At 40.6% G+C, this 71,570-nt stretch overlaps 5 protein-coding genes across 5 annotated transcripts in view; 3 read left to right on the top strand and 2 right to left on the bottom strand.

Moving 5' to 3' along the window:
• The window catches only part of slc2a15b (solute carrier family 2 member 15b), a gene marked incomplete at both ends in the record, with an annotated part of 11,201 nt that extends 3,627 nt beyond the window's left edge, over positions 1 to 7,574 (bottom strand). Inside the window, 9 exons of the mRNA XM_079552784.1 lie at positions 563 to 664; positions 1,275 to 1,385; positions 2,358 to 2,545; positions 3,679 to 3,811; positions 3,919 to 4,064; positions 4,139 to 4,263; positions 4,339 to 4,499; positions 6,687 to 6,785; positions 7,530 to 7,574. Of these exons, the coding sequence (XP_079408910.1) occupies positions 563 to 664; positions 1,275 to 1,385; positions 2,358 to 2,545; positions 3,679 to 3,811; positions 3,919 to 4,064; positions 4,139 to 4,263; positions 4,339 to 4,499; positions 6,687 to 6,785; positions 7,530 to 7,574 (1,110 nt within the window). The remainder of the gene's footprint in view (positions 1 to 562; positions 665 to 1,274; positions 1,386 to 2,357; positions 2,546 to 3,678; positions 3,812 to 3,918; positions 4,065 to 4,138; positions 4,264 to 4,338; positions 4,500 to 6,686; positions 6,786 to 7,529) is intronic.
• Positions 7,575 to 48,558: 40,984 nt separating this feature from the next.
• On the top strand, positions 48,559 to 50,660 carry lbx1b (ladybird homeobox 1b). Its single transcript, XM_079553204.1, has 2 exons — positions 48,559 to 49,210; positions 49,535 to 50,660. Exons 1-2 carry the CDS (start codon positions 48,883 to 48,885, stop codon positions 50,017 to 50,019), a joined length of 813 nt encoding a protein of 270 aa, XP_079409330.1. The 5' UTR covers positions 48,559 to 48,882; the 3' UTR covers positions 50,020 to 50,660.
• A 3,398-nt stretch (positions 50,661 to 54,058) lies between these two features.
• Positions 54,059 to 55,895, top strand: cenpk (centromere protein K). The gene is made up of 10 exons (XM_079553139.1): positions 54,059 to 54,124; positions 54,387 to 54,470; positions 54,532 to 54,588; positions 54,664 to 54,727; positions 54,813 to 54,859; positions 54,942 to 55,024; positions 55,114 to 55,212; positions 55,282 to 55,408; positions 55,480 to 55,533; positions 55,656 to 55,895. The coding sequence occupies exons 1-10, from the start codon at positions 54,122 to 54,124 to the stop codon at positions 55,809 to 55,811; spliced, it is 774 nt and encodes a 257-aa protein (XP_079409265.1). The 5' UTR covers positions 54,059 to 54,121; the 3' UTR covers positions 55,812 to 55,895.
• Positions 55,896 to 56,135: 240 nt separating this feature from the next.
• Positions 56,136 to 62,923, top strand: smap1 (small ArfGAP 1). Its single transcript, XM_079553975.1, has 10 exons — positions 56,136 to 56,402; positions 57,374 to 57,507; positions 57,652 to 57,737; positions 57,850 to 57,925; positions 58,010 to 58,069; positions 58,171 to 58,243; positions 59,582 to 59,709; positions 61,010 to 61,214; positions 61,681 to 62,018; positions 62,293 to 62,923. Exons 1-10 carry the CDS (start codon positions 56,285 to 56,287, stop codon positions 62,425 to 62,427), a joined length of 1,353 nt encoding a protein of 450 aa, XP_079410101.1. The 5' UTR covers positions 56,136 to 56,284; the 3' UTR covers positions 62,428 to 62,923.
• A 4,480-nt stretch (positions 62,924 to 67,403) lies between these two features.
• LOC306960289 (keratin, type I cytoskeletal 19-like) lies at positions 67,404 to 70,759 on the bottom strand. Its single transcript, XM_079552668.1, has 7 exons — positions 70,222 to 70,759; positions 69,916 to 69,998; positions 69,336 to 69,492; positions 69,084 to 69,245; positions 68,830 to 68,955; positions 67,714 to 67,948; positions 67,404 to 67,640 (listed from the first exon to the last, which is right to left on the bottom strand). The coding sequence occupies exons 1-7, from the start codon at positions 70,663 to 70,665 to the stop codon at positions 67,594 to 67,596; spliced, it is 1,254 nt and encodes a 417-aa protein (XP_079408794.1). The 5' UTR covers positions 70,666 to 70,759; the 3' UTR covers positions 67,404 to 67,593.
• Positions 70,760 to 71,570: the final 811 nt, after the last annotated feature.

Below are 71,570 nucleotides of genomic sequence, written 5' to 3'. Positions count from 1 at the left end.
ACTATGAAAATATTTGGACTATACCAGGCCAAACCTTGGACTGAACAGTCTGAAATAGAACTAAATAGTTTCTAATCAAAGTCAAACCAAATGAGATTAAAAAACTACCTTAATACAAAATTAACTAACTGAAATCCACATTATGAGTAACACATCTTTGCATGAATATCTTCTCTACAGATATACAAAAATAGTCAATAGACCTTTAAAAAGCATTGATGAATTGTGCCAAAATAAAAGTCTGAAAAGTAATTGAAAAGCATTCAACTGGATTCAAAATGACATTAAATCTAAATGTTCATCAAAAATGCCAAAATTATGATCTAAAACCGATTCAGTTGCAGAAGTTGCAAAAGTTCTCTCTCTGCTTGATAAATGTTTGCAAATCTTGAGAAAGGAAATATGGGTTGATGTCTTTCTGCGTTTGAGGCATTAAAATATAGTATATGAGCATTAAAAATGGCATTAAATAACACTGAATTTGAGTTGCTTCTGCCTGTATGAACCCTGGGTATATAGTGTATATAGTGTATATCTTGTATATCTTGTATATCTTGTATACCTGTAAAATGACAGACACAGTGATTCCAGCGCAGCACAGTCCCATGAACAGGAACCCCCCGATCATCAGAGGTCTTCTGCCCACACGCTCAATCGTAAAACACTAAAACACAGACACACATAGGCTTTACTCTGAATTTCTTCATTTACATAATAGGAATTCAGTGACATTACATTAACTAATTATAAATTATACAGTAAAAAAAAAAGTATAATTGAGCATGGTTTGCTTCACAAAGCATAAATAACATAACATAAATTACATTTAAATAATAAATAAAGTCATGATGACGTTTGATCTTAATGTATAGAAAAATGTGACGACTTGTGTTAAAAGGTTTGCTCGTTGGTAAACTGTAATTTGAAAAAACATTGGGAGGAATTATTATTAATAACTTCTAATTTACAAAACATGAATCAAACTTAATATGTGGTGATCATTGATATTTTGTGTGAATAAATAATGAATTCATCTAAAAAGGACAAACACATCCCACATATTTGCCATGTTTACTGATGTTCATCTGTATTACAGCTTAATAAAGGCTATTGCTGTAAGTCTTAAAAGTGTTACTTAAACATGCAGTAATTTAAACATAATTGTGTGCCTCTCATTTTAAACCAGGCTAGAAGATTCCCCAATAATGTTTTTTGGTTTAGAGATAATAATCCAGTCAGTGTGGTGACTGTAGTTTATCATAGTGAAATCTTACCCCTAACATTCCTGAGATGACTTCGATGGCTCCTGTCCCCACTGTCGTGTACTGGATGTGAGGCTCAGGAATCCCAGCGTCCTTGAATATATCATTTGTGTAGAACCAGATCTGAAAGTGACATTGACACAAACAACACATGTATCACAAAGACATCCAGACACGCACTCTGAAATGTGTAGGCCTTTTTTTTTTATAAGGATTCAAAAATTGGCTCTGCTCATTTAGTGTTTACACATGATCCATCATAGTGATCGTTATTATCAGAACAACCATCTCTCATGCATTTGAGATATGGCGTTTTATCAGTATGGACTTCTGACAAGTGCTCCCTTAGAAATTAATTTGTGTATCCTCATTAATCACACTTTGCTGATGCAACATCCATCATTGATGAGGTGTAGACGAGATCGTGACGGGCGCAGTTAAATGCTGTCTTGTTGATTTAGTAACCACATGTATAGCATTTCATCACTATTCTGCAACGTGCCCAAACTCACACTGTATATCGCATAATGTATGACAAAGAGTCAGAGAATGTTTGGAGCTGAAGTAAATTTCAGCAGAACACAGACTGGAGACATATTTTATGATTTCTGCAAGAAGATCTGAGAGGATAAGGCATTGTGACCATTTCACACTGGTAAGATTAAGTGAACAGTGAGAATAAAAGCTGCGTTCAGAACAACTCGGTTGGCCTGAAGAAGTTGGAAACATTAATAACCTTGGCCCACAGTTAACTTTGAATTCATATGTAGCTTGTTTATGTTGTTGCTTTTCTATTATCGCACAGTAGAAAAGACACCAGTCTGTTCATGCTGGCCTGACCTTTGCCATTAACAAGTGAACTGCAGACCTTTCAGAAAACCCCTAGAGGCAGTTGTGTGTTTAAACACTCATATCATCGTCAACGCCACTTTGATGCTGCATTATGATATTTGATCTTGATTTGATCCTATACAATGAATGAACTTATAAAATGTACTTCAGTTGTTATAGTAGTATAATTTCAAGACTATGAAGAACTGTTTAGGCCTCTTCCTCTGTTCGTGTAACCCTAAGGATACACGGCTTCCCACTTACTGCATCAATGCCGGACAGCTGCATGCCAATGTTGACCACTATGATGGTGATGACCTGCCAGCGCACGCAGCGGTCTTTGAGCAGACCCCACACAGAGATGGTCTGGATGGATGTCAGAGAGCGCTGCTCCTCCTGCATCTCCTCCACCTCCGCCTGGATGTTCCCTTTGGTGCGGTACCACTTCAGGGCTGTAGATGAGTACAAAATTTGCACTTTGAGTGAGAGGGGCTAATCTGAAGAACTTGTTCCCTGTTGAATTAAAATCTTTGACAGGATTTGGCATCTTCAAAAAAAACTTGTAAAATCCTGGATGTGCCAGCAGCAGCATTGCACTCATGTTTAGTGCTGTGTCTCTGCTTTCTTTTGTGTGTACAGTTCTGTATCTGTAAAGGTCATTGTCCTTTCATCCCTTTTTAACATGTTGTGTGCTTTTAACTGTTTATAAAAACCCATTGAGGGACAAGTGCTGCAAATTAAATATTTCTGCCTAAATTAGTCATAAAATGTGGTCTGATCTTCATCAAAATCATAAGAGATATGATAAATGGATAAATGGCCAAGTCACTCTTGTAAAAGAGATTATAAATCTCAATGAGTTTTTACCTGGTTATATAAAGGTTAAATAAAAAAAATAAGACTGAATAAACAGTGTCTGCTTAAACTAACACCACCCAAACTATTACATATTATCATATTTTTAATGGCCGTAACAGGGATGGTCCAAGATTCATCCTGATCGTTGTGACACTTCTTTTGTAGCAATAACTGCTCTCCTGTAGTTGCAGATTAGACGTGCACAACGATCAGGATGAATCTTAGACCATCCCTGTTACAGCCATTAAAAAAATGATAACATGTAATGTTTGGATGGTATTAGTTTACGCAGACACTGTTTATTCATTCTTATGATTTTGATGAAGATCAGACCACATTTTATGAACAATTTAGGCAGAAATGTGAGAAATTCCAAAGCGTTCACATACATTTTCCTCACACTGTAGCTTCTGCTAAAAGCTATGAAACATACATCATACTTCTGTTACAGATTGTCTTATCTTTTTTTATCTGTCTCATTCAAATAAACCAAATAAATAAATAAACTAAGATTACTAGACTGTAAAGTTCAAAATTGGGAAAAACGTGTCACATTGTGGGAAATTATTATAATCAAGTTAAAGTAATCATTTGTCCCTTTTGCTGACAGATAAGAGATAACATCTCTGAACTTCAACATAACTATGCTGGGCCTGTCCTTGGCCTACTGCTGTTGTATTTTACAAGCATTGTGGTTTTTAAAAGATGGATGAATTTTTTGTCCAACCTGCAATAGTGGCGTGAACATTTCCTTTCTCGATCAGCAGGTACCGAGGGCTCTCTGGGAACCATGGCAACAACAGAAGCTGAACCATTGTTGGAAAAACCACCAGAGACAAGAGCAGAGGCCAGTGCTCCTCCTGTGAGGAAAAACTTCTTTTTAATGCACTGTACAAACAATATACTGTTGAATGAATTTACTGAATGACACATGTATGTACTTTATTAATGAGAAATGTATCCAAACCTTTCCCAGCAGTTCCCCGAGTCCCAGGACCTGAGCGATGAAGACTCCCAGACAAATGTGGATACTGGGAACAAGGCCCAGGAAACCTCTCAGGTTTTTAGGAGCTATTTCACCAAGGTACATGGGCACCACACTAAGGGAGATACCTGTTTCAAAGAGAAAGTGGTTGGGTGAGGCAAACATTTTCCTATACGTTAATGTCGTGATCACTGAAGCCAACCTGAGTGGACCCCTACGATAAAACGTCCAAGGATGACCATGGCCGGCATCCTACAGGACCTGCTAAAGGCCATCAGTGCTCCTCCTATAAAAACCAGCACTGTGATCCTCACCAGTGTCCCCTTCCTATATGGAGAGACATAATCGTGTCTAATCACATTGTGCAGTACACATCCATTTGGACTAAAATCATCAACTCACCTCCCGTAGGTTGTCACCAGTCGGCCGACCAGCAGGGCCCCGGTCATGCCTCCAATAGCAAAGATGGACACGGTGAGAGAGTAGAGGACAGTGAGATACTCCTCATCTGTCTCCCAGCCATACTCCTCTGTGAGAGTCTCGTTATAAAAGTCTTTGATATACTGTGGGAGTAAAAACAAATAATGATAAACAAGAACAGCATCTTTATTTTTTATTACCTCAACAGTTTTGTGCCAATTGCTTTAGCTGTGGTGTCCAATAGACTGGACCCCAGCACCATCACCTCATTAACCATTTCCCACAGCGCCGCAAATTCAAATGTCAACATGTATCTTGCCATGTGCTTAGCAAAGCCTCAGATGCAGCATGTAGCACTCAGACCATTTGCATAAATAAAAAGATGTTTTCTCCCACCAAAAAATGGGCAACTCCTATATATTCATATTTTTCTGATAGAAAAATGTCTGGGCTACACATAAGGCATCGATAATTTGACCTGGAGTGGATCCAATGTTAATGACAAGGTAAGACTGTTTACAGGTGTGACCTCAATGAATTCGCTGCAGTCTGGAGTAAATAGGACAATGTACCAAGGTTAGAAAACTACTTACAGTGATACATCGCAACTCCTAAGAGGTCTCAAGTGGGAGTGCTCAATACTCCACACATTTTGTCAAACTAACTAAAGTTGAGTAGACTAAATGACAAGCTTAAGTAATGCATAAATGTTGCACAGCCTTATTTATAAAGGCTAAATAAGAACATAGTGTTTTTTTTGACATGGAGGTCCTGCTTGGTGCTTTGTTTACTCTGCTTTGTTCTGCTTCAGGCCCATTTATAGTATTGAAGTTCGTATTGTGTAAGTCATTGTTAAGCTGCACAGTGGCTGAGTGGTTTTGCATAATAAAACCAATTATTTATTATTTATATCAATTCCCAGACGGTGGCCTATCTGTGTGGAGCATGTTCTCCTCCGGTCTTGGTGCTTCGGTTTCCCCCATCAACGAAAACATCTACCTTGCCAAGCTGAATTCTCGTGGTATTTGTGAGTTCACAAACACAAAATAATCCATCTTGAACCGCTCACCATTCGAAAAGGAGGGATGTTTTATGTTGCGACACACAACATGAACACACATAACACTTTCAAAACTAAATATTTAATGGATTCGCAGTGGGCTTGATCCAATCAGCAGCAAATAAGTTAAGGTAAGTAACTAAGTAAGTGCTTTATTTGTCATTGTACAACCATACAACGTTCAGGTGTTAGTCCTGAGCCGCACCGACTGAGCATGTTCTTGGAGGTCGGGGAAACCGTAGCACCCAGAGGAAACCTGGCTGACTGCCTTCAGTTTGCTGGGTTTGTCCCTGTGTCAGAGTGTGGTGTCCCACACTGGTCAGCTCCTCCTTCTTCCTCTTCCTCCTGCGTAGTTCTCTCCGCTCCACAACAGTCTTTCACCATCTTCTTCTCCTTTGTCCCTTCCTTGTTTCCTGTAGCACCTCTTGTGTGACGCCTCCACTGTATTGCAGGTGTAGGGGGCTCTTGGTGCCTCCTCAGTGTTTCAGTAGAAGACATTTGTAGGTCTCAAATGTTTTTAGCTCATAAGCTAGCTGTTTGTTTACTTACTAAAAAGCTGCTTTCTTCAGGACCATTATAGACTCTCTGCAGTAAAAAAAAAATCTGCCGAACCTCACAAAACAAAAAAAGAAAAAGGCAAAAGATGCAGCTGTACCAAGAGAGAGGAAGGGAAGGTACACTTAATTAATCCCCGGCAGAAGGAGAATGTTTTCTCTGCATTTGACCCATCCTCAATGCCACTGGGGCAACCTGTAGGAGCAGTGGGCAGCCAGCAGTGGGCAGCCAGCTTAGGCCGGCGCTCGGGGACCCATCTCCAGATGTGAAGCCAGGCTAATGGTACCCCTGGCTGGAGGATTAACCTATTGTCGTTGCTTTTGTGGTAGGGGAAACAGGAGTCTTCTATAGTAAGCTAAAGTAAGGGAAAGTAAGGGAAGATTAATTCAGTTTAATCCAGGATGTAATGGTCAGAGGCTGTGTGCCTGTAGACGCATATCTCAATCCAAGCACAGACTAACAGGAATGGCCTCAGCCTTTAGTCATCGTGCCATAACAAATCAGATATGGAGGAGACAGTGTGGATCATGTGATGCATAAAAGAGGGCGGAACATTTATGACACGGTGGAATTGCAGGAGATTTCACATATGGCCACATGACTGCACATGACAATTCATTTAAATCTGATAATGACAGTGTATGCGTCTACAGAAAGCGGCTTTTAGATGCTTTAGTTTACAAATCAAGGTGTTTTTATAGTGTGAATGACAAACCTGGGCTGGAGAGTTGACCACAGCCAAATTGAAGCCGTATAACATGGAGCTCCCAAATGAGGACAAGAAGGCCACTAAAAGCAGCGAAGGAGTGAGATGCTGAAAAACAAAGAAAAATGCATTTTGTTTGTCAGACAAATTGTTTTGTGGCTTCGGATGTAAAATCGCTGATACTTTGCTTTTTCTTTCCCATTTTCTAGTGTCGTCTCAATAAAATATTAACTGCCTTAATAGATTTCATTACGTTTTCACATTGGATCCCTTCCTGATGCAAGGACAGACGCATTGAGTATGAATTAAGTAATATTTTTCCTACCAGAAATTACTTTGACAATTAAAGTGTTGCAAAGGTTTAGGTAAGCATCTGTGGACACAGCAATCCAATTATGTTAAAATTATTGAGGCATTACAAAACAGTAACTGTTTCATATAGTCATATAGGTCCATGTTGTAAAGTTGCAAAACTTGTGTACAGTTTACTATGCAACATAGAACAAAAATGTAACAAGACCAGACCAAATGATAAATGCTGCAATTATCCTTTGAATGAAAGAGAACACTGAAGTCTTTGAAACCTAATTAATTTAGCGGATGGAGTGAGTTAGCGCACGTGAAAATAGCTCATAACAGACAATGCTGCACAGTCAGTGTTCAATTACTGCCTAAGCTATCAGACTCTTTATAAATGTGAGGCAGCACACACGTGGTTTCAGGATAGATGACAGTTTTATCTTATATCTGGCAATAAATAAATCCCGACACATAAGACAATTTAATAACTTAACACCGGTCTGAAAAGATCATCACTTTATAAATCCAACAAAAGTATAATTTTTAACTTACCCCGGACACTTTTCCATGTTTTTCCACTAGCAGCTCCTCCGCCATCTTAGTTTAAAAGCAGTCTCCGTCAGCTCGGCGAGGATGACAGTTCAACAGCAAAACTTTTCTAAACATCTCCACGTGCATGTTTTGCTGTTGTTCTGACGGGCGGGGCGTGTCCGGTGGGCGGTATTTACAAGGATGCTGCGCGGCTCTTGGCCAATCCCGGGGCCCCATGGTCCCGACCAGGGAGGAAATGCGAGCTCCGGTTGTACCATGGTCGTACCAGGCGGTATGGTGGTTATCATCAGTCACATGCGAGAAGCGGTAAGGCCATGCATTGGCAGTAATACGTGTATGAACACAATTGGGGTTAGTTTAGGACAGGTCATAAGAAAATGGAAACCATGAACAGCATGCCACATATTGAGCCCTTGTTCAATTTAGGCATAGCCAGACATTAGAGTAATTTGAGAATTATATGTAAATACAGCTTTGGCCTAAACAGAGATATAGCTGTTGCTTCTTGTGCTGAAGCTTCACAAGAATTTATTTTGAGTCTCAGCTGAAGTTGCAGTAGGCTTTTTATCATAATAGTTGTGGACCACAGACTTATGATTTAATCTAGTTCCAAAGTGATACATCTCTTACATCAAGTCTTGTTGTAAATATTCAATAATATCAATGTTCTTACATTTACTAACCTATTCTTTTCTGTGAGCAGAAACACAATTAAAGTAAAATCCAGAATTCAACACTCCTCTGTCCCAGAGCAACAGGCAGGTAGGAAATACACCTCAAGTGAGCTTATGCAATCTAAACACCCGCCATTTATTTGCACACTGTTCTTACTGGGCCAGAGCTGTTGAGAGACATTTTTTTTAATAATTGATGTCCAGAATATACAGGCTAATTATTATATAAATCCACAAAAAAGTTATAACAATTGAGCTTGGATCTAGTTTCCAGGTAACTGACTCGATGATGTCATAACACTGGGATTCATCTTGTGCACGCATTCATTTCCATGCGCAGTAGAAGGCTACAATAGTTTCCATAGAAAATACTGTATATTGTGGTAAATTCCCAAAGAAAATGTTCTAACTTGCTCCTCGCACATGACTTTCTCCTCACAGGCCTCTTTGGTCACAGTGTCATTTTTCAGATGTAACGCTCCAGATCTGACCCCATCGACATCAATAATGAGGGAATGTGCCTTTGCATTGTTGTGAGTTATATCGCTTGTCATCATAAGGATGCAAGTCATTTTATTGTTCTATTTATAATTAGTTGATTAGTTACACAATTACTTATCAAAACACTGAATACATAGGAATAAGAGATAGATAACGAAATAAAATACAACATGAAAGCGACAGTGGTTGATTACACTGTTCAAAGTCATCACAGTCTGAGGACAGAAGTTTCATAGTGTGCCTGGTCATCATAGTACATCTGATTTATTTGTTTATTTGGTGCTAAAGGACACACATGACACTCATGCATGTAAACACACCACACTGAAATGTATACATTAGTGAATAATGTATAGTCAATGTCCATCTGTTGTCCCACACTCGCAGGATCACTCTCATTCATCCTGGCCCAGAAGAGGTTCTATTCTACATGTTTTAGTGGTAGGGAAAATCGCAGCATCCAGAGGACACTTACACAAGAGTAGATTATTCAGACGCCACCTTTTTACTGCTGCGCCACTGTGCTGAGGGAAAGGGCTTAAAAAAAAGGATCAGCTTATGAGTAATTTGTGCAATTTTTACTTCCACACTATTCTCTTATTTACATTTTATCGGATTTGGAGCCCAAATACTAATCCAGATCATTGCAATGAGGTGCAACTTGCCCTCAAATAGATACCGGTACATGCTATGTTCCAGCTTGCGCTATTTAGCACCTGTTTTGCTAAATGACCCCAATGTTTTTTAGTTTTGAGTTTTGAGTAAATTCCCTTTCAGACCTCTATTTGACGCTGGATATTTCTAGTGTTTGTGTCACACCTAAGAACAGACTGAATAGACTTAAATTTTTTCCGCCACCAGTACTTTATTGACACCGGCATCTGAATAATACTTTTTACTGCATTATTTGTTATCTAGAACCATAAGCACATTAATGTTCGTTTAGTCCATAAATTACTGTTTCACTAGATTTGTCATTGTTTTTAAGAGCTACAACGTCATCTCGGGACAAATCAAAACTTGCCATCTAAATAAAAAATATTTCCAACTCACAATTTTGAAAATACTATTGGCAAGTGACAAATCTAACCCTTACTAAAATCCATGATACACTCATCAAGTGGAATAAGAATGAAAATTGTAATTCTAATTATTCTTAGTATTCTCAACATATAATAATAATAATGATAATGCATTAGTCATATAGAGCTTTTCCAGATGCTCAAAGTCGCTTTACAATCTCGATAACTTAGATATTATTACCAAGATATAAGTTTAGTACTGTATCCCAAATTAGTATGCAGGAAGCAGTCCTGCAACAGTATGTATAATGTTCTGATTAGTGCTAGTGCAAATGTTTCTAACTTTAACCTAACTTGAGCTGAGACTACTGAATAAGTCAAATGGCCTGAGTCATATGACTTATACCACTGTGATGGCCGTGCCATCATGGTGCTTTTTGGTAAAAATCAATTAACTGTGAATATCAATCACTCACAGCTGAAGAAAAATGTGTGAGGTTTCTTCGGTGGATGTGTACGAAATCCAGTATTTACTGTCTTATTGATAAGTAGTTTATATCATTAGCTGTGTCCTGTTAAAAAGACTTTTTTTCCTCAATTTTACAGAAAACACTGTCAGTTTAGCCTGTGTTTGGATAATTTGGTCTATTTGTGACCGCAAAGACAGGTTGCTTGAAGGCATTGATTTTCTTTGTTTACTCAGAAAAATCTTCTGATGAGGTTTGTCGAGTCTCTGCTAAAAAGGGCAGTCTCACATTTGCTTGACATAGACATAGAGACATAACTGAGAGAAGTTATAGCACACCACAGAATAACCAATCATATTAGTCAAAGAGCCTGTATATATAGATAATAATAGTATTAATATGTATTTCCAGTTCTATTCTAGTCTTGTCTTTATGGAAACTAATACAAATTTGAACACTCAAGGCTTTTGGTATACATTTATGTCACCCATTTGATATAAAACTTGAAATAACCTTTATAGAAAACTTTCCCTGGTTAGTTTAGAGATGTGTTATAGTGGTTTTGAGGGGTGTTTTTTGCTTTAACTTGGCTGTAAAGAATGCTGTATCCTCTGATCAAATGTGTCCCTCTGAACCTAAGGTCGTCAGATCGGTAACGGTAGTGCTGCAGTATGTGATTGCGCCTGCTTGTATTAGCCTGAGTTAGATGCTGGTAAATGAAAAGCTTTGTAAAATGAGCAGCAATAAATCGACCCACTAAGATCATTTACAAGAGGGACATCTCATGATTATCATCAGTATCTGAGGTACATGATTAAATTTTCTCTCCACGCCGAACGAGATGTCGTTTGATAAATTACCCATCAATACAGACAGTAGGGGACCGTCTCTGGTGTGTGTGTGCTTTTGACGTGTCTGCGCCTGCTCAGACATGTTGCAACAATAACTATCTCCGCATTAGCAGCCCATTATTCCCGTATACCTCTTCAAGCTTCCCTTTGACAGATCATCTGGCTCCAAAAGTAGATATTGTGGCCTTTAATCAGCTCGCCCCCTCCGAGCTGCCGTAGTCTCTTGTGCAGTATTTAAATTCCTCATTTACTCAGTTGCAGGCGGGACATGGCTGTCCCCCATTGTTCTCTCTGAATAAACTGGGGAGCTGATCGTGTTAAGTGCAGCAGTGATTGATGGCTACTGATGAAATCTAATATAGTCGCCCCATGCCATCGTTTAGCAGAAACAGGATTACAGAGACGCACTCCAGCACTTGGAGAAGGTGGAAATGCACTTAATGGAGCTTATTTTACATTTGTACATTTTACAGTTTGGCTGTGGTCCTCAACAAAGCCCTGGCAGTGACGTGTAATCAAAGTTGGTTAGAAAAAGAAAGGAGAATTTCAGTGTTGTGACAATGTAGAGTATCCCTGTTGATGATGAAATTAAAGCCATTTAAAAGGTACAAGGAGCATGTAGACGGTAAATTGAAAAAAAATCACAGCTTTGGTGCACGTATTGTACACTGAATTTACCAATGAGTTTGTTTGAGAGTTTTAAAAACAACAATACTTTTTTAAAGTCATATGTTTCACCTGAATAGCCCCGGAGGGACCGTATCTCCATAATCTTTGCATTTAATAACCATGAAGCTGAATGACTATCATCCACCCGCATTTAGATCATGGTAATTATTTCCAGTATTGTCTTTGGCTCTGATACGGTCTTGTGCGCATCAGTCGGAGGTCAGCAGATAGGCTTTAGATGTGCATTTTCAAACGCACATTAACTCATGTGTTCATGGACTGTAGTGCGAGCTGTGCATGATTGTGTGCTGTAAACGCTTCTGCTGATGAATATTTAAAACAGATCTTTGTCTGCGAGATAGAAGTGGGATTTTGGTGACCTCTTGTGGGACATAAGCTTCATTTCAGTGCTACTGTCATCTCGTGATGAGTGACTAAACAAAGAAACTGTAAAAGATAATTATTATTATGCTCCATTTAGATTATTGGAAATCATTTGTTTTGCATAAGTATTTGGCAGACATAGTTACAGCACTTAAGTCAAAGCTGTCATCTGGACTTTTTTCCTGTGCTGCGCGTCTCTTCACAGCTACATGAGCACTTGATTTGGGTGTAATGTATCTCCCTCCTCCCCACCGCCTTCTCTGATTGGCTGATACTGGCCCGCGGCCCGGCCCACCTGCTCCACGGCGCTCCCCTTAATGTGACTGGCCGAGGATGATGGATCACCTCCTGTCACTTCCACCTTCTCCTCCAATCAACAACCAGCCATGGAAATTGATTGTTCTAATTTGCTCTCATTATTATTATGATATTAAGCACAATATACAGACACAGCTCACTGTCAGATCTGGGCAGCGGCGTCATTAGTTACAGGGGCTGGAGAATACGCCTCGCCGGGGTTTTCTCCCACTGACGCCAAGATGTAAAGGAATCAGAGCGCTTCGCAGAAACACACGGCTTTTTCTTAATAAGATTTGCCACGCCGCCCCTCACTGAGGTGATGTAGCATCTAATTAAGTTCAATTCTGTGCATCTCGGAAGAGAGAAAGAGCAAGATATAATTAAGTTCCTCAATGTGATGCGGTGTGTTCACAGACTGGATCGGAGGGAGATTATTGTGAGAAAACACAACAAAACAACTTTACATCTGCCCTGACTTCACATGCTGTAAATCTGCTGTTATTAAAAGCTGCTTAGAAAAACAATTAAGATGCACAAGTCTATATCTTTGCCGCTGAATGGACACACATGGCAATGAAGCTGAAATATGTGAGCATCTGCACACAGATCAAGAGTTTTCAAGCCTCTGCCTTAAACAAACTACAGTGCACAGGTGTATGAAGCGTATGAACTGCACGCAGTGACTTTGCAGACGCCCTTTGTTCCTCTTGTTTTATTAAAAGCTCTTTTGTCTTCGTCATCTCCCCGGGAGAAAGAGAAGCACAGAGGTCAGCAGTATTATCAGCCACACTGCTATAGGCCTTCCCCCTCTGCTGTGTTCACAAGCCTGGTTTGAGATGGTACAAATGAGACTCCAAAAGGCCAGAGCAAATACCATGGAAATGTGCTGATCCTCATATTACTGAGCAGCCCCTGCAGGTGTATACGGCTGCTGTGTTTCCTGGACCACAGTGTATCCCCAGCCCAGAGTATATTGGATAGTGCTTACATTAACACACAGTGTCTAACAAACCGCTTACGCTCCTTTAATTGGATTACAAGGAGTGCTGCATTCCCATTGGTGAGATTAGGAGGGTCTGGGCACGGAGCCGACTCGCCCCCCTGTGTGAACGAGCGATCTGATTGGCTGGCCTCCCTAACGACCCGCAGATGCCAGATGTGGGATTGGTAGAGTGGCGCTAGCGCTGATGTTTATTGGTCCATGACAGTGTAATAAGGGCTGACGCCAAGTTGTCTGTCAGGGCGCTAAAGTGTTGACTCTGATCTAGAAGTGATTAATGATGCTATTTATTTATTTACTGGCCTTAAATACAGTTGGTGGAAATAGGTTTGTCCTACATGGATTTGAAGAATTAAAGGTCAGCTGTAACAGAGAGGCAGGGTTAAGGCTTTTTGCCGTATTTTGCTGAAGAGTGAAAGCCAGCCGTAATCTCTGGCAATATGTTCCTTTTTAAGCATCAAATACCTTTGTACCGTAGAAACGAAACACATAGTAAAAAAAAATTGTATGATATCCGGGCACATCAATAAATAAATAAATAAGAAATGAATAATAACACAGCATTAACCTTTTGTTTCAGAAGTTGCTTGAGTCAAAAGCCGGGTGCACCTTGTGACCCTGCTCACTTTGACCTCCCACCTTTGACCTTCACAGTAAATCTCTCTCTCCGTCCCAGGCCTTTTCTCTGACCACTAACTTATGTGCCGTCCTGGACACAAGCTGCTGAAAAGCTGGCAGCTGCTGGCCCCCTCTGAAGGAGCGGCCTCTCCATCACGCCCATGACACCTTCACTGTCCCGGGCCGCTCTCAGAGGAAGGCCCCCTGCCTCCGCGCTCACACACCACACTCTGTCTCGTGGCACTGAAAGGACACAACACAATGACACATCGAAGCATGCACTCACTTTCTTTGACACAGGTGCAAATGTAAACGTCCACATAACTTTCCCTCACTTACTGCCATTCACTGTATCCACCTCCCAGTTCCCACAGCACTGCGCTCCAGACATGAGCCAAAAACAATCCTCCTTTTCAGAGCCTTTTCTTTGACTCTCACTTCTTTTGGACCCAAATGTACTCTGGCCCGTCCCTGCAGGTGACCTGACCCTCACTGTCCTGTTTGTCGGGATAGTGAGCCAATTCAGGCAGCTGGCAGCAGAAAGGCAAACGGCCCCGAACAACAGGCCCTGTTAATGTGTAGCTTTAACCATTGTCTCCTTTGGCTGACAATGGAGCGGACCGAGGAGGGAGGAGCGCTCACTGGGGCTGCAGCTATAGATGGACTTCTGTGTATTCTTTCAGGAGTTCATAAAAACGGGGCTAAACCCGCTTGATTCATCACTGTCTCATTTGTGCCAGAAAGCAAACAAAGAAGTGTGCGGCATGGACGGGGTTAGTGTTAGCTGTGTTTCACTTTTGACTCTTTTGACCCAAATTCGTGCATTTTAATTCTGGAGTTCTTTCTGCAGTCGGATAAGTGTGGACCGTTCATATAGAGAGACCACGTTTTCGTCATAATATCTACTTTGAAACATACTTGAGTTGTCTTGTCAAATCATGCAAGTGAAACTTATAGAGACATTTTATTTGTATTACTTTCAACCTCAACATATTTCTCATTCATTTTTTAACATATATTTGAGCTTCAACGACCAAGTACAGTAACGTTATTTACATATAGTGCACGTAACATAAACCCTCTTGCCTCGGGCCTAAGCAAGTCTGTGCCCCGCAACTAATTAGCAAAACAACAACGAGATAAAACACAAAGGGGGTCATTTACCAAGCGTAAAATGCAAAATAAGTAGCATGTGCAAAAGTGGATTCGAGTGGATCTGTCATTTACATTGCAGATTTGGGGCTTCAAATTAGGTGCAACATGGCCACAAATTAACACGTTTTATTTTTAACTTGCACTTGCTGTTTAGCATGTGTCTTGATAAATGACCCCCATACTACTACATGCAGTAGTTACAATGGTAAATAACTATTTATTTATTTTAAACTAAATATGTACTTGCTCACTGGCTGGATCAAATCAACAGCAAATGCTCAGCTACAGGTGAGACTCGGAAAATTAGAATGTCGTGCAAAAGTTCATTTATTTCTGTAATTCAACTTAAAATGAGAAACTAATATATGATATAGACTCATTGCATGTAAAGTGACATGCCTGTGTTTGTTATAATTGTGATGATTATGGCTTGCAGTCCATTTTCAATAATTTTCTGAGATTTTTAATTTGGGGTTTTCACAAGCTGAGCCATCATCAAAATGATAAGAAATGAAGGTTATACATATGTCACTTTGCATGTAATGCGTCTATCATATATTAGCTTCACACTTTTAAGAAATTATAACAATAATATTCCAATTTTACAGTTTTGTATTTGCTCAGTCTATACCCTCTTCTCTCTTCTGTTAATTTTGTATTTACCTTTGTTTTAAGTCCTGGTCCAGTCCTTGGCGCAGTGATAAACTCTTTTTATTGCTAAAAGTTTTTCAGAACCAGTAGTGCCGTACCTTTTACACAGTAGTGAGTGTTGGCTTCTGCTCTGCAACATTTTGATCTGACCCATTACAGTAAAATACAGTTTTGTTAGCCCCTGTCTCATCCCTCATTTTGAAAAGTTATAATGATCGATGTCGCCTAATACCAACAATCTCTTCTTGTAATTATGCTCCTACTGTCAAGTTAAATAGCAAAACAGAGATTGTGGAAGGTTTTGGCAACATGGCGAACATCCCCATTGCCAGTCTGTTTTCCTTGGCACTATCACTTTCCTAAAGATGAGGGTAATTTTCTATGCAAATGCGCCGCCGTCATTGTCCCCGCCTCGTTAATCTGGGCCCGGGCTCCTTTGACAAACCCCTCTGTGATTGATGAGGCCCTGACAGCTCCAATGTGTGCGCGCATTTGCTCAGATTGACATCATCATTAAGGGCCGATTCGCTGCATACCCGCCTTCCTCGCCTCGCACGCACATACGTACAGACACACGAGCGTGCGAGCGGCGGAGAGAATACGGCACACAAACAAGCTCGGTGTGCCATCAGTCTAACAGCTGAGCCTCGCCTTCTGTACCCACGGAGTCGGGGCAGGCGGCGGCAGGATGCAAAGCGCTCACTCATTGGCTGCCTGAATCTGTCATGTTGAAGTTAATTGGTGTAGGCTTTAAGCAAATTTCCAGCAGCAGCCCCAGCCATTGCACCAGTTGATGGGTGAGCCTCTGTCATATGGCACCTATTGACTTCAGCCGGGGGACGAGATTACTCCGCTAATGCCTGCTGTCCGTCTGTTTGTCAGCGTGAAGGTCTACGTATTGGTGACATTTTTGTTTTAAATGGGATGTTCTCGGAATCTTTCAAGAGCACCGGGAAATAGTCTGTTCTGCATGTGTTAAAAGGCTGAAAGTGTGATCTAAACCATGTCTATACCAAGACTAAAGCACTATAAATGGAGAATAATACAGGTCTAAATGACTAGAGACTGAAAAGGTTTTACTAAGGGCGCCAAATAGTCTATTTCTTCAAGTCGGACAAGGTTTATGCGAGAAACATTAACCTAAACCGATGCGCAAATTGAATTCAATCTTAAACATAACACAACATTAAAGAATATTTGGACAAAAATTGTAAGTAGCTTGATTTCCTATCAGTGTGAGCCAAAACAAGACCTTAAAGGGACTATACCTGATTTTTTTTCCCTAGAAATGGAACAAAAACTTCTGTCCTCCTTCAGTATGTTGTTAACTCAAGGAAAAACACTGCATCCAAGTATGAAGCCTTTGCCTGAATTATATGAACTATTTGGCCCGTTTTTGAGCTTTCCTGTGAAAGTGACCCTGAAAAGTGACCCTTAAAAGTGACCCTGGCAGCTGTGAAACATGCCAATAAACTCATCCCTGTGAAGAACTGTGATGCAACAAATATTTTAAGAAAGTTAGAATGAGTTCGATCCACAAATAACATTTCAATTTAGTAGCTTCTTCTTTCATTGTTTGTAATAAAGATATCAGGTATAGGGCCTTTAAAGCTACACGGTGTAAGATTTCACCCAAGGAATAATATTGAAATACAAGCATTTATTTTATGATAGATATTTTCATTATTGAAAAATACCTCATGAATAAACAAACAGGAGCCTTTGCTGTGAGTGGCTCAGCTCTGCTAAGACATGACTTTTACCGGGTTCTCATCCAAATTCATTCTTTGATTACCCACTGCAAACATAGCCTTTGCTGTGAGTGGCTTAGCTCTCCTAAGACATGACTTTTACGAGGTTCTCATCCAAATTCATTCTTTGATTACCCACTGCAAACATAGCCTTTGCTGGGTCGAGCTGGTCATTAGGAGCATGTTTTGTGTTGGTGCCAACAGTATAGTCCAAAATGTTACAAAGTGTGCCTTTAAGTGATACTTAATTCGGAACTAGGAAAAAAAAACTGCACACATTTGCACATTTTTAAGCTATCATTCATTTATGTTTTAAGATTTGAGTGAAAGATGCATAAAGCTCATTCAGATGGAAGACCTCTGTCATTATGCAGATATTATGGATTCTTGCGATATTATTATTAATAATTTGGCATTAGTCTGTTTAGCCCCAATCGAAACCTACCTATACAGTATTACATCAGATCTAAACCACAGAAGCGGTAGCTCAGAACACACTGTCATTGTGTCCTTGGGCAAGGCACTGCACTCTGCCTGTGTGAATGTGGTATGAGTATAGATTGGGAGCTAAATTCATAGTGCATGATGCAGCTTTGATGATGTTAACCCCCATTTTTATTATTAAAACAGGACTAAACCAAAAATCATCCCGGCCAGGCTGGGATTTAACGGAGCCAGATTCAAAAAAACATAACCAAATCCAGACCTTGTACCATCCGAAAAGCCCACAGCCACCAGCTGCACCTATAAACGCTGGAGAACCACTATTTTAAATCATTTTGTTCTCATATTCATTCCATCCAGAGGGCATATCTCTGGCTTTTAATCGTCTCGGCTCCATTTCTGTGTTCATTTGAAAATGGGAAAATCGTTACCTAATCCCAGCTCTTTGGCCTCAAGCTACGACATAAGAAACATGAAGTGTGCTGGCCGAGCAAAAAAAACCAACAAAAAAAATACAAGAAAGACTCTGACCGGGTGGAGTCAGCTGTAGATGAGCAAATAAAACCTTCAATATTTATGACTGAAATTAACACCAGATAAAGTTGTCACATATTACCGTGCGCCCGCCCTCCCTCTCTTTCTCACACCTCCCTCTGCTCAGGCCGCCGGGCAGGGCTGGACTCCGGTGCTCACAACTTTACTCTCTCTCTGCGGCGGCGCCCATGAAAGGGAAGCATTATTCCTTTCCAGCCCCAATGTCTTCAAAGACAGTAATGAATGCAATGCAGTGACCCAGAAAATGGACTTTAGAGAAGGAGAGGGTAGGAAAAAAAAAAAAGCAATCTTGCGTTTGTGGCGGAGCATTATCACTTGACTCCCCCTCCCCTCGGCGGGCGGCTGTGTGCATTTATGTATGTGTGAGCGTGCACCTGCCATTATCTGTGTCTCTAGGGCCGCTGTGGCTTCATGTGAATCAGTGTGTGTGTGTGTGTGTGTGCGTGTGTGTGTGCGTGCGGCAGTGGGTGAACCAAAGTCTCCATCAAAGGGGAATGGGCGCGGGCTGACAGGCAGGCCCATTGTGGGGTTAATTAAACACTTCAGGTTTAACACCCCGTCCCTGTCGTTAACCCAAACACTGGCTCATCACTCATCCCGCCACACTTCAGTTAGAGAGCAGGGGGGCGGTTGGGGAGGAGGGGGGGTGGGGGGCGCAGGGAGGGGGACAATGAAGATGTCAGAGCGGCGCGGGACAGCGAGGAGGGGGACCAGGCCCGAGCAAGGAAGTATCAAACTGGATCTCTTTGGGTTTTAGTCAAATAGCAGTCAGTGCTGTTGCGGTTGCGATTAGTTTGTGTTGTCATTTGCACACAAAAGAGAAAAGTACTGTGCATTTTACTAAATATGTTTAGAGTATGTATCACATACAATATTTAACCTTCTGAGTATAAATGAGAAATAATAAAAAATAAATAAATGATGTCTAAAGTAAGTGTAAGCCAAGTCTAAACCAGGAAAAAACATGAATGGATTACTAAAGTGTAAACTGAATTATCTCTGATAAGAATGCATAAAGTCTAAGATTCACCCCGAGTACCACCTGAAGAAGCCCAAAAACACCATTGATTGATTTAGAGCAGGAGTCACAAAAGTGGGGCCCGCGGGCACCAGGTGCACTTTGGGGTATGCCCAGTAGCCCTTGAGACTTTTTCTAAAGTGTAAAACACTTAATTTTGTTTAAATAAAGCTATTTTTATATAAGATAGGGTCAAGAAAATACAGAATAATATTTTATAATATAATTATATTATATTATATTATATTAATATATTTATATTATTTAAACGATTTTAACAAACATGTGCTTTTGCTGTGAGTGGCTCACCTTTCATTGACATGACTGTAACTTTACCGGAAGTGGGGACGTCTCCAGCCCGTCTCCATGGAGATGTGACTAAAGTCAGCAGAATTTAAGAATTATAACCTAAGTTCACATCCACATTCATTCTTTGATTACCCACTGCAGAAATAGCATTTTCTGTGTTGAGCCGGTCATTTGTAGCACGCTTTGTACTGATGGCAACAGTTTAGTCTAAAATGTTACGCAGTGTGCCTTTAAGTCTTTAGGATTTGTTTTAAACTGGTAGCTCTCGAACAACTTAATGCTCTTGAAGTAGCCCTCGGCTGAAAGAAGGTTGGTGACCCCTGATCTAGAGTCTAGACCAAGAGTAGGCAAAGTCAGGCCCGGGGGCAAAATATGGCCTTCCAGCAAAGAACCTCTGTCCCGCAAGATGATTTTGAGAAAGATTAATACACGAATCAGAAACCAAATACCTGTTGAAGTGTTCTGAAAATGTGGAAAAATACTATAAATTCCATCAAAATTTTCTACAAGGCAAACACAATATAATGAACACAGGGATTTAGAGAATGGGGCTTTACTTTGGTCCACGATTGGTTCGTGACCCCTGGACTTGTGATAAGGAAGAAAATGTGCCTTTACCCTATAGACCAAACACTGGTTTAGATACAGTATTTTATTCAATAGACTTTTACAGTTCGTCTTGAATTTGTGTTTTTACAACTTGCTAAATAATTATTCATTAACTTGTTCAAAGCTCTCCGGGTCCATTATTTATTCAGCCGGCTTTTATTTGCCCCACAGTGATTACTTGTTTTATATGTAGAGTATGGAGTTTGGCTATTTATCACGGCATATTAACAATTTTGCGGTAATTGGAGTGGCTGGCCTAATCAATAATTCAGCACTTGAGTGAAAGGGCAGTTTCTGTGTGGGACAGTGTTGGAGGCATGTGCAGTAGAGGCTTACACCACTAGATAGCAGTAGTTTACATGATGGTAACTAGTCTTTATAGGCTGCATTCAGGTCCTAAATATACTTCAACCAACAATTTATATGGAAGTCATACATTTTTAACAATACGACCTTTTGAAAAGACTCTCTGGCATTTTTTTAAATTGATGATTTAACGCTATATTGTATTAATTTATCTTTTTAATACACTTATTACATGTTTATTTTTATCGGTCTTCTTGAGATTCCAAGTTTAATTAGAATTGACTTAATGCTTTAATGAGTGTGTTATTTCTGCTGCCATTGTTTGTCTTACTATAGATAATCAGGTATATTATAAACTATGCTGCAGGTTGCTACATTAGATACAATCGATTAGAAATGTTTCTTTTTGTCCGGTGTTTGTAAAAGCCGTTCATTGTTCAGGGTGACATGCTGGACACCTGTCTGAGGGCACGAGATGCTCAACCCACTGTGCACATTTCAAACTCTTTTGTCATAATACAGTCATAAAGAGCGGTCCCAAAGAGAATCCAGTCTCAAAACTTTCCTTTTTTTGTTTCTTTCAACATTTGGACCATAACATTGTAGTTGTGGTTAGTCGAATAACAAGTGAAATGAAGTAAAACACAGATTTTGTGTCTAATTCCTCTTTTAAATCTGTTGAAACAGACGTGAGGATAGTAAGTGACTAAATTAATGAAATTATGTTGTTTTGACGAGTTTAGCAGCAGAATTAAAATGATGGCGGCAGATGTGAGACTAAACAAGTAAATACTCTGAGCGTGTTGGCACAGAACTGTTAATGATGGTGCATGTTGTCGTGTGTCTGTTATTGCCCAGGTTTAGGGATGAAGCCCGAACGCATGATGCAGTCTTTCTATTAGCCATTAGCCCATTAGCCCGTTAGCACTCAGGCTGTTGGAACAGCTTGAACGTGTGATGCTAATGCTTCAGGGATGCAACCCAAACTGGAGCACTGGCAAAAGGCCAAACGGTTTCCTGTACCTATCCTCTCTCTGCGTGTTACCATCCCAAACAATTTCTGTGCAGTTCCTTCTTTAGGAAATCCCTCTAAGTATCTTTAAGAAGCAGATTTTATGAGGAAGCAGCTCTGTTTCATACCCAGGCCATATGTTAGTAAGCAAGACTAATGAACATGTCTATCTAAATGCGCCAAAGACATTTTTCTCCTTCAATTCACTCGCCATTGCCCACTGCAGTTTATCCATGGTTTGTTTTGTGAGCATTTCTCATAAAAGTGATTTATCAAAAACACTTAATACCAAAGTGCCGATGTTTCATCCTGAATGATTCGGGTGCGTTTTATGGCTTGGGCGGAAAAGGGTAGCTCTCGTGGGCATGTTGTGTTCTTCTTGTAAAGTATAAGATACACTCAGTGTCTGCGCCCCAACCCGCACTCACTATAAAATGTCAGAAGGATAGAGGTCATTGCCTTCCAAAGGGATAAACACACATTCCACACGGCTCCCCGCTGCGTTATCATTTACTGCCCTATCGGACACATTTTGCCGCTTCTGAATGTATTTATATTTATAAACATATTCTTTATTTATTTTCTCCGAGGCCACTGCGCCGAGGAAATGACACTGAAACCTAACATTTGGAGAGCCATCGTGACGAAGTGCTGCCAGGATGCAATTTGTGCTCTATCTGCGTGGAGAAGGGGCCGCGGTGCCCCGGGGCGGCCATTTCCATCCCTGCAGTGACATTTTTAACACAGAGCCTGCAGGACACTGAGCAGCCTGAGCCCCGTCATGGCAGACAGCCCACGCACCGCTCTGCGGACACACTGTCTTTTTAAGGCCCAGACTATGTGCTGGACAAGGTTAGCTTGAAAAGGCTACAAGAACTGCAGAGAATCTCTAAGGCTTAAAGCATTTACAGGTCTTCTTGTTGTTAGTCGTCAGTTGAAGTGAATATAAAATACTCAGTCTCCTTGTTTGTTTTCTCTGTCACCACATTTCCCACCTCAACACTCCAGCCTCACCCACATTAATGGCTCCACTTGCTTCTTTTCATTAACAATGATGTATACCAGTTTGGTGTGAGTTCCCTGTTCCTGCCTGTATTTATCAAAGCAACATTAGGAGTGTATCAGCATCAATTTGCCATCATGAAGCATGGCGCTGCATTCCACTCATGTGTGACCATTATACTAATGAGGTTAATGGTTCAGCTGTGCTTACCATAAGATGGATGCCCCCAGTGGAACCTGTCCCTTTGTGTGTCTGTGGACGCACTGTTGTTGTTGCGAATGCCGCTTTGCTTTGGCGCAGATCTGGCACTCCACTGAAACATGTTCCTCGTTCACCCACCAACTCACAGGCGCGTTATCAATCAGAGCAATGTGTCTGTCCCAGTCGACCGAAATTGTCTTTGAACTTAACAAACTAATGCGATGAACTAATGACTTCTTGTAGCTATTACGAGAGGGCGAATTGCTAGTGTCTATTTTTTGCTAATTACAAATGGTAAAAGCAGCGGAGCCTTTTATAAGCCGGTACACTGTTTACGCTGAGCCACATGCTATTCAGTCTAAAAGTGAAGCCGCTCTTAGGATTGAGATTGCCCCATTTCTTTAACAGATGTGATGTCCCAACCATCTGTATTGTTTTGTAAAGCGCTGCAAAGCTCCTGATCCTGCTGTAGCTAAATAGAGTCTTCAGCAGCAGCACCAACACTTCGGAAGGTGCGGTGATGAATAATAAAAAAAAAGGCTGATTAAATATTGGGGTTTTTCCTAGTTTCTTCATTGTTGTGGGCCAATACTTGATTGTACACAAAACCGCAGTATTGCTTCTTAATTAGATTTAAAGGATATTAAAAACACAGTAGGTGCCCCTAAACGATGATCATTGGAGACAGAGTAGAAGCAACAGACGGATCATACTTCTTTTTTACACAGCTTTTCGAACCATTGCACAATCTGCTTTTTGTTTTTATAAATATATTCAATTACCGCGCACTAATCTCCCCAAAATATGGCGACTGTCAAATTAAGAGCCCGGATTTAGAAATACATGCTGTGGACTGTTGTGAGTTTTATCATCTTCCAAACGCTGCTTTAATGAAGGAGGGGAAGTTGGCCTCATTTACTGTTAATGCACTCAAATGCCTTTTCTCAGTGGGAGCTGCCCAATAATCTGCGCAGAGGAAGGGCACCGGGTCTCTCGAGGGTTACAACTTTAATTGGATCATCCCAAAGTCCTTTTTCCCAATTCCAAAAGTAAACAAGGCGTGTCATGGCACATCTAACACCAAATGAACAAACCTCCTCTCGATGCCTCCAACAAGTTTCACTCAGTTGTCGTGCTGTCGACTCAGATGTCTTCATGTATCGAGCGATTCATGTGGGTTCTAAACGCGTTTGAATTTAATGAAAACGTTTGAGTTTTTGACCTAATTTTAATTCATTTCTGCTTCATTATTTTTCAGATTAGGTGAATGCAACTGATACGAGAGTCCTTTTGTGGAAGACGTTTCTGATGGATGTTCTGTGTAATTACAAAAACTCATTCAATCATTTTAAGTGCATTTAACAGACGTGAAACTCACCTCAGTGTGGGTTCAGCTTACCCTCTTTGATTTAAAGTCAAAAGGTGCTGAGCAGCATTTAGCTGTTTTTGAGAAGTAATTTAACCTGTAATATGAAAGCTGTGCAATTGTTAAAAAGAAAAGTAAATAACAATTCCTCCTAATGGACATGTGAATGCTTAAACCCACCAGACACATTAGAGGGAGTGTTATGTTTCAGCGGGAAACTGCAGGTCTGATGAGAACAACTGTCTGGTGTGCTGTTGTGCTGTTTGCTCGTCTACATATGGTGATAATATTGGTCTTTAAGTTTGTTTCCCGGTGCCTCAGCGAATGTGCAGGAGCTGAGCTAAAGAGTGCTGAGGCAGTGAGTTAGCTTAGCCGACCCTTGGGCCTTTAAAGCTGCTGAGCGCAGCACAGCACTTTGTGTGCACATCCACACACACGGCCCTGATAGCACATAAAAAGTTTTCAATCCCTGAAAACACCGCTCCATCTCAGCTGAGTAATTTAACAAGACTTACATCAATGTCTCAAGGATGTAAAATATGCAATCAGCAGACACCCAATTGTACAGGAAGAAAAGTGTTCCATAAAGTTCATGCTGGTGCGGCTTTATCGCCTCTTTTAGGATCACTGAAACTCATAGCCAATGGGAGCGCCAGCACACAGACGGCATATTAATTCATTGCTATTCGTTAGGACCTCGACATGTGCTAAAGATGGTAATCTTAAGTAATTTGTTAGTGCTGCATCGGCGCTTTGACTTTTTAGAGAGCTACTTGACAGCAGCGTTAGCCCCTGGGCTCACGTCTCGGAAAAAAACTATGCTCCAATTTGCAATTCATACACATTGGGGGAAATGTTTAATTCCATGGCCGTTATTCAACTCAGTTCATTAATTAAAGAAAAAACGCTCCATTCTCCTCTCTGCTTTCCCGCCATCTTTTTGATGAGCTTTCTTCAGGAGTAATTGAGTCCGTTAATTAGACAGAATTAGGCTCTAATTATTCCAAAGGCCCAGTGCCGGGGGAGAGAGGAGAGCAAATGTGCCATAATTCACCAGTTTGCCACCGCAACATCTCTGTCTGAATCCCCTTTAACTCTCTTTGATGTCCTGTGCTCTGACGGCTGCTCGGGAAATGGATTACACATAAGGCCTCTTCATTGTGCCGCACCGCTCACCGGGAGACGCTCACTTCTGCCTGATTTCAGGCCCGTGCTGCAGTGAATGCATTTCATTACAATGGGGTGTTTTATTTTCTTCTGCTCGCTCTTTATGTTATATTAAAGGGGAAGGGCATCCGTCTTGTTTATGTCCTCTCTCGGCCGCTCAGTCAGTGGCAGTCCGTTGCTATATCACATTTTTATGGCCTACCTTTAAGCGGCTCTTTGTCACAGAGAGCCTTGGATTTAAAGATACTGAATTAATCCTTGGCAGCCATATTCAAAGGCCGGCGACAGCTACGAAAACCTGGTGCTGAGGATCAGGCTCTGCACCAAAAACATTTACGCTTATATTCTTATTTATATAGAGTTTTTTTTCCCTTCTCTTGCTGTATTATATTCAAAAGCTTCTAGACGCATACCCTAAAATCTGTTTTTTTTTCTTCCCGAAAGTAAACACAGCCAACACATCACAGAAAACTTTAAGTGAGTACAAAGGAAACAAAAGTGTAATTATCCCTATTGGTTATCAACAGCATTGAGACATTTAAATGCTACTTCACTCTCCCCCCTGTCCACCCCTCCCTCTTCCCCCAGAGTTAAATAACCTTATATTAATGGTGTAATATTGTCTATATGCCAGACTTGAGCGATGCAGCACTTTAGCACCACAACAGCTCTCACTCTCACAGCTGCTCCCGCTGAGTCCCTAATGCAGATGTTGGATTGGACAGACCACCCTGAAGCGCCCGCGATCAAACGGTACCAACCAACCAAACCGTGATGGATCGTGCCAACTCCGGTCGGCGCGATCTTATTGGGGCGGAGACGTAATTTGCTGTCCCGAGATTGTAACAGGAAGAAATCCCCCCCTAGCTGCATTCATAAATATGGTAAAGAGGTAAAGCGCAGGACTTATCCATCACCGGTGTTAAGCTGCTTTGGCGAATTCGATCATAGGGAGCTCGATGTATCCGCTGGTGGAAATGTAATGCAATTATGGAAGTTTTTCATATTCAAAAAGTATTTCAAATATTACGGAAACTTGTGTATATTTATGATTCTCTTTTGGTTCAAGGGTAAAACTGTCAGACGATATCAAAAGCTCCATAAAGCAAACATTGTTCTGAGGTATTTCCCTGCATTCTTTTTTTTTTTTTCCTTTTCTTTTCTTTTTTTCTTCCAGATGCCAGATGCTGCATGTTATATGAAATGCCCTGGTTGTATTTTTCACTCTTGACAGCGCCATAGCTTACTCTAAGGGGACTGGGGTTAGTTTATCCTCAACTGGTGTATTACTCTTTGAATGTCTCTAAGTTAAACTGCCGCTGACAGCTTATCAGTCAATGTAATGCACAATGCCGCTATGTGCAGGGGGGAGTAATTCAATATCCCTATAAGATTCAAGCCACGACAAAAACACAAGACAGAGGGGGAAAAAGGAGATTTATGCCTCTGACGGTAGCAGGGGACATTAGTGTGGGTTTCAACTTCCTGCGAAAAGAAAAATCGACTCCAGGCATCAGTCTTTTTACTCGTAATTTATTTTTAATATTAAATCGCGCTCGCCAGCAGAGACAGATGGAAAGCTCAAAATCATGCAAACGTTCGGGAAAACAGGAATACAGAATTAAGGGCGGTAAATATGGGCAACTCTAGGGCGGCGGTACTACAAATAAATTCTGGTAAATGCATATATTATTTCTGAAATTCATAAAACTATCGTCCCCTTAGAGTTATATGGTCCTGTCAAAATTGAATTATTCACATATTATTGGTCCTGGACCCATTCTGTACACTGTATGAAAGTTTTGTAGATTTTGGTGCATTTCTCTGTGCAAAAGCATGTTGTCGATTTCCATTTAGTTCTATGAGTGGGAAAAACTTAAAGCCTATATATCTCAGGACTCCTCAGAACTACGATATATAACAATATAAAGAAGAAATATCACAACGATATATTTGATGATATAATTGACAATGGACAAATTACCTCCAGCCTTATGCCTATTAGGAAGATTCATTCAAAGATAGTTTATTTTATTTTTTTAGCGCCATACTAATTCCCTCACAAACAGTGGTATCACTTTATTTTACACTATCTTGATACATTGTACCTAACTACATTTAGTACAATGCAATGTGCTCTGTAACAATCTGTAATAACTTGTACCTAGTAGTAAGTACATAATGTAATAGGACACGAGACCCTTAGGGTTAGGGCTTCAGGTTAGGGTTAGAGTTAGAATTATGTCTTATTACATTATGTACCTACAAACTACAAATACTTATTATTCCATTGTGTATAACACTGCAAGTTATTACACATTGTTACAGAGCACATTGCATTGTACTAAATTTAGTTAGGTACAATGTATTAAGGGTAGTGTAAAATAAACTGTTGCCATATAAGGTATTACTGAAACAAAATACGGGAATATATTAGTCATTACATTTAAAGTAACTTCAGTTACAAGAGCATTTAAATGTATTAATGAAAAAATGCCAAACTTCCCCCAAATAAAATGCAGCATAACAAATCAAGTTGGACACTGGTGTATAAGATCTGCAGTCTGTAGTTAATGTTGTCACAACAAACACAAGAGAACGGGAGAGCGAAGGAAAAGGAAATCTTTGACTGCACTTTTGCTCCATGGCTTTATTACTATATTCAGTTTATATTTGGCCACATATTTGAAACAGTAATATGTAATACGAACATATTACATTTTTAAAGCTGTAATAACTAATATAGACTATATTAACATTTGTAAGTAACTTGCCCAACACTGCTCACAAATGTGATCTACATCTTTCAGTTCATTTTGTTTTTGAAGCACCAGCCTCTGTGTCAGTATTTATGCTGCTCTGATGGAGCTGAGCGTAACATGTATTATATCGTGTCCACAACAATATAAAAAACTACAATGATATTTTTTTTTAAAATTAGCGCGATAACGATATGCGATACAGTATGGCCCACCCCTACGCAGAACGCAGATATAATTCTAAGGGGACGCTCTGTTATTATGAGAATAAAGCATTTGGAGTGTTGAAACTTTTAGAATTTATATAGTACATTACTAACAGCATAATATATAATAAAAAACTGGGCAATTGGAATATGTACCCACATGTAGAGTTTGGGATCGAATGTTATTGATTCAGCGCTTCTGCCATGTTAAGGGGAGGCAAACATTGTCCATTAAAAGCATAGAAATCAGAGACTAACTAACAATATTTTTTACAGTTACTGCATTATACTGACCTTATTTCCAGGTCAGGTTTTTTTTTGTACACCCTGAAAACCTCATGAACTGAACTGATATACCAGCTCGCCATCAGGAACAACCTTTTGTTTTGTTTGATACCCTTTGGATTAGGGACTTGTTTTTTGGACTCCAATAAGGATTATCAACTGAACTTTGTGAAACACCTTTGTGAATTATATTATTTAAACTTTAATTTATCTGTGGTTTAAATCCCACATCATTATTCTTTGCATAATCATTATATTATTACACTTTCTTTATTCAAACCTTATTGGTCTATTGTCTTTCAAACCCCCCCCAAGCTCCATGAACGACCGGTTCTTCTGAGTTCAGTCATTCTGCCACATTGACATAAACCTAATCTAGTCCTCAAACATAAACAGTGTTACAAAAAGAACCAAGAAACAACTTCACTTCTGGTAAATACAACTAACACGCCAAAGTTTGGAAATGTTCATTTTAAAATCTCCATCTGCTTATTATTATGCTGTAATCCCGAGATCTATTGAGTATACAGGAAGCTCTATTTGAGGATTTCAAGTATCCAGTAATCTAGTGGCCTATTAATTATAAATATTCTGAAGTTTTGCTTTTAGCTATGAAACTCACTTTTGATGCCTCAGTGTTTATCTTCTGTTAGTTTTACCACATTAACAGAGCATCCTGTCTTTATGATACAAATCGCACTATTCTATACCTTTTTCTTTGTGCATCTTTTCTGTGTGGGATCGCTTTTGTTTTCTCACAAGTGATCTCTGTTTCAGCCCTGAAATCCCACCACTGCGACCTCTGGCCCCGGCTAAGCCCTTTCTCCACTCGCAGCCGCAGAAACAAACACCTCGATCAGGGGCAGTCAATTGCACAGGAGGCATTTCTACGCATGTATTTAACCGTCCGTGCGTGCATACAGTGTAGTCCGCTAAAAGACGCCACACTGAAATAGCTTGCAGATGCGAACATGCCTCCACGCAGCTCTCCATCACATCCAAACGTGAAAATCTGACATTTTTGAGGGACCGGAGGCATGTTGTAGTTTTACGAGGGTCAGATTGGTTTGACTCCTTTGGAATGACCCTGTCCCCTCTCACGATTCGGGATTTGATCAGAAAGAGGCCACACCTGTTCCTTTATCGTCTATTTTTACTTGGATCTTCAGCATTATTGGGATAGTTGTTCAAGGCTGCTCTGGAGAACACGCAGAGACATTTAGATTGAATCTAAGGCTGCACACGGAGCAGTTCAACATGACACCTGCACCAATGTGACGGTGCTTTCATCTGTGACAGTCTGTGTGTGCTGTAGTTCTCCCCTGTATCGCACTATTGCAACCACATTTATGGAGCCGACCTGTACGTTTTAAAGGTTTTTCCTAAACAAAATAATACTGACCACTTTACAACCAAGCTGCTGAGTATTATTTTGTAGAAAAAATGAAACCAGTTCAGCACAGTTTTTAGTCTAGCAGTTAATGCTGCTGCCATGTACTCGGACACTGCTCCCATCTGTCTGTGTAGTGGGTTTGAGTCCTGGCTCTCACTCTCACTTTTCACCTCTTTATCCTGTGTTGTTCTCTGCGTTAAAAAAAAAAAATCTTTAAAAATTAAAGAAAAAATATGAGTTCTTATTATTAATTCTATTTTATAAATCTGCTCTGTTTTAATTAGAACAAAGAGGGACTGCTTGTATATTTTTGAGGGGTGCAGCTTCTGCTGAATCGGGCTCCTTGATATTGGACAGAATTGAATTGTTATGTATCTATTCATGCGTGTTCTTGTCTGGCCTTTCAGGACGTCAGCTTGAATGAAATTCTGCCTTTCTTCTGCGTCATGTTGACACTAAGTAAATGTTATTATTTTAACGCAACACTGTCTCAAAAGTCTCCTTAGAAGGTCTCTATTTGCAGAGGATAAACCTGAACACTGATGTGTTGTTTTAGATAAGGGCTGTATTTCAGACACACACGTCGCTGTGGGTCTGTGAGTGTCTCTCCATGATCTGTGTATTTCCCTTTAGCAGCTGATGAAACACCAGCCTCCTGCCTTTAGCCCCTCACTGATGAACTTCCCATAATCACATTATGTAGCAAGCCTTATCTAAACATCTACAAGTGTTACTGCTCAAACCTAATGCCACCTTATAGCCTGAGAAAAATCAACACTGCTTCTTTAGCTCCTTAAGGCAAACCCATTGTCCATTTGCAGCCTGTTTAGTGTAATCATCTTAATGCACCTTAGAAGAAAGTAGATCCTCCCTTAATCCAGCTGCCCAGCAGCATCATTAATTCCCATAATGAACTGAAATCTGAGAGAGGGTAACCTGTGTGATCCCGTCTATTCCGACACACATTTCTTTACAAATTGCCAAAAGCTGCCCTATCTCTCATCTGTATAAAGCAGTGGCATTGGAGAGGCTTTGGTGCGGTGGGGATATGAGCTCTCAGCGGTCATGGGCGTTAGTGGGGGCATTAGTTGAGTGCCTAAGCCAGACTGTTGGCTTCCACGCCGGGTTACTGTGTCACGCCTTGAGCTCTGATTGAGTTACAGTCCGGCCCGAGAAGGTCACGGTGCCCCCCTCCTCAACAGCAGCCTGCCACTCAACAATTGGACAATACAAGGTTAAAGAAAACCTACAGGCGGTTTGAAATTGGGAAATTGAGATGTTGTAGGATGGTGTGGATTTAGATTGTTACAGCAGAACACCCGGAAGAATGTTATGACATGGACCAACCAGTTCCTGGATTATACACCTGAAATAATGCGTCAAATAAGAGGCACCACAGGGGCTGAGGGCAGAGTGGCAGACCCTTGCACAAATCTATGACTGGTTTAGTCCAGCCTGCTACTGTTTACAGAAAGTCTGTCCTACATTTCCTACATATGTTTTTTTTTTTTTTAATCTTTGTAATATGAATAGTTTTAAAATTAAAAAGCACATTCATATGTAGGGGCTGTTGCTCTTTGGGCTTCATTTATTCAGCCATGTTAATTACCACTTGGTAATTCATCTGTTTATTTGATTGTTTACTTGGTAATAGATAGCACAAGGATAGTTTAAATTATTTTTGTTTACAAACAATGAAATAGTAAACATGTAGAGCAGGACTCTCCCACTCCAGCCCTGTCTGTAGCTCAACGAACACTTTCTTCATGTCTCCATACTCACTCACATTATGCACTTTCCTTTTGTTCTGAAGTCACATCTTCTCCTGGGTGACCTCCAAATAAGTCTTTGAAGCAAAAACTGCTCACTGACATTGTTGTAGTTTGGGCTGTTAGTTTTGGTCCAAACTAATTCCTAACTTTTCAATCGTGTTTCTAACATCCCAACTCTCCACAGGAATGAGTTTAAAAGCACCTTTCACAACTTTCAGTGACAAAATTTGCTACTGTATACTGTCACTGTAAATGCAATACAATGCAATGCCTTGTGTATCCCTCTCACAAATGTCTGCTTGTACAATTTACTGAATGGGGACAAAACAGATTTCAATTCACTAATATAAAAAATATATGGCCTCATTGACCTCATTGTGTGAGTTTTGTTCATGGTCAGTAGCATTTGTCTGTTGTTCATGTTTTGGGTTGTAAGTTGTTTGTACTAAATTGTTTTATGCTCTAAATGTTCTTCCTGTGTTACACTTTCAGACTCTCCAGCTCCCTCCAAAACTGCATGTGCTCCATGAATCCATGAACCATTGTCCACAGAGAAGGATGAGTGAATGATTTTCTGTATTTGTCGTTTTTGAAAAGCCCACAGTAGGGCTGCATGATTTGGGGAAAAAACTCTAATTGAGATTTTTCTGACATGCATTAGATTGTTGGTTTCTGTTCACTGTGCACACTTCTGGTATAGCATTAGCATTTTTAGTAAAGAATGAATTATGAATTGCAAAACTAATACAAGAATCACATGGATTTAAGAACATGCTTGTAGCCATCTACATTGTTGGCTATAAGTTTCATACATAATAAGACCTCATGGATTTTGTTTCGCCGAAGGCCTAAAAATGGCCGTCTTTGTGACTTACCATTCAAGTTGCAATTTCTGTTTGATTGCCACATATTGTACAGCTCAAACCCACAGTCTCTAACAATAATCAGTGTAAATTAATGAATGCTTATTGGATTACTCTAATGATCCCTAATATAAAGGTTTGGTACATAAGAGATGACTCTAAGCTCTGTCACTCTGAATGCTCTCCAGCTGTGAACTGTCACTCCACATAATGATTTGCACTGCTGCTAAACGCGCCGGCTTCCTGCTTGTGTGTTGGTGCGCTCTCATAGATCTCAAAACCCGGGCCTCAGCATCCACTGCATTAGCTCCTGTCAAAACCTGCCTGACATAGAGCTGCTCGCACATGCGCACTCGCCCCGGCACATTCCCACACAGATGATTGAGTTCTGCCCCCTTAATAAACCACTGATTCAGCATAAGTATAACCATTGATTGGTGACTTAATTCCCAATTCAAATTATCATCCTGGGTCCCTATCCAAGGTTGACATGAGCCTTGAGCTGCTGCCGCTACGACTAAATTATACTCACCCCCCACCCTTTGCCTCACACTCACACTCACACACACACACACACACACAGACTCCCAAGCCCCTCATCTCTCTCTCCCCTGTACGCCGCTCTCTCGCTCGCCCAGGTGCTGATACAAGCAGAAATCCTCCACGCCCCATCGCTCCCACAACACAAACACACACCTCTGCAGACCAACACCTCCACCAACCAGAGAGCTGCAGGGAGGCACACATCAGTCTCACCGCTATTTGCTGCGTTTGCACCGAGCCCCGGCGCTGGGGCCTGCGCTGTGGTGCTGTAGGAGTGGGACGCTGAATAGTTTCCAATAAATAGGGGAAGTAACGCTCACAGATAACGTAATTGGGCATGCATCCATACCAATAATGTATTGGATATCAGTGCCAAAGCTGAAAAAACTGCCGGATCGGGTGCGGATTCCGAAATACTGAACAGATTATTTGTCTGATATTAATTTCACAGGTTCATTGACCTAATACTATTGTTCACTCATTGCGTTGGCACCAGTCTGACTAAGTAAAGTTTTCCGCGTGCTGCTTTACCCATAACCTCCCAGGCTCCCACAGACAAGCAATGCTTTTGAACCCTCTTAAAAATGAGTGTTACATTTGTTTAAGAAATGCTGTGTCAGAGTGATTGATATTTGTTTCAATGTATTTGTATAGGCGCTAAAAACAACCCGTACAAATGACAACTTGAACAACCCTCTGTGCGATGTTTGGTTCAGCTTTGTGATCCGAACACTACGTCAAGTTCTTCGAGGCTGTTGTGAGGAAATGTCCAGAACTGCTTTTTGGAAAGTCTCTTTGTTTTGGGAAGTCCGTTCTGAATTAAAAAGAGGAGGAAGCTGGTTTGGTGCTTGTCTATCAGTAATGTTGTTTCACACTTAGTGGATATTTCGTACTTTCCCATCACTGCACAGTTTTTTTTCCAAAAGCAGCCATCTCTACTAACTTGTTTTAGAATCAATACCTTATCCGATGTTGATGATATTTTCAGGAGTGAGCAAAATACTGTTTGTTTAACTGAACAAGAATCACAATCTCAAATCCTATCATGGTATTACAACCTCATTATTAGGGCAGCCCCATTGTAGACAGCACACTGGGGCTCAGTCAACACATCTAGAAGACTTTCCCCATTTGAAAAGATAATGAAGACTAATAATACCTAACTAATAATGCACTTTAAAATTAGGGTCTGGGAAATCATCTACATATAGACGATTTTATATATATATATATATAATCTTATAGGCCTGTTCGCAGTAATTCTCATGTACATCTCCTGGTTTGGAGTTCGGAAGAGACAATGGAAGATTTTTGTGTATTAAATGATACTGCAGTGGGTCGCATTATTATGACTATGATTATTTTACTTTTATTAGACGAGAGTTTCATAATATTCTTCTTGTGTAAATGTGATGCGTTGGTTGTTGTTGCACTTGTACACCTTAAGTGTTTTTGTGATAGTAGTTACTGATATTAGGCTCTTAATAATGATTGTGATATTGAACGACCTCGAATACAAATTTGTTTTAGGAAAATCATGACCAAAACTGCATTTGGTTATAGCCTGTTTTTGCAAGATTTTTTGTTTGTTTGTTTTTAACCAAAATCGCAATCTTTACTTTGGTCAATCTCAATATGTGTTTTGGGATTCAAAAATCAGCACCTAGCACCTAGTTTGGGAATTTGGAGACAATGGAAGATTTTTATGTGTTAAATGATGCTGTTATTTGAGCTATATTTAAAAAAATGAATAAAAAATCTAAGAACAAAAAAGTTTGCCAAATCATCCAGCCCTTTGCAGATGGAAGACCTCTGTGACATGCAATACAAGGATATTATGTCACCTTAATATAACAATAAGTTATTTACAAGCCCTAATTTGGACTAATCTAAAGCCTAAAGTCTAGTCTAGTATAGATGGTTGGGGTGGCCCATATCATATTGCATATCGTTATCGCGATATATTTTTTTGATATTGTCGTAATTTTTTACATCGTTGTGGACATGATTTCATTTATGTCACGCTCAGCTCCATCAGAGCAGCATCAACACGGACACAGGGGCAGGTGCTTAAAAAGTAAAATGAAATAAAGGATATAAACTGCTGAGTAGATCATATTTGCGAGGAAATTAGTGTGCCATTTAAAAAAAAGGGTCATTTGACAATTATATGGCCAAACATATTGTTATCGTGATATTTCTCTTTTTATATCGTGATCTAGATTTTAGGCCGTATCGCCCTGCCCTAATAGATGGCCATGTTGAACTGCACCCGTCGGCTTGATAAGATAACCGTTGCATCATTTAAAAATTGCTGTAACAATATGTATAAGAAAACAACACGCACCAGATTATAAAAAATGACGTTATCCCTCCTGCAGTGTTGTAGTGATAAAATAAGAGGTTATCAGCGTGATGCATGGACTCTGTTCGTCTTAAGTCACCCAAGGTTGCAGCCCTGCTCTCTCAATGAGGATGTAGTGAGCTTTAGCCGGCGTTTGTCAGCGCCGGGACAGAGCCGTAGAGACAAGGCGAGTGAAAAGTAGTAAACAAGTGAAGGGGAAGCTAAAGAGGAAAGAGGAGAAGGAGGGGAGGACGAGTGGATGGAGTCGAGCTATTGTCTCTGCTTCATCAATATCCTCTTATATAAATGTCAACTATACCATTTCCCTCATCAGTGTTTCACCAGCCCACTGGCTTTATCCTCGGCTACAAGGGGAGGGACACGGCTCTCTCATCTCTCTTTATGGCTGCTACTCCCTCCCTACTCCCCTAAATCCTTCCCTTCCTCATCCGTGTTTCTTTGCCTCCTTCCTGTTCTGTTTATCATCCTTGATCCCCCCCTTCCCTTCTCTCTCTCTCTCTCTCTCTCTCTCTCTTGTGGCGATGCGTCACGAGTCTGGCCCCATGAAACAAGTCAATTTTCTGCCAGCTCGGCGGATGAATAAATCTCCCTGGCTCCGCTCACAGCGATGGGGATATTTATCTAAGTGGAGTGTGTCCTCCTCGGATCGACGCCACACACCCAAAAGGGCCTATAGGAAAAAGGAAAAAGATGGAGAGAGCGAGTCAGGGAGGTAAAGGGAAGTGAATTACAGCTAATAAAAAGGAGAGGCGAGAGCTAATTGGGTGGCTGAGGAGAGGGATGGGGAGAAATGGTGAAATAAGGGTCCGGGACAAAGCAGAGTGGGGCAGGGGCATTAGTCGAGGCAGCTCTGTGTAAACGGCAGGAACCAGCGCAGATCCGCATGAGTGGCAGCCTTCAGGCCACACTGGCGCAGGGGGAAGAGAGTACCACAAAAGGATATGAAGAGGCGCTTATGGTTCGGCATTACTAAAAGGGGTTGCAAAAATAGAACATTCTTAATAACAGCTTTAAGAAGTAAATACGCTGTGCAGCTAATGTCATTTTAATCGAATCGCAATGCTGTATGGTTATTCTTAATGTGTGGCATCATATGTGGCAGGTTTGCAGGAAAATATGTAACTTTTTTTTGTGTTGAGCAATACAGGAGGGGAAAGCATTCGTTTGTAGTTAAAGGTTTATTTAAAAGGTTCACCTTGTCTGTGCACAGGAACCATATTACTAAAAGATGAATTTACTTGATTTTAATATGAAAAAATACTCATTGTGAATTGAATATTAAGGAAAATATTGTGATTTTTTTTTTGTATCACTTCACCCAGCCCTTGAAGAAAAATGATATCCACTCAGCCCATTTGGTGACAGAATTGAACTCTTTATCATTAATGTTTTAGTTTAGTTGATGTCTGTTATATCAGAGCCAAAACATAAAAGTATTCGAGCAGCATATCGATTATGCACTTACACAAAAATGCCAAGTTGCTGCGTGGTCCGTATTGTTTCAAAGTTAGCAACCAAGGCATAAAAAACCCAGACATTTGCCTTTGTATCTGTAAAACTACTTTGTAAAACTCACACCCTAGTCTGGTATAGAGAGGCCTTGTGATCAGTGCATGGGATAAACTTGTCTCATCTCTCCTAAATGTTTAATGCGTTTGGTCTTGTGCAGTTTAAGTCTAAGTCCATATTTTTGAACAGCTCTGGGCAGGCGCATGTTTGAAATGACGAGGTTTTCTCCGGCGCTATCTGAAGCATTAGAGCAAATAGCTGTTGCCTCCCATTACCATTCATTTTTAAAGGACTGTTAGTGTAATAAATGCCCACGTCTGCGCTGGACCCTCCTCCTCTTTCAGTATTAAGAAGATTTACACTGTGTTTCCGATGAAGTGCGAGCAGATATTTCCTCTGCAATTAAAATGGTCCGTTTTGCTTATGCACAACAGGCACCCGATAGAAGACCAACTTTTGGGCTTAATTACCTACAATAACAGTGTGATATATTTGGAGGATGGTCCTTACTGTGAGAGCGTGGGTATGAAACAAGACACTTTTAATAAACTCAGTCAGACAGGCCAGGCCCCACGGAGCACATAATGTGTCTATGGAGTGCAGGGCTTCACATATACTCATAATGCAATGATCTAGATGGACGTCTTGAAGAAACTTTCCATTCCTATATGAGGAACCAAAAATAAAAAACGTACTGTAATAGAGGCGATTCATTTCTGTCTAATTGGAATTGCAGTTTAAATGGTGGCAATTAGCAAAATGCGGATAATGCCGATATAAAGGAAAAGCATTGTCCTCCTATACAACAAAATATCCCTGCGACTGCGCGGGGTCTGTTCACAAACATGCTCCAAAATGAATTCTTGTCAGATTTAAAGGCACACTGTGTAACATTGTGGACTGTAACTGTTTCCATCAATACAAAACATGCTCCCAATGACCAGCTCAACATAGAAAATGCTATTACGCCAGTGAGTAATCAAAGAAGGGATTGGAATGAGGACCTAACCTGTTTAAATCTCCAATACGTCTGACTTTAGTCACATCTCCATGGCGACGAAAATAAATGCTTGTATTTCAATCTTTTTTATTGGGTAAAATTTTACGCAGTGTGGCTTTAAGTCAAGCATTGTATTACAATACTCCCAAATCTAATTGCGGTCTTAATACTTACATAAATAAAAATGTGTTCAGCTCCGTTGTATTAATCAATCAATCTTTATTTCAGACTCAAAAAGGTCCATAAAAAACATGTAAAAGAGACAGACAGACGAAACAGAGAATATCACTAATATAGTTCATATTATATCATAAGCAGTTTCTCCAGTGCCTCCAAAGCACCGAGCTGCACCTGAAACTGCTCTGTTCAGATCTTATAATAACAATTATAATTTCATTTTGTGAGTCCATGAGCCTCATCATAAATTTATACACTACATTTCTTTTTCTATATAAGCATTTAATGTGGTCACATTATTCTGCACAGACAGCACTCGTCCAGCGAAGGATTATTGAATGTCCACTTACTCAATAAATAAAGACCCAGACTCCACTTTGGGAACCTTTGATATAAACAATGAAAATGACTTGACTCTTTGGTTGTGCAATGCTTGATTGGTCACAACCAAAAACAGTGATTATTTATTGTCCAGAGAAAGCAAACACGACTATACCTGCTTGTTATTCTTAATTATGTAAAATAAAGTGTAAACATACATTGTTACCATAGACTATACGCTTTCTCCCTTATCCAATTATTAAATATTGAAATGATAAACTATCCATTCACTGTTCATCACCAGCCATTTTTCCCAATGCATAATCACAAATCAGCTGGCCCTTAATATGATCCTTTATGTCTTGATCAAACACTGACAGGAGCTCGTGCAAAACGCTGTCTTTTGGAGTGTGTCTGGATCCATTCGTTGTGGGAACGTGGACATGTTTTTCAATTATTTCAGGGTTAAAGGTTGCAGAGGCGCTGCGGCCCTGTTGCCCCGGGATCTCCGTTGTTTATGTTATCACCGATGGTTAATACTGTCAACACCATCAAAGGCTTTTAAAATTAGTGCTGAATCTGGTGAATCTGTGACAACAAATGAATTAAATGGATTGTTTTGTGCCAGGGATTATTTGTGACTCTTTAGGTTCAAAGCTCCAGGCAACGGTAACAGGCAGACACAGTGCAATGTTATCATACTCACTTTGGGTAAATAATGATCATATTGGGATAATGCTTTGCCTGGTAAGTAATAAAGTGGTAATTAATATGTAATTAACAATACTAATAATTTCCTTTCTCAATGTGTCTAGTCTTTAATCTATGTGTAGCTTAATTCTTTGTAAATAACTGTACAACTGCACTGCTTCTTGAGAGATATCAAAATTGTAATTAGTTAAGCATAAAAAGTCGAGACAATCTGTTGTGACATTTACATGAAGAACAAAATGCAGGTTATAAATATGATAATAAATACTAAACCTTTACCGTATGCAGATCATAATGATATGAGCACCAACCTGTTTATTTGCATATTTATTAATGTTGCTTGGCTCGGACCAATTCATTTTTCACGTCCTCATACAGCATAAGTTAGCAGCACACGCTCCCTGCACACTTAAGATGATGCATGGCTCAGGCCGCTCCATAGGTTTCCATGTGTAATATTTATGTTTTCACTACATTAGCATGATGAATGCAGACACTTTTCATTAGAGACAAATGGAAGCTATTCTGACACAATTATGGAAAAAACAATAAGATCGCAGTGTGGGGCGCAGGATGATTGATAATACTGCAGGGGGATTGGGCTTAACCAGGCTCTCCCCGAGGGCTGCTCCCCTGGTATTAGTCAGACAAATCCCTTTGTCAACCTCTCCCCTCCGCCATTTTTATTCATAAGCATTTGGCCTTAAGAAAGACATCAAACCAAGAATACAACGAGAGGTCAACTTCGTCTTTGCGCAATGTTAACCCCTGCATTGATGAAGCTAATTCACATTTCCTCAGTCCAGCCTACGGGGCCTGTGCGGAGCAGGGGGAGGAGAGCTGCTCTCTTGTTTGTGAGTGGTCCCTCCTGACCTGAACCCCTCCGCATGGGGTTAGTATTGAGAGAGTGCGCTGAAAGGGGGCCAGAGTGAATGTTGTCCCAGCTCATTGAAATGACAATAGGGGCATATGGTTGTGTGTGTGTTGCGGTATGGTCGTGGCAGACACCATATTCCTGGAGCAGGGTTGCCAGGTGCTGCGTGGATGAACCCACTGAGAGCCGACAAATCATACACTCATGCAGTGGGATGGCTTCTGCTCTGCTGCACAACAGGGGGCTCTGGAGGGAGGCCTTCTTCTGAGGGTCACATAAAGAAACATGAATAAGTGGGAGAAGTTAAGTGCATGCATAAGCGGAGTGAGAGACAGCAGATGAAAGTAAAGGGTTTGCATAAGAAAACAAGATGGTACTGACCCACCCACTTCAAAACTCGCACTGGTCTGGATGCCCATATACTGTGCAAAATGTTTAAACAAAGGTTCATCTATAGGCCTGTCATGAAAATTGACTCTAACGATACTAGATACTGTCAACTCTCATATTAATGACAGTAAACCTTTGTTCTAAAAGTGCACCATCATATCCTAAAATACCACACAAGCTGCAATAAACATTAAATATAAAGCAACTCAGTTTGCTTCAGTTAGAAATCAAAGTTTTACAAACAAAAATGTTCATAAATGTACAGACGATAAATATCGAGCCCAAAAATATATCGTTTATCTGTTATTTATTGAACGATAAGTAGTAATTATTGTGGCAACCCTAGGTGGTAACTACAAATCAGTGTGTAATTATTTTAAACTATATTATAACTTCATCAAGTTTTGGATAAATATTCTCATCAAAGTTGTATTTTATGGCCAATGAGTTATCACTGTTTTCTTGAAATGTCTTTTTACTTCCGGAAACCGATTGGGCATAACTGTAGCTGCTTTCTCTCTCTTTCCAAACTTTCCTCTGCACGTTTTTTTTTCAATTTTGATGTCTCTGTTTTAGGTACCGGGTGGAGGAGCTGAACAAAATCACACTGTTTAATGAGATTTTATGTTCTGCGGTTCTAAAAAACAACGACTGCTCGATATACCGCGCATCCCTTCAGTGGACAATTATTTCCAGCCCGAGCTTGTTTGTCGTCGTAACCAGATTGTCCCCTTTAAACGCCGTCAAAACCCCACAGAGAACATGAGAATGGAACAGGCCTGATGTACTGCCTCCCTCTCTGTGTCATGAATACTCAGCTCCACCCAAATGACTATTCAATACAGTCTGCGGGCTTTAGACGAACGGCCAATCCTCCGCAGCATCTGTTGGGCCCCGGTGCCAGACGCCAGCCTTGTAAGAGGGCCATCGCGGGCTAATTGAAAGACAGAGGCCATCTCTCAAACCAAGCCATTTGTGCGAGTGTGTGTTCAGAGGAGGGGATGATGGAGAGGAGAGAAAGGACACGGGAAATAATTGACAAAATATGCTCAGAAAAAGAAAGGGGTGAATAAAAAAAAAAAACATTCCTCGGAGACAACAGCTGACCCGTCACCGGTTGTTCCCAGGCGGCCATATTGGAAACACCCCTATGGGCTTTCAGCAAGCACACCCCAAACCTGCTGCATGTAATTAGACTGCCCTTGTGCTCTTCGCCCATTTTAAAGCATTAGTTACAACACCTCTTTGAGCGGCTCAGGAGCCCATTTACAGGAGATTTTATTTTGGGATCAGATCCTCTATAGAGACGTTTGTTTGATTGTTTCATTTCTTACGCAGTTTAATATTTTCCTAGATTGTTTCCATTGGAGGTTCAATCAATCAATTTGTTGTTGTAAAGACCAATATCGCAAACAGCAGTCCCCTCACAGCGCTTTCCAGATATTGCTGATTTGATCAAACAGAAGATCACGATGAATGTTAAGATCAAACAGTGAAACTGGCAATGTGTAAATGTCCAACAGGCAATAGTGAGGACCCAGGTGTTCCCTATCATTAGACCCTCCTAAATAAATGCAAAAAAAGAGATGATTCGTACACATGATTTGTAGACAGTGGGTCTAAAAAGTGCACTAGCAGCATTGTAGAAGTAGTGGAGATGAATAGAAAGACTTTTGGCAAACTCCTGAAGACTAGTCTTGACTCTGAGGTGGGCAGGTTTCCCAGGATGTGTGAGTAATTGTTGACCCACCAATGTGATGCAGTGTCTAGAATTTACGACTTGACCAGAACTTTGACTGAAGCTGTCATTCCTTTTTCTGATATTGTCTCATTAGAAAACTATGAGCAAATAAGCAAAGTGCTTTATTATCATTATGTACAAATGAACAACAAAATGTGCTCTCTCCATTCGACCCATCGTTGTTGCCGCTAGATGCAGTGGGGAATCCGGAGCATCCAGAGGAAACCCACTCAGACCCGGAAACCTGCAAACTCCACACAGAAAGGCCTCTTCAGTCCGGGAATTGAAGCCGCAACAATCTCACTGTGAGGCAAGAGAACCAACCTCTCAGCCACCGGGCCACACTGTAATTATTGGTTTTGTTTTAGTGATTTTTATTAAGGCATGGACAATGCACATTAATCAACCCTGAGCATGGTGTAAATGCCAGCAGCAGACAATATATATGTGTGTATCCTACATGTTGATTGATAAACAGAAAACATGTTATAGGCCTGCTATAATTATACATAATTAGACTGTCCTTGTCTAATGTTGTTATAAAAACCTCTTTCAGCAGATCTGTGTGCCTTTGATGCCTCTCCTCCATGTGACTGATCCAATCTCTGCAGATGAATCTCCAGTGATGGATATTGAAACAGCGGATAATAAAAGTGCAGTGGCGTTTATAATCCTGATGAAGTAAGCAACACAGATGCAGATGCAATTTACACTTCTGCTTATGACAAATGAGACTTGGGCCTGTTTTCCAGCTCAAGGTCCCTCCATCCTTCCCTGTATGTCTTTGCGTCACATAAAAGCGAGCCTTCACAAATGAAAACTAAAGGATTGCTGTCATAACTCTCGCTGGTTCTCCTCGGGCAGTTTTTATCGCCCAAAGGCGGTGAATAATCCTCTCCATCCTGGCCATCGCGAATAACACAATCCTTCAGCATCACTGCTTACTGTGCTTTACGGTCAAGTGCAGATGAGGAAGAGGAGCATTCAAATGAGCCACTGTGAGAGGCAGCTATACAACAGTGTCATAGGCAGCCAGAACAGTGCTATATGCACTGTAGAGCGCAATATATCGCCAAATTTTCAGTGCAGTATTTTTGCTCAAGCAATGTCCACATTGATGTCACTGAGGTCTTCCATCTACTGAAATGTTTTTTGCAAACAGAGCATTTCTCAAATATTAGTCTTGTTGTTGTCCCCATAGGGAAGTTTGTCCTCTGCATTTGACCCATCCTTCGATGCTGCTGGGGCAACCCATGGAGCAATGGGCGACGGCAGTGCCAGGCTGATGGTCAGTATCACCTATTGTACATGTTTTCAGTGGTGAGGGGAATCCTACGCACACACGGGGAGAACATGCAAACTGCACACAGATAGGTCCCATCCATGTGGGAATCGAACCCGGGACCTTTTTTCTGTGAAGCACAAGCGCTAACCGCTGCACCTCATCCCTGTGTCACTTCTGATTTTGTCTTTTGACACAATGTAATGAGAAAAACAATCCCAGTACAAAATACAACAACAGTAAACACACCCTACTTTAGTTTCCATGATCTACTGGGCAAAACAAATGGTTACTTCTCTTTTTTCATTCAGGAGAGAAAACTCCCAGACAATGTCCCCAGACAATACTACAGCTTTTCAGAATGATATACTACAGATGACAAATTCAGCTATTCAACCCACACTGTCACTGGACTTTTACATCTCTAAGCATATAATATACAGTAAGATTGGAAGGCAATATACGACGGTAGCATGCACACGTAGGATAATTGTTTGTGATGGGCTTGGGTTACTATTCACTATGTATAAAATAGTAATTATAGGATTATATGAAACAAGGATATGTTTTATATTGGATAAAGCAGGGGTTCTCAAACTTTTCATACCAAGAACCTCCTCATAACAGACTCGATCTTCCAAGTACCACCTGGCTTTGATCACGCAATGGATTGGAAGCTTATTTGTACAGCGCTTTTCACATGACATGTCACCCAAAGAGCTTTTACACACTTTCATCATGATCAAATCAGGGCTAAACCGGGCCTAAAAAGGTCTAAACAAGACCTAAATTGGACTAAATAATATCTAAACTGAACCACAAAAAACAATGAATTTCTAAAGCATAAATGAAATTATCTCTGTTTAAAATTTTAAAAAAAAGTTGCTATAGACTTTTGGGTTTATTTACCAAGCGTTTGCTCATGTGCAAAATAAGTAGCACGTGCAAACACATTTTTAAGTCACGCAGCTTTCTCACATTTAAATATCCTGATAATGTAATAACAGCGATTTCAAATGGTAAAAAACACTTGAAGACGTCCACTGATACACAGTGGCCACAGTTGGAGAACCACTGGTACCTAAAACATTCCGTTTTTTTTATTTTTATGGATTCCTATGAAAGCTAGAACCAACATTCTCCAGAAAAGATCTTTTTTTTCTCAATAATTTCTTGATCTCCCGTTAACATTTTATTCTATTGGGCATTTCCCCAGGAACTTCAAAATAATGGACACCATTGGTTTCTATTACGCTTAACTAACTAGAAAATTCTGACCATTTCAACTTATTTCCAATGGACGCCCGTGCACTGTTTCAATCTGCTTTTGGTAAATTACAAATGCTTATGTCCAATCTGCGCCAACAACGAGTGAACAGGCCCCAAACCACAGTGCTCTGATGAGGGGCGTGCAGCCAGTGTGTCGCCTGCTGCCAGAGTCCTGCTCACCAGCACTGTAGTACACACACTTAGCATTAAAACACCAATGTCAAACTATTTATTGAGTGAACAGTTCTTTATATTGTCAAAGGGTTTCCATGTGGCAGATTGTATATTGCATTAGTCCAGCCATGGACCCATGAAAAGGTTTCTTTAAGGAGAGGAACAGTGCATTAAGCGCCCAGCGTGTGGTAACTTCTTGTGTTTCTCTGTAGACACTGCACCTGTTTTTTCCCCCTTTTTTTTCTTTTTACATGGACAAAATGTCAAGGATTTTATGGTCTGTATTCAGCTCAATTTTTATGTTACTTTCAATTTTATTCTTTTTTTTTTCTTTTTCAATCCCTACATCATAAAACGTTTAACCGGCATTTGTAAAGGTGTCATGTTTTGGCAATAAATGCATATTTATACTTTCACTCTTCATGCTTGCGTTTTTATGCATTCCTACAAAGTAAAATCAGCATTACGTGTTTTTATAAGTAATAAAAGAAAAAATCTGATTAGTATAAGAAATGCCATGTAAAACACAGAGTGTGGTATGAAAGGTAAAGGTGCATTGCATTTAAACAAGCCGTTTTAGTCGCAGCTAATAGTTGGGTGTTTGCAGCCTTGGTGTTGTGGGTTCGTGTCCCAGCTCCAACGATTTGCTGGATGTCTCTCCCTCCCTTCACCCTGCCCACTTTCTGTTTTTTATTTATGATGTGCGTGTGTTTTTAAAAGCTGTTTTAGCAGGCAGGCAACATTATTCATTAAATTGTGGATTAAGGATTGTTTGGGCTTTTCTTGGCTGATATCTCCTTGTATCACCTACTATTAAATTCCGCTTTTTATTTTCATAGCCGAAACCAAATGCATATTGTTTACTGTATGAGTGTAAACAGTCTGCAGAGCTGCTCAGTGATAATGGTGCAGCTTATGGGTTCCAGGGGCACAGCGCTGAGGCGGGGAAGTCGGACCGTCAGGGATTTGTCAGAGGCCTGTTATTACATCTCCAGTCACTTAAAATATGGCCGCCCCTCTCTCCGGAGATCCCAGCGCCAGATAAATCCTCCCTCGTCCAACCAGATTTGCCCGGCTGATGGAAGCGTCCAATGGTGTCCCTCAGCCGCTGACCCCTGGTAATGACGTGTGATTTATCCAGTAAACCAAAGCTACTTCCAGGCCTATAACCGCGGTTCTACCCCTCTCCTATATCTATATCTGGTGTCGTGTGAGATAAAAGGCCTTTGGGACAGGGGGTAGACATGACACCCATACACACCCATCTTTGGGGTCCCTGCAAAATGGCTACATTGTGGATAGCTTCCCCTGCAGCTGTCCGTGGACATATATACTGCGGATGGAGCGGCACAAGTCAAGGGCCTAAATCAACACCTGATTGTAGAGAAAGTGTCTCCCATTTCCTTTAAATGCATTTGGAGTGTTGTTGACGAGCAGATTACAGCAGAGGAGCTTGTGGCCTAATATAATATGAATGAAACCAAGTTATGCTTACAAAGAGTGAGAGTCCTTTGACAGATCATCAGTGTGTTTTTCTTATTTTTTGAAGAATCATCCACCGGGCATAACTTTGTTTAATGCAACCCGTTCATTTATCAAGGCTTGGGACTTAATAAATTAATTTGAATAACTTATATTTTCCTTTAAAATGACAATATGCGCCATGTAAAAAAAAAAAAAGGAGAATTATGGACAATGATTAGATATAATTTAAGTCTTAATGAGAAACAAATAAACAAATATATAACTTGAATTTAAAAAACATTTGCTTCAAAGGTTAAATTGTATGACCAAACAGAAACAAAAACCCTCCCTCCCATTTGCTTCCCAGTTCCTTCACTTTGCTGCAAGTTTGTGGCTAATAGAAAGTGTAAGTGTGGAGAAAATAGGTTCAAAGGTGTGCTGGAGCCAACTATTAAATGCACAATTACTTGTGAAATCAGAGCTGACCCCCCGCCAGCAGCAGATATACGGTGCACTGTGGAGTCTTGAGTGCTTTCTCCCTCCACAGGCTGCACAAATGACCCCAAATATCTCCGACCAACTTTTTAATAACTGCGAGGAGATGGTTTCCGGTTTAAAACTCAATGACGTGAAGCAATGGAAGTTCAGGATGCGGAAATGAGAAGATTCTGACAAAGTGCAGCTAACTGTGTGGGGGGTTTGTGTGTGTGTGTGTGTGTGTGTGTGTGTGTGTGTGCGTGTGTGTGTGTGTGTGTGCGTGTGTAATTGTTTCTTTGCTTTAAGATATTTCTTGCATAGACACTTAAGCAATTTAAATGCAGAATAATATATTTATTCATTGATAGGCCTCATATCTAAACATATTATTATTATGATAATGAATATTATGAATATTATTATTATTATTATTATTATTATTACAAGTGGTAGTAGTATTAGTATTATTCCAATTATTGTTATTACTAGTAGCCTAGTTTTTATTGAATGAGCATTTTATGAAATATCACATTTAAGTCTCAATTACAGATTAAATTATAAAATAGTCGACATCCATTTTCACACTGCATAGTCTATGGGCTATTCGCCATCAATGACATTATTTAATTGAGAAATGTAGTAGAGCGACTGTCCAGAGAACTACCGTAATAATAGGTGTAAATACATTTTTAATACAAACAAAATCAGAAAGAAGGGATGAGCAGCAAAATGTAATTTGTGCTTAATTCTGTAATTGTGACAATATTTTGGTGTGTGTGCACAGGAAAATAGTAATCGACCATCTTAAACATAAAAGATTAGTAGCTATAGGCCTAAAAATATGAGCCACACATTCACAATCATTTTAAATCGGCTGTATTTGTCCTGCTTGGCCTTGTGGAATCACCTCACGTCATTCGTCAGAAAAGCGCCAAAGTAAAGGTATCGTGTCAAACCTGGAGCGCGCATGGCAAAGTGCCGAAGTGAGCGCAGATGAAATTTATAAAAGCAGCCCTTTCACTTGAGTTATGGCCCGGCATTGGCGTCGCTGCGAGGGACGCGCGGTACTGCTCCTCTCGCGCCCCAAAGGAGGCATCATCAGAGCTGATATACGGCAGCACCTTCTCGACCAAAAAGATGTTTCATCCGTTCTTTGGACTACAGGACAACATCCGCGTGACTATCTGAAATAACCTCTGTGTGTCCGCTTCATCCGCCGCGTTTATGGGGGCTTCAGATGCTGGATTTGCGGATTCAGCTCTGTCTCTCCTCGCCATCAAGGAGCCTATTCTGGAATCTCACCACACGACTAAATTAGAGGGGAGATGATAAGAGCACAAAGCATTATAATTCTGCGGGGCTCCGCCTCCTTCCAGCCATGCGTCCTAATTAATGGGACACCCCCAGTCGCAAAAAGCCCCGCACTGGACTGCAACATAGTCAAAGAGTGAAAGGGAAGAGGGCGAAAAGTGCCACTGGAGATAATTGATTAGCTCCCAATCAATGAGAACTTGTTAGTAATCGTCAACTGCGTGGACCTCGCCATTTTCAGGGAGGCTCCGGTCCGGACTGGCTGCTCCCAAGGACCCTCACATGCGCTTGTCTCACTTTGGAATAACGTAGCTTTTCCCGGTTTTTACGTTATCACTGTTATGTGACTTTTTGCGTCCCAGTGGCATTTTGCGGTTTTTAACCTCACTATTTTTCCAGATCTCTTCGTTCAAAACAAATTTTGCGTGCATCCAATGATGACATCCAAAGAAGTGGCCAAATGTGATGCGGGGGAAAACAGGAGGCGCAGCCCGCTGGACCACTTGCCTCCTCCCGCCAACTCCAACAAGCCCCTGACTCCATTTAGCATCGAGGACATCCTCAACAAGCCGTCTGTGAAACGCAGCTACACGATCTGCGGCACGGCGCATCTCATCTCTGCCTCAGAAAAGCACCGCTCCTCCGGCATCCCACTGTCCAGCCGCGCGCTGCTCACCCAAACCTCACCACTGTGCGCGCTCGAGGAGCTGGCCAGCAAGACGTTCAAAGGACTGGAGGTCAGCGTGCTGCAGGCCGCAGAAGGTAAAACAAATCTAAATAGAAATCAGGCTTTAAAAGTTATAAATACAGAATAATATATATTTTTAAAGTTTCCTTGTTTTGTTGGCCTGTATTACGGTAAATTCTGTTGATCAAGTAGCCAATTTATTGGTTATGTTTGATTTTATAATTTACTGTTACATTTTTAACCAAAAAAAAACAGTTACTTTTGTTTTTGTTTTTTTGTTTTGTTTTTTTCTCTTTAACCGAGTTTATCATAGGCCTAGCTTACTTTTACGCACGGACAGTGGGGAAAATGCACCTGTTTCTCATTCAGCTCTATTTTCATTTCTTTCTTTTTTTCAGGCAGAGACGGAATGACTCTATTCGGCCAGAGAACTACCCCAAAGAAGCGTCGGAAATCCCGGACTGCATTCACCAACCATCAGATCTACGAGCTCGAAAAGCGCTTTTTGTACCAGAAGTACCTATCCCCGGCAGATCGGGACCAGATCGCGCAGCAGCTTGGCCTGACGAACGCGCAGGTGATTACGTGGTTTCAGAACCGCAGGGCTAAGCTAAAGCGGGACCTGGAAGAGATGAAGGCCGACGTGGAGTCTGCTAAAGCTGTCGGCCAGGTTCCGTTGGAAAAGCTAGCCAAACTTGCGGACTTAGAAAAATGCGCCAACGGCACATTAGGCCACCCGCGCGGAGAGTCCCCCTCGCGGAGCCAGCAGGAGCTCGAGCTCGCACAGAAACTGCGGACGTCGCCGCTGTCGCCCTTCTCAGACCACACAACAAGTAAAGAGTGTTCAGAGGACGAGGACGTGGAGATTGATGTAGACGACTGATGGCGCAGCGTGGCGCTGGACTCAGAGACGGGGTGTCAACAAATCCTGCCGAGGACTTGTAACTTACTGATTATATTCTACCATATCTCCAACGTGTACCAAAATGTATTGACTTTTATATTGCCACATAGACCTATTCATAGTGACGCATGAACAGAGCAGAGCAAGAAATATGCAGTGGTCTTTTACAATGTATCTGTTAGCCAATGAAAGCAATATGATCCGTGTAATTTATTATTTTTTATGCCACCCTTCACACACCTCACACACACCTGTCCCGCATCTCCAGGGGCCTCTCCTTATGCCGCCTTTAATAAAGTGTACCCGCTTGTTTTGTTTGCATGTGAATGCATGATTTGCTTTGTGCTCTTTAAGTATTTATTTTTCCATTAATTTAATCTTCTTTTTGGTCCTGCTCGGACACCTCTTCCTTCGTTTATCCACATTTTTTTTGAGCAAAAGGATATGGGCCATTCACGTTCACTTCAGCTTTTGTTAAAATAGTTCTGTATTGTTCTTTGAAAGCTCAAAAGAAAAATGCTCAAAAGATAGTATCACTGTCAGCAAAGGTTTTGGTTGCCTCTTTACATTTACCCTATTGTTTCCAATTGTTATAATAGATCTCCAATTCAAACATTCGTTTTGTTTGTACACCTATAAGTGCCTTTCTAAAATCAGGACATTATCTAAAAACCAATGCACAGACTGTAATGTATATAGGCTATGGGAATAAAATGGATTTTCACAATATTTCTTTCACGCTGCTTTCTTCAATGCATTTCTTATTTATCAAAGTGTGCGCTCTGTGCCAAATGTTGCTGGCGCATAAAAAGCCTCCCGTTTAGACGTGCATTCACTGCTTTTGTGTCCTCTTTATATGGGGATGCTCTAAACATTTAGTTGCCTGGAATCTCACACGGCCTTTCACACCCAACATGCGTATCGTGCCTTATTGACCCTTAGACGTGTTTCCCCATTCGTGGTAAAAATTTATGTGAGAAACACAAATCTGGTCCCGGGGAAAAGAGGAGGATGGCACAAAAACCACAAAGTTTTGGGCCAGTTTCTCCCTGCCTTTATAGGGCTTTTTTGTTCTGTAGGACTGGGCCATAATTTTGAGCGTAAAGCATGAAAAGTGGGGACAAATGAGCAGCGTTCCCTGATGGGACGCGCCACAAAGGAGCAGGGCCGCTCCCCCGCAGGCAGCAATACTGAGACAAGTGTGTCCCACCGCACAAAAAGGACGCAAACGTTTGGAGGCCATATGGTTTTTGAAATTTCCTCACAAATCCAGACAATTTGATGGATTGAGTTAACCCTCCTTTTAAACAGTTTAACTGAGTGCGAACAAAGGCCATAATGCCTACATAGACTCTCCCCTCATGAGGGCATCTGCGGCTATTAATGTCTAGCCCCTTTCTTTGCCTGGCGTTTTGAACAAGTCAATGAATTACAATGAAACTGCCCCCTTTTTGTGCGCAGCTTTTTAGCTCTGGAATAATATGTTTGACTTCTATCCAAGAAGGGCTTCCAAACAAGAAATGGATTTTGTTGCAAGCGTTTTTAATGTTAAGTAGGGAAGCATAAAGAGTTTGGACTGTGACATTTTGCCAAAGCTTGGTTAGGAGGTCTTTGTTTGTTTTCTTCTCTTTTGTGTCTTTATATCTTTTGTCTTTAAGGAGTTTAATGAAGCTGAAAACATGACCAAGGAGCTCAGAGGCGTTTAACGCTCTTTGTTCATAGAAATGATAAGTGGCCTGTCTGCTTCTGACTTGTTTTATAGGCAGTGTGTTTTTTCTATAGTTTGACAAACACTATAATTGTTTGGGGTATGGTACACATTCATAAAAGAAAGCAAGGTTAGACCACATTCAAGAAATTTAGACTGATTAGTATAAGTTATTTTCAATAGGCATATGTTAATTTTGCTGATGTTGTTTCGTTACAACTTTTTCATTTATTTTCTGTTTTTAATCAGAGTCTTCTGTTCATCTCACGGTATTGCCAATCTCTTGAGACACTAGCCTATAGCCTATTTGAAACATCAATTTTACGGGTTCACCAATATTGTCAGCCCCACTTTTGCGAGTGAAAACCACTAGAGACATTTGTTTTTAATCTGCTGACTTCACTGTCATAAGCCTACAATGTGCGTATTTGCGTAAAGTCAGACTCTGGGTCTTTGAGGCACTTGTTCATGAAGCACACTTTATGGTTCCAGTGCCTTCTTTATGAGGCCTTGTCATGGTGCGCTCATAAGTAATCCCACAGTCTGAGGGACCACTTGGTGGTAATTAATCTGAAGGTCTTAAGTGTATTTCACTATTTCACTCCAAGATGGGGGGAAAAAATCACTACTTCAATCGTCCGGAAAATTGAAGTTTGATGCATGAGTCCCTACTGAAACAATGGTACAGCCAGCGAAAAAGCCCCTCCCCTTTTTACCTTTTTGCCTCTTTCACCCCTTCCACGTGCTGTTGTTTGTGTTGTAAAAACGGAATTCAAATATATGAATAATTATCTATGTCATTAAAATCTATTATTTACATTAGCCTATTATTATGATTATACTACTATTATTATTATCATTATTATTATTATTATTATTATTATTATTATTATTATTATTGTTGTTGTTGTTATAATAATAATAATAATAATAATAATAATAATAATAATAATAATAATAATAATAATAATAATAATAATAATAATAATAATAATGTCTTGAGATTGCTTGCAGCCAAATTATTCTAGATCTAAATGGGAGAATTGTGGAGTTTTAATCATAGCCTTCCTGTGGAGCCAGTTAATACTTCAAACTTCAATTTTACGGACGATTGAACTAAGCATGTTCCTGACAGAATTGATGTATGTATTAATTTTCTTTAACTCTTGATTAATTAGGCTGCGCTGAAGGCTCCAATAGCACCGTTTGTTCGTAAATTTGCATTTTAATCCAATTCAAGTTGATCATTCAAATAATCTATTGGATGTGTGTTTTATAGGAACATTTGATAGGCTATAGAATAAATATGCTGGACCTATATTATGTGTTTATATTATCTTCGTAGGTCCACGGTGGTAATACTAGTAGTAGTAGTAGAAGTAGTAATAATAATAGTAATAATTAATAGTCGTCATATCATCATCATCATCATCATCATCATCATCATCATCATCATCATCATCATCATCATCATCATAAGGTTTTGACCAGGGTTCTCTGCCATCTTCTCCCCCTTCTCTCTCTCCCTCCTTCTCCCTCTATCTCCCCCCCTTCTCTCTCTCTCTCTCTCTCTCTCTCTCTCTCTCTCTCTCTCTCTCTCTCTCTCTCTCTCTCTCTCTCTCTCTCTCTCTCTCTCCGTCTCTCTCTCTCTCTCTTCTAATAGCCGACATAATCATATGGGCCTATTGATAGAATTGAGTAGTAAACAGACAAAACGTTGTTCGAAACGAGCACAACAGAGCCACCTGCTGGCAGTCTTTAGATTTTTTTGACCAATTCACAGAAAACACTGAAAGACAGAAAGACTTTGACTTTTGACTATGTTCAAAAATAAACCAACGTCCAGCTTAAATCAATAGAGCTCCACAGTCCTACCCACTCCCGGTCATTAATGCAACAGCATTTCAGAATCAGAATAGAATAGAACTAGTTTTTTTTTTTTTACCCGGTAGCTACAATCTTGCAACATGAAACATGAAGCATAAAACATGTAACACATAAATTAGATGGGGGGAAAAACGATAAGAACTTGAAACTATAAGGCCACACGGGCATACATAAAGAAGATTAAAATAAATAAAAAATATGATAAAGACAACAGTTTGACGTGGACACTGAGCCTATTTTTGGTCATGTTTGTCTGTAAAAAGCAAGCACGGCCGATTCATTTCATTCTTAACTCTCTTTTTGTGTGTCTTTTTTATTATTATTTTTATAGAATTGAACTACAAAAACAACTCTTTTTATTTAAAGTGCGCTTTTCTAGTGTACTTTGAAAGCATCTTGCGTCGCTTGTGTGACGTCATCAATGTTGGCGGTATTTTGAAAAGGAAGCGGCTGCTTTTAGCGTTCACAAAAATACTTGATCAAAACATGGTAAGAACTGTTTTTTTGTTTTAAAGTTGAATCTGTCTATTGATGAGCATAGATATGTCTACAATGTATGTGTATAGATCTTCCCCGAGTGTCTGTTACAGAGATACTTTTGTGTTTTGCATCACCACAACTAACTCTAGGCTACAGCTATGGCTAGTTTTCTCGTCTTCAAGTTACTTTCGACTACTTCATACTTTCATAGCTTAGACAATCCTTTAAATAAACCATCAAAAGGCATCAACTTTAATTTGTTTGTGTTAAGGCGGAGATGTTGGACACACAGGCAGTAACTGCTCATGCTGTGCTGTTGAGCCAGTGCGAGGAGCAGTTTGATCTGCTGAAGAAGGTATGTATACTTAAAGTTCTTTCTCACAATAAGGCTTTGAATATTTGTGTTTGTATGACAGCTCCAAAATGAGATCATATTGAGTGAACAAGATTGTTGCGAAAACCCTCCAGACCAGGTGTGAAGAACAGTTTGACTTATGACATATTGAGACAACCTTAAACTTCTCTTCTAATTTTCTTTCTGTTTGTAGTCTGTAAATAGACTTATGACAACAGCAGCTGAACTAAAGCACTGGGCAACAATGGAGCCAAACTGTAAGCGTCTATAAAAACAAAACAAAGAACACTGTATCTAATAATGCCAGTGGCAGAATTTGTAATACTTTTAATTTCTACTTAGTACTTGCTGAAAATTCTGATATTCTTCTTCAGGCTGGGAAAGAAGAGGTAGGAAAAAGACAGAACATTTACATACGCTGTCATTAACATTATTTTTTTATCCATGCACACGTATGTTTTTGTTCTTTAGATGCTCAAGCTATGTTCACAACTTGAGATGATTGTTCTTTGTAATGAAGCTAAGAGAGACAAACTTAAAGAAACAAAAGAACTGTATGTAATGCACACAATGTTATTTGAATGTTTGGTATTTGTAGGAAGTTCCCAAGAGTATAACTTTATATGTTATTTCTGCATTTTAGAGAACAAAAATGGCTTGAGGAGAAGACACAGATGTTGGAAGCTGCTACTGACAACATTGAGCGGCTTCAAATTGAGAGAGAGAAATTATCGGTGCACAGGTAAGATCATCCATTTGAACAAATTGTGAAAAAATATGAATGTTCTACATTGCATTTGTTTATCTTTAGCGTCCTTAAAGACACTAAAGACAAAATTCACACAATGAAGTTGTATCAGGAGCGATTAATGGAGTCACTGGGTGAGATCCTCGAAAAACATGTCCCTCCTCCTCAAATCGAGAACAAGAAAATGAAGGTGGAGCATCTACATTTTTCTGATTGTATAAAACAAGTGAATGCATTTATAACCCTTGTTATCCATTTCAGAATTCTGCCCAAGGTGTAAACGAGGAGTACATTTCACTCAGGGACATTCTCGAGGTAAAATCTCAAACACTCATCAAGCAAATTTTATTTTCACTTGTATTCATCTTTCTTTCTCATTCACTGTACTAAGAGTAACTTTGCTACTATTCTAAAAAAAAAGTCTTATGTTCCAACAGCTTCTCATGAACAAAGTACTCACGACTCCACATGACCCATATGTGGACATAGATGCAACGTTTTGGCCTCCGTACATTGAGATGCTGCTTCGTTATGGGATTGCTCTAAGGCATCAGGAAAACAATTTCAAGATTCGTTTGGAGCCCTTTTGCTGAGACTGATTTTATGGGTTTTTTTATGTTGGCATTTTCTTGAAATCTATTCTACAAACTTTTACCCCATTTAATTAATTGTTTATGTTTGATACCTTGCTTTCTTTCTATAAATAAATAAATAAAAATAAGGACCTTTTTTTTAAGTGTAACTGTTCTAAGTCTGGATAATACATAATGCTGATTAGTAGGTTATCACGTATGTGGTTATATCAGTTTTTCATATTAAAAAACAGTAATAAAAACACTCAAGTTTCGTTAGGTGACGTCAACTGTACTGTCCAATCAGGAGCGTGCGCCGCGGCGTTGCGTCAGTGTTCCCGTAGGCGGAGGGGATTCCGGTTCCGGGTGTTTTCATATCGCACTCGGAGACGTCCATTCCCTTGATTATGTTATTTTATTCAATATTGGCCTTGATAGACGACAGATTGTAAAAGACAGCTTTTAATTAAAGACGATACACTTAAAACGCAAACATGACCACCCGTTCGGAGAGAGAGAAGGCTCAGAAACTTAACGAGCAACACCAGGCCATCCTGTCCAAAATGCTGAGAGAGGAAGACAACAAGTACTGCGCCGATTGCGAGGCAAAAGGTGCGGCTTTCTTACCCGTTGTTTCCCTTTGCTTCATTTTATTAATATCCAAATACAGTGTAAAGTTCACTGCTAAGCTAACTGTGGTTTAGCATCTACGAGTGTTAGCCATGCTAAGCTAACTCAGTTGGCTGTAAGTAAGTGGCTCTGGCTCGTCAGCTGACACTTCTTTCCTTCGGGCTAAACATAAGTGGCTAACAAGAGAGCTAACTTATCTGAATGTACCTATGTCAATCTTCACGAGAAAATCCCAAATCAAACGCGTCGTGCTGGTCTCAAGGAATTTCTCAATTTACCATTTAGAGTGTGTAGCAGCAGGTATCGCTTTTCACTGAGGGTTTATTTTACCGGAAGAAGACGGCCACAGGCCACTAAACAAGACAAATTATTAAGTGATGCTCGAAAAGGCCTTGAATTGTTTAGATCGACTAAATAAATTGTAGGGCATGGCAGTTGTTCTTGTGTGTGTTGTGTACATACTGTAGAAGGTTGCTTGTATTTCTATGAATATCGAGACAATTATTACACCCGTGATTGGGTGATATTTGTAAATTTGTGTCTCAATAGTTTTTGAGACTTTCACTTTCTTGATAACGACGTTAAAACGATATTTTTTTTTACAAACCATGAGAAATATGCAAAAATGTGCTGGTAATCACTTACATTGCGATTGCTTTCTTTGTTAAAAAGATAGTTGCCTTGAACAAACTCCAAAAGTGCTGAAAAGCACTACACATCAAGCATATTTTTATTTAATAATTGGCAATATATTTGATATTGTTAATTTGCATAACTCCTAATAAACTATTTCGATATTATCTTATAGACGATATATTTCCCACGTTTTACCTGTAGACAAATGGTCACGAGGATGTGTATTATTTCAGTTAATCAATAGTTATCCTGTAGCACAGATAACAATGAATCATAATGGCTTCACATGTTTATAAATCTCATGGCGATCTTCTCAGGTCCAAGGTGGGCCTCATGGAACTTGGGAGTCTTCATGTGCATAAGATGTGCAGGGATCCACAGAAACCTGGGAGTGCATATATCCAGAGTTAAATCCGTCAATTTGGACCAATGGACTTCAGAACAAATCCAGGTAAATTTGTTCGATTTATACAGATGTGTGTAGTTATTGTTGTAGGGAGATGTCACAGTGATTAGATGGTGCACATTGCATCGTCAATCTCTCCTTGATTCAGTATTAATTCATGATTTTTCTTTTCTAATACACTGTTTTTAGAGCATACAGGACATGGGTAACACCAGGGCCAGACAGCTCTATGAGGGAAACCTTCCAGAAAACTTCAGAAGACCACAAACCGACCAGTATCCTTCTCAGTAATAACACTGGCTCCTCAAATAAAGGCCAAACATTGTCAAGATTTCTTTTTTAAAGCACTTCTTGGCATGTTTTGGATTTACTTAACTGTGACTGCAGAGCGGTGGAATTTTTTATCAGGGATAAATATGAAAAGAAGAAATACTACAGCAGGAACGTGACCAATGGGAGCAGTGTAAGTCCTTTGTAACCAGTATTATGTAGAATTCACCTTACGTTGTAGTTTTCCCCTCACCACCTGTTTTTTTTTTTGTCTCAGCCTAAGGACAAGAGAGAAAAGGAAACGGAGAGAGGGCACAAAATAACATCTAGCACTAAGGTATTAATATTATAATAAATATAAGCACTATTTGAGTATTTGTTCCTCAATCTACTCTGAAATAATGTACTCCTACTTTTTATATTTCACTCCATTTCCAGAGTGAAGAGCCTAAGCCAGTTTCTGTGAGCCCTGTGAAACCAGCAGAACCTTCTGTGAACCTACTAGGCCTTGGTGAGTGTCTTGTAATCTTTGTTGGACACTGTAAATATGCTTCAGATTTCTTGGATCAACTGGTGGCATCTAAGTAAGTAAGTTAATAGTACACAACAGATATGTCAGTCTGATTATATTCCATTAGAGGAATGCCATTTATTTGGTCCCCTTTGAGTACAATGTAAAACATGCATTAGTTGAAAAATGTTATCTAGTTACAACACATTTGTATCCGTTGTAAACTAGCAGACTTGCAGGAATTGTGTCTGTAGTTTTCAGGAAGCATCACTAATCCCACTTCCTATTTTGAGTGACCCATGGTAGCATTGCACAGCAGTGTGGTTTGAATTATGCTTTGTAGATAGATAGACGGATAGATGCAATTTGTAGTATTAACATTTAATAGAAGAAGAATCAAACATTTCCGGACATGTCTAAACAACAGTGTCGGTAAGTTTTAAATGGGGCTGGTACGGTCTCTCCTGGAACCGCCACCTTAACGTGGTTAATCATCCTGGGAGCTCTGTTGTCGGGGGCTTCGTGCCCCTGGTAGGGTCTCCTACACGGTTTGAATTGTGAGGCCGTCCTTCTGTGGACCCAACACCTGCAGGAGGAGCCATAGGGGCTGGTGCAATGTGATTTGGGCAGCTCCAGTGGCTGCCCCCATGACTGGCCAAGTGGAAGAAGATGGATCGACGATACGCTTTTGTCGCGATCTAGAGGGCCAGATACGATACGTACTGCGATGCAATATATTCCAGGGCACAAAGTATTACATATTTTTCATTATAACGAACTGCAATATTTTACCCCTAATGAATTTGAAAAAGAAAGCGCAAGTGGAGTTTCTAAAATGCATAAATTATAAATCAGTCAATCACTACAAATGGCAGAACCATTTTAAAAGTGCTTTGTTTAAACCAATCAGCACCAAATCTGGTCTTAACAAAACTATCTTTGGGTCAGAAACATTTGTAGATTTAGATGTAGATGTTGCACGGTTTCCGATACAATACACGTATCACAACAAAGACCAATCACAACAACAATATCTTGCCCCAGCCCTAGTTTTAAACATAAGACCCCGGGAAAACAGGTTGTTTTGTCCAAAGGGCGTAGTACTCGTCAGAAATAATTGCAGACTTTGTGATTTGCCCTACTCGACATGTGAGGTAATGTGCTTAGTGTTGCAAAATAGAAATAAGAAATGGTTCCTGGTGGAGCTGGGCATTAGAATGACAAAGCTTATACGACAATGTCTGCTGTACATGATATGGCTGTTTTTGTTGTGTTGTTGTTTTGCTGCAATGATATTTGAACTGAGTAAAACCTGTTTTGCTCCTTATCATTTCCCAGACGCACCAGCAGCATCTTCATCTAACAATGGTAGCTCGAGCACAACCCAGAACAATGACCTGGATATATTTGGCCCCATGGTCTCCAACCCCCTCCCTTCTTCCTCATCGGCGCATCAGTTCCCTCAGGTACAACCAAGCAGCTTCATGTTTACAATCAGAGACGTCTATCTACAAAACTAATGTATAACCCACCATCAGGCTAAACTAAGATTTTAACAGTGACGGGCCAGATGGAAGAAAAACGTTGATGAACACTGCATTATATCTTTAAGTGAAATATTGTTTAGCCCTAAGACTCATTGGGCCTTATTCATGAACATCTTCTTCAGAAACTTAAAATCTGTACTTATAAAGGCAGTGTCTGGAAGCTGCGCCAGATTCACAACATTAATTATGTCGCCGCCTCATTCACCATAAGGACAAAAAGTGCTGTGTGCAACAGGCAGCCAGAGGAGGATATGAATGGCAAGACGCAAATCCAAAACTAATAACCATCATAATCCCAAAAGAAAAATCTCACTCATTGGCACCACGCGCTCAAGGACCCACTGTGGGCACACGACTTTGCTCTCATTACTAGATGGATAATTGGATATAACCTGTACATAACAAAAAGGTTTTCCTTCTCTTCCCGCGTGACGTTCCACCCACGTACCTCTATCTTATAACCTTGTGCCTTAGCCGCCACAAGGTGATAAGATCGAGGCTGACGCTCGTCTTTATCAAACGTTAATACAATACATTTGGTGCTATTTGAAAAACGCCGTATTCAAAAGTTTTAGCCGTAACACATCGGTACTTTCCTTGCTATCAATATAAGTACAAGTGATATTACCAACTTATTTACATATTTACATCCTGGAATTAATTAAGATCTAATATGTACAAATATATATGACTCCATCAGAGTGTTCTTAGGATTTGTTCTTACTGAGGAACGTTTTCAGCTAAGAACAAGTTTTGTGAATGCCAAAAACCTTCCTAAAATGAATGAGGCCCATTGTGGAGATCTAGTTTGTAATGCATATGATGTTCGTAATGACAATAACATAATGCAGGCTGTTTAAGTTTATTTTAATCTTACAAACATTTCTATCATACTATATTTTGTTATACAGTATTTTATTATCTTTTTCTTGTCTGCTTATGATTTTATTTTATTTTTGTTATTTCGTCATTATTGTTCGCCCATTACCGCCATCCCGTGTGCCGTGTTAAGTCTCGTGAGTTCTTTAACATGGACTGTCCCAACCAAGTAAACCAAAAACAAACAAAACCCTTTCATTGACAAGGACGGCAAAGAGGATTCACATACTTAGTTTTTATATTTTATTATTGCGGCCACAAAGATTAACACACAAAATGCATATCAGCAATATAATAGTGTTACCATAATTACGAATATTTGTAAATGTGTTACCTGTAGGTGAGCACCAGTAATGTTGCCAGTACTCCAACACAAGCTCCAGCTGCAGCAGGAGGCAGCACAGCGTCTGCACAGGGAGACCTCGACTTGTTCAGTGAAAGCAGCAATACCACTAAGTCAGATGATGCGACCAAAAAGCCCCTCTCCAAGGATTCCATCCTGTCTCTATATGGCACTAACAGCATGCCCCAACAGGCCCCCGCAGGTAACGGCATAAGATTATGATATAAAATCAATTTTAAATATATATGCAGGTTAAATTTCCTGTCATTGTATGTGCTTAATTCATTAAGTTGTTAAATCAGAATGACTATTGATTTTTCACAAGCTATGTAAATTGAAAATATAAAATATGGTACGTCCTAAATCGGTGGTGCACAAACTTTCTTCATAGAGGGCTGGACATAGACGTGTTTCAGGTGCTTTTTCAGTAGATAAAGAATATCTATCTCACAAACACAGGAATTAATTTGAACTAAAATTGTCTGACAAGGTGTTGAAAGGATGAAATTCCATGTTGATGAAGCGGCATCAGAGCGTGCATGTACATGTTTAGATTATGCAACACAGACCTCAGAGCGACCTCAAACATAACTGGCCTTTCCCGAATGCTTCAAATACAAATCCTAATCCCGGTGTAATTTTGTGTTTACCCTTTGTTCCTTCTCCAGCTGGAATGTTCATGGGGCCGTCCCAGATGCAGTTTCCAGTGCAGGCCGCAGCTGGTTATCAGGCCTTCCCTGGAATGGCAGGAGCCATGCCTCCCACTACTGTCATGGGTGCAATGATGGCTCAGAGCGGAGCTGCCATGATGGGACCCAATCCAGGCATGATGGTTGGCATGACGATGCCCAATGGCTTTATGGGAAATGCTCCTGCCACTGGAGTCATGGGTATGGCCCCGAGAATGATGGGACCTCAGGGGGGTGCTGTCCCTGCAGGCATGGTGCCAGCTCAGGGCATGTACGCCCTCCAGCCGGGACAACAGGCCCAGTGGAACATGGGGCAGGTACAGGACGATTGCTGAACTCTATTAATCACAGCTTTGAGTCATGCTATTTGAAATGCAGTGCAACACATTGTGCCATAGTGTTTGCCAAGGTGTGCCAAGGACTAGGCAAACTATTACAGCCTTTGATGAATCATGATACACACACACAAACAAACAAACAAACAGCAATGCACATGGCTTTGTTTAATACATGTTTAATTATTTTAGAATGCAACGTGTATTGTAGAAACTACACTGAAAATATAAAATAACAGTAATCTGTGTTTCACAGATGAACCAGCAGATGTCAGGATTGTCCTTGAATGGGACAGGAGCTCAGATGGCCTTTGGTCAGCCCCCTAATGCGATGGGAGGCTGGGCCGCTGCTGGATCAGGCCAAACCCTGAGCACACAGCTGTGGAAATGAGCCTTTGGGTCCAGGAGCAGTACAGGTAGAGGCTGAAGAAATGGGAGATTGTCTACACCTCACTTTGAACTGTTGCCTGTTTACAACAAGGACCTGCCTTTAAATATGACAATTATCTCTCTTTACCTTTCTCTGTCTCTCTTTCTCTCTATTGTGTGAGTGAATTGGGAGTCTTACAGGAGTACAGCCTGGCAGTTTCTGCCTGTCATATGGTTTTTGATCATAATAACTTTTATTTTCCTTTTTTGGAAAAAAAAAATACAAGGAAATAAGTCCCAACAAAATGATATTGACATATCAGAAAAGCTGCAGGACCAGTTACACAAGCTTTTATTGTATCACTGTATCATTATAAGATTATAGGACATTTAAATAAATAGTATTTAATGGGAGAATAAGGACTCAGTCTGTCAGTACAGCTCCCAAATGTACAGCGCTGTATAACCTTTTAAAGTTCTTGTTGTTCCTCTATAAAAAATAAAGTCGTAATAAATCACTTGCTTTGTGTCTTCTGCATATGCTTTTGTTCATATTAATATATTGTGCTGATTGGTTTAGCTCAGAATTTCATTAAATGGAACACAGTCCGGCATGATACAACTGCATTGCAGCGATTGTCCGCCAGGTGGCACTAGTGGCCAAGTCATTTTTAGCCCAGGGCGTCTGATATTTTTGTGACGTTTTAAAAATGCATTTGCTGCAGACAAAACATTTTCAGTTATTAAAAGTTTACTATCTACTCTTCAGTGCTTTTCGGATTCTTGTTGGATTGTGTCTGGATTTAGTCCATGTTTCCCTGTCTTGAACACAGACTTTATAAACTGCATCGACTGTGTGAGGTTGAGGCGTGGCATTGTGCACGTTACTGTGCACCGTCCACTTTTCATGAAGCGGCGGTATTGCGTTTCTTGGATTGTGTCATTATGTTTGTGATTTGTCATCATGCTACTAACCCTGTTTGTTTGTTTGTTTGTTTGTTTGTTTGTTTGTTTAAGCCCAATAATTCATACTCTCCCTCTACATCTGCTTCTACTTACTGCGTAACCTTTGGGGTAGATTTACCGCCTTGAACGTGAAAAAAATATTTGGGTTTAGTTGTTCAGTCGGGTTTCTAGTTGTTAGGACTATTTTATTGTATGTGAATAAGTTTCTACACAAGCAAATAGGCAAAGGCTATGTAATTATCTAGCCAGAAAGCCCAGTTTTTTTTTTAAATGCAAATCTGTTGAAAAAATAAATCATCACTACAGAAAAATGCAACAAGATCGGCCTTGTCTTTTAATCTTCATTGTATTTACTCTACTATTAGACTATAGTTTGCATTCTGTCTAGAAGCTCTATAATCTGCTTTAATCAGAGTGAGCCGTGCACATGGGCTTGTCATTTCCTCCCAAGCAGTGTTCAGGGTGTGGTGCCTGCAACCAGCCCTACCTGTTACATTCCCAGCCTGCAACACTCAAGCACTGCTGCATATTAAAATGATTATTCAACAACAGGCTACATGAAGCTGCAAACACAAACACAAAAGAATTATCCTTTTTACAGATCTTTAAAGAAAGTTATCTTCTTGTTTATAATCCACAACTCACTTTGGATTGTTGCAATGTTGATGAATACCCAAAAACAAAACAGTTGACTTCTGCAGTGTGAGTTAACTGCTGCATTGTTTGTCCTCTGTACATTTTGTGTGTTATTGCAGTGTTGTATGTACAGTATTTCCATTGCCCATTCATCAATATATATATATATATATATTTGATATAATTGTGCAATGTGGCCCCATATGTATTGGTGAGAAGTGACTGGCTTCTTTCTTACACAGGCAGGCTATTTGGCCACTCATTTCTTCCATGGCTGGCAGAAGCTGAAAAGTCCTTTCTTTAGTTTACCGTACACTTGGTTGTGCTCCACTTTCTGCCTCTCACTTGTTCCTATGCGCAGTTCCCGCTCCATAAACCTTCACAGGGAGGTCTGATGCCACAGGTTTTTAGCAGTGAGACTCGGCATTCCTCTCCGCGTGTCGGTGAAAACCTAACATAGACCAAGAACAAAGTGAAGAATGCTCCTTCTATCTCTCTGCACATAGGCCCCTCATGGACTTTGTGACCCCGGGACATCACATTCCTGCTGATACAGACAACAGACATGTCCAAATAACTCAGTCTTTTTGAACGACTAGATAAAGCATGCACTGACGAACAGCAGGGTCACTTTTAATTGACGACTCCTCTCGACCCGACATGAAAGAAATCTTGGCAAAAACACCAGTTTGAATCATTGTATAAAAATGCTTTTTTTCCCAGCAGAAGCAAGCTGTAGCAATAGTTGAGGAAACGCCCAAAAGAATGAGCCCTCTGTCAAAAGGCTTGATAACGGTGATGCCAGATGAAAAACCAGGTTGTCTTATCGACCAAGACGCAAGTTCAAGTTTTTGCCAAAAGTTTGGTTGCACATTCCAGTAGTTACATTGTTGTATGGAGGAAATAGCATAGTGTCGAGGGATAACAAGACATAATATATTTTTGTCACCTCCATAATATCGACAAAAAATATAACCTGGTTTTTCACAATCTACTGGATTATAATCTAGCTCATGAATGATTATTACTTTGAAACGGCGTATGCTACACTGACAAAGTAATAGAAGTGGTACTGTCTTCGATATCGCCAATTATGACCTGAATTAAACCACATTTTGCTCACCTCAGCAGAACCTTCCGCCCTCTCACATCATGTGAACTTGCCCCTGGGCAGATTTGAATGATAGATTGCCTCAGAAATGAGTTGGCAGCTCCTCAAAAGATTGCAAACATGTGGCTGTGTGCCGTTTTAACATCCAGCCACTAATTACTGCTGTGAGATTGCACTTTTGATGTGACTGCCTATCTTGACAGTACGTATATGGTCATGATTGTAATTTACACCAGGGACCTACTGCACCTATGTGTCTGCATTTAGGGTGTGCGTGCATTGAGTTTGCATAGTTTCTACCCTTTAGTGTCTCCGCACATAAAAACAGACTTCAAACAGTTAATGATTACTCCTCAAACAAAGGCTTTACTGATGCTATGACCTTTTAGGCTTATGACCACCAGCATGTGTCCACTGTTGGCATATTGATGTCTCGTAAAGACGCGTTTATTTATTGCAACATGGAACAGGCACATAGATATTGATTCGGGACTCCTGTGTATAGGCAAATTGTAGTTGAGACGTCATTTTCATTCGTCGTCACCCTTGTGCTCACAGACACACACTCATTCAAGGTCAGTGCAGTGTCTTGCTCAAAGGCACAACGGCAGGGTGTATTGGTTGGAGCGGGGATCCTTCCGGTTATAGAGACTGTCTATACTTGTCTTCAAAACCAGCCCTTCATTCACCGAGTATAACAATAGCCGAAGTTTTGCTTGAGTGCCTAAGACTAACTCCTAATATGGCTGAGTGCACGTCTTCAGCGGGACCTGCTTCATGTTGCAATGTGATCCTCCCGCCCTTCTCCAAAACTAACATTACAACATCACCGGAGAATTAATAGGTCTCCTCGGCTCTCAGTGCAAATTCTGTCCGCCTTATCTGCAGCAGAAACACCCAAATATAGATTTAAAAAAAAATCCCCCACCCCTCCCACAGACTGTATGACCAGAACACTTTCTCTTCCAATGTGTGTGAGGACTGGATCTTACCCATTTTAACTAAATACTTATAACCTAAACTGCATAACACAGTTTGAGAACCACAATCTGTAATATTTAATGGTAAAGTAAAAACACTGTAATCTTGGTGACATTGTAGTTGCAGATGTAAAGTAGTATTAAGCGGTAATGGTAGTGGTAGTAGTAACTGTAGTAGTATTTGACTCGTAGCAATGGTCTTTGGGTGCATGTGCAAAGACAACATTTTCTTTCATACATCTTTCCGTGCTTATATTCACTTGTGCTTGACTGACAGTGCTATTGCTTAAGAGCAAATATAGGTTACATCCTCTATCTCGTCTTGCACATGGCATCACCAGCAAAAGCCCGCCTCCCAGTTTTATCAGTGCATGTGATTGGCTGTGTGCCTGCATGATTTATTTATCGAAACTGCTCCAGTGCACTGCAGATAAACGTTTGTTTCAACAATGACTCTTTGTTCAGTCGCTCTGTTTGCATTTCTCCACTGCCCCTTTCCATGTTCCTGATACACGGTGACACACCGTGACACACTTCAGATGTGGCTGTGGTGAAAGCCTTTGGGCAAAGATTAGTCAGAGAAACCAACTTAAAGCCAACCTGTAATATTTCACCCAATAATGATGATCAAATACAAGCATTTGTTGTGGGTCTTTTCTGTGTGTGAAAAAACAGCAACAGAAAAAAAAGCATGTCTTTACTGTTCAAAGTCCTGACTTTTGGGGGGCAGCCGGAGGGACAGCACAGCTCATTTCCATGAAGATGCTTTGCTTTGAGGTAGCCGAACAAAAGGTTGAATAACATTTGGTCCCCTTCAAATTCTTTAATTTCTTCTCCTATACTGCAAAAACAGCTTTGCACAGGCTGAGCATTAGGAGCACACTTTATCATGTGTTTCATATATATCATATGTTTGTTATGGGTTTTACAGCTCTAAGTGCTCTAAGTTACCACACACACACACACACACACACACACACACACACACACACGCGCACGCGCACGCGACGCGCACGCACACACACACACACACACACACACACACACACATATTTCTTTAGGGGGGATATATTTCCTCCACTTTTTCCCCAATTACACAAGCCTTTTAATTGTGTAAGTGTACCATAAGTTTTTGCCTTTTCCCTGTGGACTTGTAACCATTGTCCAGTTGTTCTGACCTCATTGGTGTTATGTAACACATTTCCAGTCATTCCTGTTGTGTGTGCTGTTGCCATGACTACTGCACAAACATGGGAATGTGTTGGAAAAATCTCTGTATGTTTTTTTTATACCAACAAATCCCAGGACAGTTCAATAGAGTTCACCAGCAGTTTTTTTTTTATTTCAGACACACAGTGAGTCCTGCACTTTGGACGTAAACATGGTCTTTTGGAGCATACTTTCATCATCCCGTGTAACAGTTTCATTATGGAGAGGGAGCATCTGTGTATACTTGTGTCTGAGAGCAGCCTGTCCTGCCAACTGGATGTTCTGCTTAACTGGAAGAGCGTACAGTGGTGGTGGTGACTGTGGTCTTGCCTCCTGTAAGACAAAGGAAAACATTGTTACCAAACGTTACCTCCTGAAATTTTTTAATGTTGTTATGTTTAAATACCTGTTCCAATGGGTCTGGACTCTTCTGTCTCCAACAGACTCCTGTAGGTGGCGATCTCCTGCTCCAGCCTTGTCTTGATGTCCAGCAACATCCTGTAGTCCTGCCCCTGCTGCTCGATACTAGAACGGACGTTTGCCAGGTCTGTCTCCAGCATGTTGATGGTAGTCTGGTAACCAGCTAGCATATCGCTGTACCGGGCCTCTGTTTCTCCCAACGTGCTCTCCAACGCCCCTTTCTGTCACAACAAACATACACAGGATACTGTTCATACATGTAGACGGGTTAATCATCTTTTTGTGTCTCGTGGACTATAGACTTTGCGGGTCTACCACACCCTAGATTATGTCTGTGAGAATTCATTTCGCCTGTGCTTTCAGGGTATTTGCCTATACATAGAGCACCATTTATAAAGATCATGACTCTATGAATTCTTGATTTGAAATGAAAAATGCTCTCGTTATCGTGATATTATTGAATATTTGGGATATAATTTCAACAATCATTAATTTCTAATACGTGCAATGTGTAGGATGCAGTTGTGCAGTTTGTTGTTTTAGGCCATAGATAGATCATTAATAGATCATCATTAAGATCATAAACATTTGAATAAAGTACAAACTGACTCAATTCCTTATGAAGAAAGTAGGAAATCATGTGCCGAACTGAAATGAGTCTCATTCTAAGGGGGCTTTTGCGATGACCTGACCCGGGGTCCCTTCATGACCTCCTTCCGCCTCTTGGGCTGCATTTGTTTACGATAGACTAATCAAGTGATACTTTGTGAAAACACTGTATCTACAAAGTGTAAAGTAGCTGATCTTCCAGAGACTGTGGCATGATAAACTCCATCTGGCTCACATAATCCGAGGGAGTAAAGCTGTCCAGGCCAGCATTCCTGCACTTCTCTCCTGCTCTTTTATGTCGACCAGAATCTGGGCAGATGTGTGTGAAATGCTTTCTATCTCTTTCCTCCATTTGTATCACCTCTCATGACACTCCCTACTGCCCTTTCCTTTTAAGACCATTTCTGTTTCTTTTCTCTCTGACAAGACAAATAGACCCTGGGTTTTGCTCTTATAAGGTAATATGACAGAGCAGGGGGACTTGCTTTCTCACCATGCTGAGCTGAGACTGAAGCTCGATCTCCAGCCCCTGCAGTGTGCGCCGCAGGTCGTTGATCTCTGTCTTGGACGTCTGGATTGTTTCTGTGCTGATGGCGACTTCCTTTGACAGGTTGGCTGACTATAGAGGGGAACAAAAGCACAGTGAATAAGGATTAGGAAGGATTGCGTTTAATTACATGTTTGGAGTAGCTCAGGATGCGCTTTATAAAACCAGTTATTACTTGGTTTGACAATGGCTTTCTTTACCTTTTCGCTAAACCAGGCCTCTTGGTCGCGACGGTGTTTGTCTGTGATGCCTTCGTACTGAGCGCGGATCTCGTCCAGCATTCTGTTGAGGTCTGGCTGAGGCGCTGCGTCCACCTCCACGTTGACTGTGCCGGTGAGCTGGGAACGAAGGGCTGCCAGTTCCTACAAAACCACACTTAAGTCAGTCACTATTTGGGTATTGTATTGTATTCGGTAAATGAGAGCACAAAGGGGAAACGGTGATCCCCTTACCTCTGCGTGGTTCTTCTTGAGATATGCCAGTTCGTCTTGCAGGCCCTCAATCTGCATCTCCAGATCTGCCTTTGTGAGAGTGGTCTGGTCCAGGAGGCGGCGGAGGTTGGCGATGTCGGCCTCAACTGACTGGCGCATCATCAGCTCATGCTCGAATCTGTCAACAAAAGTGTGGTCAGTTTTAACGTACTCAGTGGTTCTCAACTAGTCGGGACATTTTCAGGAGGTTGTGTAGTGGAAGTTTTTGTGGTGTTAATGAAAACACATGAGGCCCATCATTCCTTGTCCTACAGTCTCCCACACAATCGCACTCTCATCATCTTCATCTGTAGTACATGTTTTCAATTGTGCTTTAGTGCTTTAGTACACAGTCTCAGGGAGATCTAACTGTTGTACTTTGGCTTGGATATAATTGTGTTTGTTTGTGTTTGCTATAGTTTGAATGATGTGTTGACTGTGGATTTGATTGGATATTGCTGTCTGATGTTACTATTGAGACGTAGGAGCCATACAAGCTTCATCGTACTTGTGTATAATGACAAATAAAACATTCTATCATAAGTTGCTCTTGCATGCTCACTTGGTCCTGAAGTCATCCGCAGCCAGTTTGGAGTTGTCAATCTGGAGGAGGATGTTGGCATTGCCGATGGTGGCAGCAGCAATCTGAAACCACAAATCCACAAAGACTATTTAGTTACAATTCATTCTTCTTACACATGTTTCTTATTTCTTTTAAATGGCTGCGAACTGCACGCATAGCACATTAATCATTACACTTTGTCCTGCTCTGAATATCTCAGATGAGTGCGTTCTCACCGGGCCAATGATTAACAGCTTTGCAAACAGTTCACATTGCAGAGTTGAAGCTTGCGCACACTCTTTTTACCTTGTCTTTGAGATCGTTGATGATGGCCCAGTACTTGCTGTAGTCCCTCTCTGCGGCTGGTCCCTTCTTCTCGTAGTACTCTCTGATCTGCACTTCCAGCTTGGCGTTGGCGGCTTCCAGAGACCTGACCTTGTCCAGGTAGTTAGCCAGACGATCGTTCAGGTTCTGCATGGTGGCCTTCTCGTTCAGATGCATGGTGTTCTGATCCAAGGCGCCGGACAGGTCGAAGCCGCCGCCGCCACCACCTCCCATGCTGTAGCTGGAGCCGCCACCACCACCCATGCCTCCGCCATAGCCAGAAGAAACAGAGTACACCTGGCTGGATGAGATGCGGGGAGCCGCCCTGTATCCGGAGATGCTGTGGGCTTTGGGGGCAGAGGAGTAGGAGTAGGACTGACGGCTTGACCGGATGGGGCCGCTGGACATCATGCTGTAGGTGTTCATCCTGACTGCCTGTTGGATCACTCGAGAGACAAAGGAGAAGGAGACCAGCTGCAGTTAGTGGCAGGACTGTGGAGCTGGATAGAGAGAGGCAGACTGCTCATATAGTGCTGGTCCAAGGGCAGGGCCTGGCTGAGCTGAGAGAAAGGAGGAGGTTGGACAGGGGAAGGAAAAGAGGGAGGTTTCCTTTGCTGCAGGCTTGACCAAATCTCACAATGTTTTTTTTAGGATTAGGGTCTATTTCTTTCCACCTAGTTAAGGAATCTGGGCATCTATTGTCTATTGTGTGAGGGCAGAATACATGTAACCATCCTGTTAGTACTCAACTGTTCCATCTTTCAGGACATGATGATGATGATGATGATGACATTTAACTTTGACCCGCATCCAAGTCAGCAGCAATGATGTGAAGGTTTAACAAAGGCTTTTAATTAAGAATAAGTTCAAGGAGTCAAAAAATATCATAACAAACTTGCAATCATGTTTTCCTTGTCTAGTTTGTAACTATTCCCATAAAGTTTCGAGCACACCCGAGCAAACAGACAAGGCGTGGACTTCTAATGTAGTAGTTAGTGTCCCTCCATGAGTCAATAACTGAGAGTCCAAATCAAACAATAGAATTTGCACATCAACCTCCTGCAACAGTGGATAACTAATTTTATAGTCTCGTAACCTTTAGAGTGATGAATGAAAAAAAAAAAAAAAACATCTTGTAGCCTTGAACCATTTACTGATATTGTTCCACCTCTCAGCCAAAAGCCATTTCAAACAATCTGTCAGGTCCATTGTTCACCATATCACACACAACTTCCCCTTGGTCCCATATATCCTGTCTGCAGCATATGAGGGAAGGGGGGAAAGCATAAGAATGTACCTCTTGCTTCATGTTCATGGCCTGGGTTTGAGTG

Source organism: Gobius niger, assembly GCF_951799975.1.
Source record: "Gobius niger genome assembly, chromosome: 3".
Lineage (NCBI taxonomy): Eukaryota > Metazoa > Chordata > Actinopteri > Gobiiformes > Gobiidae > Gobius > Gobius niger.
This window is presented reverse-complemented; position numbering and strand designations above follow the sequence as displayed.

Coding starts and splice junctions, on each gene's coding strand:
- lbx1b (XM_079553204.1), top strand. CDS start 48,883: ATGATGACATCCAAAGAAGTGGCCAAATGTGATGCGGGGGAAAACAGG. Junction 49,211..49,534: donor CGTGCTGCAGGCCGCAGAAG/GTAAAACAAATC, acceptor TCTTTTTTTCAG/GCAGAGACGGAATGACTCTA.
- cenpk (XM_079553139.1), top strand. Junction 54,471..54,531: donor AGTTTGATCTGCTGAAGAAG/GTATGTATACTT, acceptor TTTGTATGACAG/CTCCAAAATGAGATCATATT. Junction 55,025..55,113: donor CTTAAAGAAACAAAAGAACT/GTATGTAATGCA, acceptor TCTGCATTTTAG/AGAACAAAAATGGCTTGAGG.
- smap1 (XM_079553975.1), top strand. CDS start 56,285: ATGACCACCCGTTCGGAGAGAGAGAAGGCTCAGAAACTTAACGAGCAA. Junction 57,508..57,651: donor GGACTTCAGAACAAATCCAG/GTAAATTTGTTC, acceptor CACTGTTTTTAG/AGCATACAGGACATGGGTAA. Junction 62,019..62,292: donor CCCAGTGGAACATGGGGCAG/GTACAGGACGAT, acceptor TGTGTTTCACAG/ATGAACCAGCAGATGTCAGG.
- LOC306960289 (XM_079552668.1), bottom strand. CDS start 70,665: ATGAACACCTACAGCATGATGTCCAGCGGCCCCATCCGGTCAAGCCGT. Junction 69,493..69,915: donor GCGGATGACTTCAGGACCAA/GTGAGCATGCAA, acceptor TTTTGTTGACAG/ATTCGAGCATGAGCTGATGA. Junction 68,956..69,083: donor AGGCCTGGTTTAGCGAAAAG/GTAAAGAAAGCC, acceptor TCCCCTCTATAG/TCAGCCAACCTGTCAAAGGA.